The 72,089-nt window shown below is 36.4% G+C and overlaps 1 protein-coding gene, 1 long non-coding RNA gene and 2 pseudogenes across 2 annotated transcripts; 2 read left to right on the forward strand and 2 right to left on the reverse strand.

Moving 5' to 3' along the window:
- Positions 1-6,455: 6,455 nt before the first annotated feature.
- LOC120129447 lies at positions 6,456-8,196 on the forward strand. The gene is made up of 3 exons (XM_039146942.1): positions 6,456-7,343; positions 7,538-7,772; positions 7,940-8,196. Exons 1-3 carry the CDS (start codon positions 6,456-6,458, stop codon positions 8,194-8,196), a joined length of 1,380 nt encoding a protein of 459 aa, XP_039002873.1.
- Positions 8,197-18,708: 10,512 nt separating this feature from the next.
- Positions 18,709-37,188, reverse strand: LOC120129416. Its single transcript, XR_005516737.1, has 3 exons — positions 37,068-37,188; positions 20,123-20,129; positions 18,709-18,718 (listed from the first exon to the last, which is right to left on the reverse strand). It is a non-coding gene; the product is annotated as an uncharacterized LOC120129416 (long non-coding RNA).
- Positions 32,622-36,908, forward strand: LOC120129415 (annotated as a pseudogene).
- Positions 37,189-37,250: 62 nt separating the features above from the next.
- LOC120129449 lies at positions 37,251-40,609 on the reverse strand (annotated as a pseudogene).
- Positions 40,610-72,089: the final 31,480 nt, after the last annotated feature.

Below are 72,089 nucleotides of genomic sequence, written 5' to 3' on the forward strand. Positions count from 1 at the left end.
TAGTTTGATTTGCAAATCTTTGATTTACTTTCAAGATCGTTGTTGGTTTTGGATATGAGTTTGTTTTCATTTTCAATTTTGAAACATCATTTTTATATTTTAAAAACAATTTCTCATAATCCGAAGCCAACCCATTGTACTCCTCAAATAACTCATCATAAGATAAATCATCAAAATCGGATGAGTTAGAGGTTACCTTAGAATCTTCCCCGAATGCCATCAAGCACAAGTTTGCTACTTCTTGTTCCTCTTCATCGGAACCTTCTTCATCGCTCCATGTAGCCACATGAGCCTTGTGCTTATTCTTTGATTGACCCTTTCTTTTCAATTGTGGGCAATCATATTTGACATGCCCTGGTTTTTTGCATTCATAGCAAATGATCGGGTCTTTCTCTTTTGGTTCATTTTTGAGGCCTTCATTTCGTTTGAATTTTCTTCCTTGGTAAGGTCTCATCATTTTTCTGAACCGTTTGGCAAACAATGTCATTTCCTCGTCATCATCATCATTATTAGAATCACTCTCATCTTTTGTGGATTTGAGAGCAACTCCAATATTTTTCTTCTCCTCCTTTTCCTTTTGGTGTCTCTTCAACTTTATCAAGGTCCACCTCATCTTCGAGCATCATCTCATGAGTGAGGAGTGAACCGATAAGTTCTTCAAGAGTTAAGCACGATAGGTCCTTAGACTCGATGATTGCCGTCTTCTTTGATTGCCATGATTTTGGGAGGGAGTAGACTAACTTCCTCACAAGCTTTTCATTTGATATGATCTCTCCATATGATTTGAGACCATTGACAATCGTTGAAAATCTATCCGTCATAGCTTTGATGTCTTCATTTGGTTTCATCCTGAAATTTTCATAGCTATGCGTTAGAATACTAATTTTTGATTTCTTTACCTCATATGTACCTTCATGTGTGACTTGAAGCTTGTCTCATATTTCTTTGGCGGTTGTACACGATGAAACTCTTCCGTATTCATCTGGTCCAAGAGCACAAAAAATAATATGGATGGCTTTGGAGTTGAGCTGGAACATTCTTGTCTCTCCTTCACTCCACAACCTTGGATGAGTGATAGGCTTGATGTATCCTTCTTCTACGGCATTCCATGCTCCCATGTCACTTGCTTGAATGAAGTACATCATTCTATTCTTCCAATAGGCGTAATTAGCTCCATTGAAGAAAGGAGGCTTGTTAACGGGCATCGAATCAAGACCGGAGTCGTAATTTGAAGTGGAGGCCATTGATGACTTGGTAATCGATGTAACTCTTCCCGAATCGACTCAAGAAGCGATTAAACCTTCAAATGAGTGAGGCTCTGATACCAATTGTTGAGTTAATCGATCTACGGAATCGGCCAAGAGGGGGTGGTGAATTGATAATTAAAAATTTCGTGGAAGCTTTTGCAGAAAATTTAAAGTAATTGCACAGCGATTTACAGTGGTTCGACTTTCTCAAACAAAGTCTACGTCCACTACCTTAGCTATCCACACTAAGGATTTTCCAACAAATTCACTAATTTGTTCTTTCTTTTGAGGCCAAAGAGATAACCTTACAAAATCCCTCAAGAGTATACCCCAACTCTTGAGAACACTCTTTTTCCCAAAGAGAAGATTACAAATTTGCAAACTTACAAGAAAACCTCACAAGGTAAGATGTTTGCACAATTCTAGAACAAAGAAAAGAACACTCAGGATAAATACAATTGAGTACAAAAGTGTTCTTGAAAGCAAATGAATATTGGATGAAAAATAGGCTTGAAATACTCAAACTTGAGGTTTGATGCTTTCTCTTTGATTCTCTCTTGATTCTAGTTGATTGATGTTTCTTGTTCTTGATCAATGGCTCCAGAACTTGTTTAAATACCCCTTGAATCAATTCTGAACGTTGGTGATAATTAGTGGGGATAATAGAGCCGTTTAAGTGTGAAAACAATTAATTTTTCTAGGTGGAGCGTCTCATGCATCGATGCATGATCAAGTATGCATCGGTGCATACGTGTAAAATTCAAATATTTTGACCGTTGGAACACTTGATGCATCGGTGCACCAAGTGTGCAACGATGCATGAAATGCATTCGATGTTTGAAAATAGCCTGAGTGCATCGATGCATGGCTTGTGCATCGATGCATCAAATGCATTCGATGTTTTGAAAATATTCAGAGTGCATCGATGCATGGAGAATGCATCGGTGCATGGAATGCATTCGATGTTTCAATTAATTCACTAATGCATCGATGCATGGTTGATGCATCGGTGCATCACCTCAAATAATTGAATTTAGGCTTTGATTTTGGTTCAAAATACTTTGTGAAAATTGTTTTAAAAATAGTTTAAGTACAAATCACAATTTTACACATTTAGTAAGGTTTAAAATTGATCTTGAAAAACTTGGAGTAATAATTTGATATTCGGTTAATTGAATCGAATATAAAATTGTAAAATCATTTGTAAAATCTTAAAATTCATTTAACTTAATTTGTTATATCGAAATATCAAAAATGTTTTCAACAAGATATTATTTAAAATAATTGTAAATTGTTTTTTAATTAAAAAAATATTAAATTCTAAAATTCTAAAAAATTTCGGTTAATTCGAAAATTTACCGAATTAACCGAAATTTATTCGGTTCGGTTAATATTTTCGAAAAAAAGTTCAGTTCGGTTAACGGTTAAAGAAAAAAAAAGTTCGGTTAATTCGAAAATGGTAGTTGGGTCGGTTCAGCCACCGAATTAACCGAATGAACACCCTAGATAAGATTATGAAATATAACTTTTACACCACTTATATATAGTAATTTGAAAAAACCTATTGAAGGTTGAATTAGTTTTCAATAAAAACCAATAGCCAAAATAAAAAAATTTAAAGGTAAAACCTCCGAAGTTCTCGGAAGGTTTATGTTTGGCAAGGGTTTGGTTGAGTGTACGGCTGTTTCCACGTAACCGGTGGATGCTGCGGCCGCCGTTTCTGAGGCTATCTCCTTCGTCTCATTAGAAGGCCATGAGATGGATACGTCTACCCCGGTAGGCACGGAGGGTGGCCCTACCTCGATGTCGCTTCCGGTAGGGGTCACTGCTGATATGATTAAGGATTCTACCTTGCCATCATCTCCCCCTTTAGAAGGGGATGTTTCTGGCCGTGAGAGGAAATCTTATGCTGCAACTGTGCGGGGTTATCTGCAGATACGTGTATTGAGGCCACTGGTTTTAGGGTGGATGATGTGGAGATACTTGAGGGTGATGTTACGGTTGATTGGTCTGGTGATTACCCGAGAGTCCATTTCTCTAACGGGGTGCAACATGAGACAGTCGATATTTTAAGATTTGGTTCGTTTTGAGTGTGCATACTACTATTCTAAAATGTTAATGGAAGGCCGTGTAACCATGGATGATCTTTGGTAGCTATCTTACCGTGTAACCATGGATTGAGAATTTCCCCAAGTCTGAAAGCCATCATTCTAAGGTAATTGTTTGGGTCTGACTACCGGGGCTACCGTACCGGTACTAAACGAGATTCATATTTGGACGTATCGCTGTCGAACTTGGTGAAGTGATAAAAATAGACTACAATACGAATATGAGTGAACGTGGAAAGTTTGTGAGATTTGCGATAGCTATAGATTTGAGCAAACCCCTTCTTCCATGCATTGGCATCGATGATTTCATCCAACAAATTGAGTGCGAGGGGCTACAAAATATATGCTTCAAATGTGGGGTTTACGGCCACATGCATGATATTTGTGGGAAAACTAATGATAATGCAATGGAATTGGAGAGGCATGATGGTAGTTTTCATACTGGTGTTCTTCCGACAGAGTGGTCAGGTGATGAATTATAGGGGCCTTGGATGATCATATCCAATCGACTTCAGCGATCTCGAGAAAAGGACTCGAAAAATAAGGGAGATGGCAAGATAAAGAGGGTGGTGATTCGAGCATTGGTAACAATTCCCGGTTTGAGGTATTTGCATCCGAACACCAACTTGGTAATAATCAAGACAATGAATAAAATCCCATGCAGCTGAGGAAGATGGTGGATCGTCCTGTTCGAACTTTGGAAAAAGCTACTGGGAAACGGGTGATATCACAGTAAGTCGTTACTATTGGTAAAGGGTTCACGGGTTCTCCACGGTCTAGTCAGGACCCAAGTGGAAGTGCTGGTGGTGTTGTTATCAAAGGAAATTTGTCAGAGCAAGTGAAGGAATTAAATTTGGAGGTGGAAAGAGTTTGAGTTGATGGTCGGCATGTTGAATCTCTGGTTGTTAGTCAGGAACCACATGTATTGGTCAAGGAAGCAAGTGCAAGAAATGGGAAGCATATGGCAGTGACCATCCTAGAGCGTACCAAAGATAAACACAATCTGTCTAAAGGGGAATCTACTGGAAACAAAGGTTTGAAAGTAAGAAAGAAAAACATTCAGTATAAGCCGCCATCGCGCCCAGTTCTGTCTGATTAGGTTCAATCAGCGGCGGGTGGCCTTAATGCTGCGAATAGTAGTTCAAGTACGTTGTCTCATGATACGGTCATGTTTGGCAAAGAGAAAATGGAGTTGAATATCTTGGGGTATAGTTCGGGTACAAAGGGTGACGGAACACCAAATGAATCCCATAATCCATTATCATGTTAAACTGTTTACTTTGGAACTGTCAAGGGGCAGCTAACCCCACATATCAGTGTTATTTTAAGCAGACTGTTCAGGATCTCAAGCCATCCTTTGTAGCTTTGTTGGAGACTAGGGTGAGTGGTGCAAAAGCAGATTCGATTATAACGAAGCTCAGGTTCTGTAACTCCTTCCGTGTTGAAGCACAGGGTTTCAGATGTGGTATTTGGTTGCTCTGGCATGATCATTTGCATGTGGAAATTCATAAAATTGCTAATCAATTAATTCATTGTTAAATATGTGGTGCTGGTATAGGTGACGTTATTTATATTATTGTAGTCTATGCGAGTCTGAATATTCTTATCAGGAAACATTTTGAGCTCTTATTGAAAATCTCAATCCGGGGAATAACTGTCCTTGGCTTTTGGGTGGAGACTTTAACGCCATCTTAAGTCAAAACGAGCGGAGTGGAGGGGCTGTTGGTCGTGTGAGTACTAGTCGAAGTTTTGCTTCTTTCGTGAACAATTGTGCTCTTTTTGATCTTGGCTTCTAAAATCTTCCGTTTACTTGGTCCCGTGGCTCTCTTCATCAATGGTTAGACCGTTGTCTGCTGAATTCGTGTTGGCATGCTCGTTACCCGGATTTGGCAATCTTTCATTTGGACTGGTTGGGGTCGGATCATAGACCCCTCCTTTTGAAATTAGAGCTTGATCACTTAAATTGTGGAGCACTGCCTTTTTGGTTTGTTTTCGCTTGGCAACATCACCCGAATTTCAGGAATTTCCTCATGGTGAATTGGTCAAAAGATGGTGATATTGTTGCTAATCTTCATTCTCTACATTCTAAATTAGTGGAGTGGAATCAATCGACGTTTGGTTTGATTGGTGCTCGGAAAAAACGGTTATTGGCCCGTTTGCGAGGCATTGACCGTGCCTTACAACAAAAGCATTCGATGTTCCTGATTAATCTCGAGGATCAACTAAAGACGGATTTAGAACTCCTTCTCGAGCACGAAGAGACTTTATGGATGCAAAAGTTCCGATGCAATTGGATTATCCATGGAATCGATATACAAGATTTTTCCACGCATGTGCAAGGAGTCGTCGCCGCTAGAATACCATCTCTATGCTACGATGTGAAGACGGTTCTTGGTGCAATGACCAATCTACTCTTCATGGCATTACAGTTAGCTGCTTCATTAATCTGTTTACGAGCAATGGTAATCATGGGTATACTATCACATTCACGGTCGCTTTCTCTCTATTGATGATGCATCGTTTAGTGCTCTATCAGCTCCAGCTCCAGCTCAGATGGTGAAATTCGTCAGGTGGTGTTTAGTATGGACCCAGCTAAGGCCCCTGGTATTGACGGGTTTCATGTTTTTTTCTATCAACGCAATTGGGAGCTGGTCGATCCACAGGTTTATCACTTGATCTGGGATTATTTTATTCGGAAGACAGTCACCCCAGAGATGAATAAGACTCTTTTGGTACTTATTCCTAAAATTGTTGTGTCGGAATATATAACTCAGTTTTTCCCGATAAGTTTGTGTACAGTGGTGTTCAAAATTGTCACCAAAGTGGTAGTTAACATATTGAAACCTCTTCTTCCGAAGCTAATCTTCGAGACCCAAACAAGTTTTGTGTTGGACCAAAGCATAACTTATAATATTGTTATTGCTCAAGAAATCATTCACTCGATGAGAAAGAAGAATGGCCGCAATGGTTAGATGGCTATCAAACTTGATCTGGTAAAACCATACGATCGACTTTAGTGGTCGTTCATCGATGATACCTTGCATGATGTTGGGTTACCCCAAGAATTTCGCCAACTCATCATGAATTGTGCTTGTACAGTATGACAGTATCTACAAAGGTGTTATGGAATGGGGCCATCTCAGATTCTTTTATTCCATCCCGTGGCATCCGTCATGACGATCCTTTGTCACTGTATCTTTTCGTTCTTTCTATGGAATGGTTAGCACAAGCTATTCAGAAGGAAGTGGATGATGGAAATTGGAAGCCGATTAGATTGGTTCGTAACGGTCCATGTCTATCTCATCTGTTCTTCGCAGATGATTTAGTGTTATTCACTGAAGCGTCCTTGGACCAGTTAGATGTGATTCAACGGGTTCTGAAAAAGTTCTGCTATAGTTCAGGCCATAAGTTTAATCATGCAAAGACACATATCTTCTTCTCGCATAATGTGGATGACACTGTTTTCCAAGACATTAGCGAGGGATTCAATTATTCAAGAGTAGATGATCTCGGGCGTTACCTGGGAGTTCTCCTTCTGCACAAACGAGTAACTAAAAAGATTTATGATTATTTAATCCAGAAGGCCCGAGATAGACTTGCTGGATGGAAAGTGAAATCTCTCTCTTTTGCAGGCCGTATTATGTTGGCCAAATCGGTTTTAAACACGTTACCTACATATGCCATGCAAACAAGTTATTTACCAAAAGGTGTTTGTGAAGAAATAGAACGGTTGACGAGAAATTTCATTTGGGGCCATTCCGATGAGAAGAGAGGCATCAATCTCGTCTCTTGGGATCGAATTTGTATGCCGATCGAGCAAGGTGGACTTGGAGTTCAGAGAATAGTTACTCAAAACGAGGCTTTTCTGATGAGATTGGGTTACAAACTTTTGACGAACGAAAAACAACTATGGGCTAGAGTTCTCCGAACCAAGTATAAATGGGGTGGCGTCATTCCTGATCTCCTCGCTCGTCCTGGGTGCTCTCGTGTTTGGCGGGGCTTTTAATTTGGCCGGAGGTTCGTTTCGGGATTAGTTGGAGGCTCGGGAATAGAAACAACGTGGATTTCTAGAGAGAGGATTGGGTGTGCGATATTGGTCCCCTCATGAACCACTGTAAGATTCCACACTTTTCCTTTCATCCCTCTCCGGTTGCTCTTATGGTGGGTGTAAATGGTGATTAGAGGTGGGACATATTGCGAGCTTTGTTGCCGGATGAGATCTTGTTATCCCTTCCAGCTGTGATTCCACCTAGGCTAACCGGTGGAGATGATAGACCGAGATGGAAATTGGAAAAGAATCATCAATTCACCATAGCTAGTGCCTACAATCAGCATTTGGGGGTTTCTCTTGATGTGGATTCTGACCTGTGGAAAACCTTATCACGTTACAAGGGATTACCGAGAGTTAGTTATTCTGGTTGATTGGACATAATCGACTCTTGACTAAGAAGAAAAGACTCGGAGACACATTTCCGTAAGTTCGCTGTTGAATCCACCTCGCACATTCTCCGAAGATGCACTATTGCTATTGCGACTTGGACATGCCTGATCAAACCAAATCGGCTTCTTAATTTTTCACCATAGATGTGAAGCAATGGATTCTTACATATCTGAGTGACCCGGAATATTTCCCGATCAATGGCAAAGAGTGGGACCTGCTATTTGGTTTGATCCTTTGGTGCCTCTGGACACGGAGGAACAAAGTCATTTTTGATTCAGGATTCATTGAGACTGCAAGCATATTACAGCGTGGAAGACGTCTTTGTGAAGAAGCTTTTCGTGCTCATGTGGTCATGAATGGCTTTACAGGAAGTGATTCAAATGGTGTACTTCTCATTTGATCCCACACTTGATTGAGATAATCGACCGGCACTGGCGGCTGCAATTCTCTTATACGCTGCGAGACGCTAATCGAGCAGATGCAGTGGCGAAAGTGTGATGGACCATGGCTTTTGGTACCTACAGATTTTCAATTCCCCTGCATCAGTTTCTGGTTTGAACGATGACTTTATCAAAGCGGCGGTTCCAAGCAGCGAAGAGACCTGTATATATACCTCACAGCTCCACCTGAAGCGGGGAGCAGCAGCCCGTAGATTTGGTGTAGCCGAGAATCCACTCACCAGAACTATCTCGGATGATTCCTCCAGCGGTACTGTGTAGATTATCACTCGAGATGGCACCGTCAGTATTAACGGAGACCCAACCAAGGGGTGGTTTATCCCACTGAATGACTCGGGGGAGCTATGGGAAGAGCCAGACCTTCGGGTGAAGGAGGAACCAAAATACCTTGCCCAGGAAAGAGCAGCAATGAAATCAACCATTCCGGCGCTTCCACTAGAGCCAGACGAGAGCAACAAATAAAAAATTCCAAGGACATCTCTATAACTTATCAACTTTTTATAAAAATCAAAGTTGGATTGTCTCAGGAAATGCGGGTTAATATACGGCTAATATACGGCGTTACCGGATACATTAAAAGATATTTAACAAATTCGGTTTAGCGCTACCGGAAATGTTGACTAATAATAATGTAGTAGGTCTAAGTCATGAAGAAATATTAAAAAATTGTGCAATCGGCAAACTTAACTTGTCGGTTCGTGTCGATCCAAATTAAAAATGTGTCGATCCAAAACGATATAACATGTAAAACTATGACAAAACCTGTATTGAAATGATAAAACCGGTAAAGCGCTACCGGATACATTTAAAGTGTCGGTATTTTAATATAAGGATCGACACTTCGTGAATTTAAAAGAAAAACAGTTTTAAATCCTATAAAGTGTCGATACTTTTAAAAAATATATCGATCCAAAACGATATACCAGGTAAAAATATGATAAACCGGTATCAAAATGATAAAACTCGTAAAACGTTACCGGATATATTGAAAGTGTCGATACTTTATATAAGGATCGACACTTTGTGAATTTAAAAGAGAAGCAGTTTTAGCGCCTATAATGTGTCGATACTTTAAAAAATATATCGATCCACAACGATATAACAGGTAAAAATATGATAAAACCGGTATCAAAATGATAAAACCGGTAAAATGATACCAGATATATTGAAAGTGTCGATACTTTCGTAAGTACGTGTAATAAATTATCGACACTTTCAAAGAAATAGGTAATTATCCTTTCGAAAGTATCGACACCTGACATAAAAGTATCAACACTTTTGTATTTGTATCGATTAAATATAAATAACATATCCGATGAAAATATAAAGGTCATAGCTAAATATCCTCTGAAAATAGATAGAACGGACGAGTTTTTGAAATCGAAGCGTAATTGTTGCTGCATTTCAGAAGGCGTTTCTAAAGCGAAGTTTGTTTGTTTGTTGCTGCAGTCGAATCGAAAAGTATGTTGTCGAAACCCTAATTTTTTATTATTACAGTAATCGCGATAGGGTTTTTATGTGTTGTTTGGGGTTTTAGAGTAAAGATGCATTTGTGACTGATTGCAGGTAGAAAGTGATATTCAAGGAAAAATATAAATGTCGATACTTTTATTAAATATTATAGGTAGAAAATGATATTATAGGTTGTATAAATGTGCCGACACATTTTGGTGTGGCCATTCAAATTCTTTTGAAGAAAATCGTTTTACCACAAGAGTAGTTATCTATATTTGTATATTGAATAAAGTGTATGTAAAAAAATAATTTGATTTGCGTAAACTGATATATGAAGAAAAAATGGAGTCAATGGGTTGGAAAATTGTTGGTGGAGCAGATGACTTTGAAATTGAGGCCGAGACTCGAAAGCAACCAAAGGGTGGATATATGTACTTCTAGTAAGTATCAATGTCTTTTTGTTATTATTGTTGAAATGGTAATTGGATTAAAGTATCGATAAACTTTAAATTGATTACGAATTTTAAATGTTGACAGTATGGCCGAATGCAAAAGGATGAAGGAAGATGGCACACAGAGCGGTTCGGTATGTAAAATGAAATTGACATTGAGTAGTATTTAGTGTTAATGTATTGATTAAGAAACGTTTATGTTTAATATTAGGTGACAAAAGATGTGAGGTCCAAATGGAATTCAATGAGTGATGCTGAAAAGGAACCTTACATCACACAGTTAAGGAATGATAGTAAAGAATACAAAGAACGGAGGAAAGCACATGAAAATAAGGTATTCATTAAACTTGAAAATACGTTGATACAAAATATATAAGAACTATAACATTATATATTGTTAAAAAATGTAGGAAGTGTCGACAAGATGCATCATTAAAAGGGTGAATTCATTAATTAAACACCTTAAGGAGAAGGGTCAGTTGAATGTGCTGGGAGAAATAGGTTTTAGATCGTTGGTAGGAGTAAGGGATCGACCTATTCGGAGGGAATTGTGTCGATCATTGATGGTGCAATTTGATGTCAGACAATGTATTGCTAAGTATGGTGATTTTTCATTTCCTCTCGGGATCCCATGTGCTGTAGCCGTATTAGGGGTAGAAAATGAAGGCAAAAGTGTTGTAGAAGTCTGTAAGAGTAAGGACTGGAAAGCACTTGCCTCCAAATATGGTTTGAAGCAGAAGGTGACATATGCTGAAATTGAAGAGGAAATAAAAAGTGGATCTTACGTTGGGGATGAGCTGAAGGCCAGAGTTCTATTATACCTTATCGGTATCTTTCTTTGTCCAACGGGTAATACGTCAACGAACAATGAACATATGAAGCTCATTTGCGATGAAGGCTTGAAAGGTGAATTCAATTGGGCTGAATATATCCATTCGAGATTGATTGAATCAATAATCACCTTTAAAAAGGGCAGCCAGAGATACCTTAAAGGGTGCATAGCAATCTTAGAGGTAAATGAGTGAAGAACTTTTTGTGTTTTTATATAAAATATAAATTTTATTATAATGCAGGTTGCACTGTTCGATTTTTGGTCGGGCTGTGAGGCAGTGCCGACTTATGAAAGAACCGGAGTGGCACGCATCCGTGCATGGGGGAAGGAAGAGGTGGTTAGAGTGATGGTGAAGTTGAAGTTGGATAGAGCGAAGAAGCAAGAAAGGGTAATAAATGTAATTAAATAATATTAAGAATATAATCAATGTCTTAATATTGTAATTTAATTTTGAAGGTTATTGGCAAGGATGTAGAGGAGGCAGTGGAGGCAGAGGAGAAGAAATGAGCGATGGTTGTATTGGGGGATGACGGTGAGTGGGACGACAGTGAGGGAAAACATAGTAACTTCGACATTTTGATGTCTAAATTGGCTGATATAAAAAAATCCAATTTGATATCATGCAAAGACAATCAAGAGTTGAAGAGAAACTTGATAGAGTCGAAGAGAAACTTGAGAGAGTCGAAGATACACTTGAGAGGCATAAGGGGGTAGTGGAAGGAAAAATAGATGGAGTGGTGAAAGAAGTAGAGGTGTTGAGGGGTGAAGTGGTGAAAGAAGTTGGGGTGTTAAGGGGTGATATTAAGATGGTGACGGGTGAAAAATTTGAAGGAGTGGTGAAGGAGGTTGTGGAATTGAGGAGTGAACTTACGGGGGTGAAGGGGGTGGTTGATAAATACTTGGATGAAGGAGATCAATTGAAGGGTGAAATAAAAGAGATGAAGAGCTATGTAGAAAAAAAATACGATGAACTGAAAAAATATGAAGAAGAAAAGAGGGAGGAGGAAGAAGAAGAGATGGAAAAAATGAGGAGGAAGGAAGTCTATGTCATTTATACACCGGAGAGTGTTATAGCAGCAGATTTGGATTCGGAATGTCCTGCACCCCAGAAGAAGAAGCAGAAGGCAAGTTGAATAAAAGAAAACTTAATTTGATTTTTATTATGTTGTTGTGACAAAAATTTATATGCAAAATTGTAGGTTGAAAAAGCGGATATTCCAAGCGGAATTGATGACATCGAAGCTGCAATTTGTGATTATTTATGGAATAGTGAGTTAGAATCGGAGTAAGTGAAATATATTGCTTTGTGAGTTATATTTGAATATTTCATGACACCATATTAATCCTAATGATTCATACAGATATTCTGTAATCTCAATGGGAAATCAATTCGCTAGTGTATACGACGTTGCAACGTTGAAGCCTACGAAATGGGTTGGCGGTGTGGTAAGTAGAAAGTAGAAAATGTTAAAACTTATTGAATATGTTCTGATTGTGTAATTAATTTTGTTAGGTTATTGATTTGGTCGCCTGGACAGTATGCTACGATTCTCAGAAGTCACTCCGGAGGATTGGCTACCTTCCATACCACTTAGCGGTGAGTTAAATTAATAAATGGAGATAAGTAGTGTTATAGACGGTAAATTAATAATGTTTGTTGCGTAATTGCAGCAGCAGGCGTTGGATGCCAATAACAAAGAAAGTGTTGAGAGTATTGCTACCTTCTGGGGTCCCATACTGAATAACTATGTGAAATTCACCGACTGTGAGAAGGTAAGACACCATACCAATTGCAAATGATGTTTTCGGATATAGAATGTTGAATTTTGTCAAATTGGGTGTGAAATTTGTTGCAGATCATGATCACAATAAACTACCATAATTCACATTGGTATTTGTTGGTGTTGGATATGGTAGATCGTATTGCAACAATATATGATAGTATGTTTACAACTGAAGCAGCTAAACAGAGAGTGAAGGATGCTAAGAGATTGGTATGTATGTATGTATGAAAGGACATTATGTAAATTATTATGCATAATTTTTTGGGATCATAACTTCTTATATTTTAATGCAGATTAAAATATTAGATTCTTATAATAAGAAATGCATTTGGGTTGAATCCTGTGGATCTATAGGAAAGTATCCCTTGAAAAATTTCAAATTTGTGGAGCATAAGAAGAATAAACAATTGAATGGGTATGAGATGTTATCACAAATAGAAAGCTTAATTTATGCAGTATTCATCATAATTGACATGTGTGGTTTTCAAATTTTGTAACAGACATGATTGCGGTATGTATGTGATGATGGGATGGAATCGATCGGTTCTACAGGGGCAACTGGTGATTTTGTAAGTGGAAAGAAAAATTCGTTTGTGGTAAAATTGTTAAAAGTCGTAGATTGAATGCTGTAGTTTACAATACTTAACGTTCTGACAATTTGAATATAGGTTGTTGGAGAGTGGGATCGATCGCGAATATTAAACGATCTCGTAAGCCACAATAAAAATGAACGAAGACAGGAGATAACAAAAGCTGTCATGATACATAAGAATAACAAAAGGATGCAATGATGTAAATGTAGGGTTAATTTTGTATAAGATTTATAATTTTGTATACGATTTATAATTTTGTATGTGAATATAATTATGAATGAGATGAGAAAAGTTAGCAGTATGTTGTTGTACATGTTTCTTATACACATTAAGGGTCATGTTGATACTTTAAAGTAAAAGGCAAATTTACAATATGGCCAACAGGGTGCAACTATAAAGTGTCGATCCATATATAAAAAGTGTCGATCCCAAAAACATCGAAAACCAAAAGTATAATGTAATATGTAATTTTCAATCTAACCGGTACAAGTATACCGGTTTTATGAGAGAATATGTCTAAATAATGTGTCGACACTTTTTTAGTTTGTGTCGATATTTTTGGTCCAGAATGAATGGCCAACAGGGTGCAACCATAAAGTGTCGATCCATATATAAAACGTGTCGATCCCAAAAACATCGAAAACCAAAAGTATAATGTAATATGTAATTTTTCAATCTAACCGGTACAAGTATACCGGTTTTATGAGAGAATATGTCTAAATAATATGTCGACACTTTTTTAGTTTGTATCGATATTTTTGGTCCAGAATGAATGGCCAACAGGGTGCAACCATAAAGTGTCGATCCATATAAAAAAGTGTCGATCCCAAAAACATCGAAAACCAAAGTATAATGTAATATGTAATTTTTCAATCTAACCGGTACAAGTATATCGGTTTTATGAGAGAATATGTCTAAATAATGTGTCGACACTTTTTTAGTTTGTGTCGATATTTTTGGTCCAGAATGAATGGCCAACAGGGTGCAACCATATAGTGTCGATCCATATATAAAAAGTGTCGATCCCAAAAACATCGAAAACCAAAAGTATAATGTAATATGTAATTTTTCAATCTAACCGGTACAAGTATACCGGTTTTATGAGAGAATATGTCTAAATAATGTGTCGACACTTTTTTAGTTTGTGTCGATATTTTTGGTCCAGAATGAATGGCCAACAGGGTGCAACCATAAAGTGTCGATCCATATATAAAAAGTGTCGATCCCAAAAACATCGAAAACCAAAAGTATAATGTAATATATAATTTTTCAATCTAACCGGTACAAGTATACCGGTTTTATGAGAGAATATGTCTAAATAATGTGTCGATATTTTTTGTCCAGAATGAATGGCCAACAGGGTGCAACCATAAAGTGTCGATCCATATATAAAAAGCGTCGATCCCAAAAACATCGAAAACCAAAAGTATAATGTATTATGTAATTTTTCAATCTAACCGGTACAAGTATACCGGTTTTATGAGAGAATATGTCTAAATAATGTGTCGACACTTTTTTAGTTTGTGTCGATATTTTTGGTCCAGAATGAATGGCCAACAGGGTGCAACCATAAAATGTCGATCCATATATAAAAAGTGTCGATCCCAAAAACATCGAAAACCAAAAGTATAATGTAATATGTAATTTTTCAATCTAACCGGTACAAGTATACCGGTTTTATGAGAGAAAATGTCTAAATAATGTGTCGACACTTTTTTAGTTTGTGTTGATATTTTTGGTCCAGAATGAATGGCAAACAGGGTGCAACCATAAAGTGTCGATCCATATATAAAAAGTGTCGATCCCAAAAACATCGAAAACCAAAAGTATAATGTAATATGTAATTTTTCAATTTAACCGGTACAAGTATACCGGTTTTATGAGAGAATATATCTAAATAATGTGTCGACACTTTTTTAGTTTGTGTTGATATTTTTGGTCCAGAATTAATGGCAAACAGGGTGCAACCGTAAAGTGTCGATCCATATATAAAAAATGTCGATCCCAAAAACATCGAAAACCAAAAGTATAATGTAATATGTAATTTTTCAATCTAACCGGTACAATTATACTGGTTTTATGAGAGAATAGGTCTAAATAATGTGTCGACACTTTTTTAGTTTGTGTCGATACTAATTTAAATATCAAGTGTTTTTCCACCGTTCACTATATATAGTACTCTAAATCGAAAAACCCTAAACATAAAGGCAAGCAGGCAGAAGATAACTCTTCCTCTCCGAAGAATACTAGCGTTATCATAACAGCGACGATCAGATATTCAGGTAAATTTATCGATATTTTATGGGTTTGATTGATTTCTATATTGGAGTTTTTTTCCTGAATGTGTTTGTGTTCCATTGTAATAGCATCCAACCAAAATGGCTCCAAAACGTCAGCGTCAGAAGAGCGGTCTTTCTCAAAGCTCTTCTCAACCCAGTTCTTCTCAACCACAACCTCATTCTGTAACAAACGATTCTTCTGAGGAAATCAGGTCCTTCGAAACTCTGAACTTTAGATCTGATATGGAGAAACAAAGATGGCAGACGAGTTTTAAAGTAAGGAAGATTCGTCCCGAACGTGTCATTGACCTGGGTTTCTTGTTTGATGATAAATATGCATTTAGTTTTAAATCCATATTTACATCTTGGGGTTGACTTGAATTCCTTGGTGTAGAACCAAGATATTATCCCAACCTAGTTAGAGTCTTCTACAACAATGCTTCCTTACAGCACGAGCCTAATAAGACTAATATAATAGGAATTAATACATATGTCATGGGGAAGGATATATATATATCTCCGGAAACTATTGCGGAGGGTTTAGGTGTAGCGAATAAAGGGGATTCAGATGAAAATGGTGTAGATTGGTCTACAATTAAACGGGTTGCTAGAAATATCCCAATTCACCTCGATGTAGAGTCGAGAGTGTTTCACAAAATGCTCACATGGTATATCCGGCCTAGTGGGGGAAAACATTCAACGCTTCGAGACAGCGATTATTGGTGGATAGCAAAGTATAAATCCAAATCCAAAACGGCTCCAAACATTGCAAAACTCATATTTAATACAATTGTATATATGGTCACAAAGGGAGCAACAATTTCAACTACACTACCATATGGATGTGTCATCACCCATCTGTTGAAGAAGAAGGAAGTTGATTTTTCGCATGACGCCCCTGTTCGATTAACCTGCAAGATTGACATGGTATTTATTAAAAAAGCGGGATATGATTTTGTTGAAAAACTCGGTTGGAAGCGTGTCAAGGAGGTCGGATTAGATCAAGAGAGGGAGGAAATGGACCCCGTTGGCCATGAAGAAGAGCAACCAAGTGGAGACGCAATGATGGAAGAAGCTCCAGTTGCAGAGGATGTCACAATTAAGACCGTGATGGAATACATGGTCAATTTTCGGGAGCATATTGATTCTCTTGTGAGTGGAATGTGATCCGATATTTCATCATTGCAACATGAAGTCTCCATGTTGCGTGACGAATTACGTCAACGACATCAAACGAGTTAGGTAATTCATTATTTATGTTTCTAAACATTTACACATTCTGAACTGTATTTTATTTTCTTTTAACAGATGTGGACAACCAAGCGGTCAATAAAGATGAGGTTAGAACATGTTTGGAGCAATTGAATTACTGTAGTCAAAATCGTTAATATACATTTGAATGTTAACATTCAAACTTGATTACAATCTCAGGCATAACGTCGACCGTGTACTTGAGAAACTACCTTTATTTTCTGAGCATTTTCTATTCGTGTGGGTAAGATGAATGTCATTACAGTTTGCTGACTTTTCGTTGTCTATGATTCCTACATATTTATGTTCGACTGTTTGTGAACAGGATCAAGAAAAATGCAAAACATACGATTATGTTACCTACTGTAAAGATCTCAATGATGTTTGGAACGCGTGTCCAGATTTTAACGAGCTAAATACACTTTTGGTCGATGATTCAGCGGAAAAAATGATTTATAATCCGGTAAGTTGCATTTATGAAATATGTTTTTTCAGTTGAACAGGTGTTCAGACATATATTATTTTAACAACTTATGTGTTTATATAGAAATACAATTACATATGTCCACATACCTTTGACGCTGCTTCCTATTCGAACGACAATGCTCTAGGTATGACACAAATTTATTCATGCTTATGCGAATTTAGTTTATTGTTAGTAAAATTGCACCTCATTAGTTTGATAATTGAAATTATTTATGTATGTCCTCAGAAAAAGGCGGAAACATACGAGAGTATTTGAAAAATTTGTTGAAGGCCTCTAATGTTCCGGACTTGTTAGAAATAACCCTTTTTCATCGGATTAATTTCGTTTGTCGGTACATTATTTGAACATTCTTGTGTATTTATATTTTGGTGTGATTATATTGTGTGTATATTTTCATTAATTATTCCATATTTGCTTCTCTGTATACATATACATTTGAGGATTGTTGAAATATCAATACTAGTTATTAATGTATTTTACATCTGCTTGCAAATGTATCGAAACACATTACTATATCATTGTTTTCCATGATATCCACAACAAAGTTTTCACACTTTTTAATATTGTGTATGTACTTTATGTCCAGAATGGAAGAAAAATGTGTTGATACCTTGTCAAAAAGTGTCGACATTTACACGTCGGAACCCAGAATTATAATATAATAGATAATTTTGTAATATAACCGGTATAAATATACCGGTTTTATGAGCGAATAGGTCTACAACCTATATCGACACTTTTTAATATTGTGTATGTACTTTATGTCCAGAATGGAAGAAAAATGTGTCGATACCTTGTCAAAAAGTGTCGACATTTACACATCGGAACCCAGAATTATAATGTAATAGATAATTTTGTAATATAACCGGTATAAATATATCGGTTTTATGAGCGAATAGGTCTACAACCTATATCGACACTTTTTAATATTGTGTCGGTACTTTATGTCCAGAATGGAAGAAAAATGTGTCGATACCTTGTCAAAAAGTGTCGACATTTACACATCGGAACCCAAAATTATAATGTAATAGATAATTTTTTAATATAACTGGTATAAATATACCGGTTTTATGAGCGAATAGGTCTACAACCTATATCGATACTTTTTAATATTGTGTCGGTACTTTATGTCCAGATTGGAAGAAAAATATGTCGATACCTTGTCAAAAAGTGTCGACATTTACACATCGGAACCCAGAATTATAATGTAATAGATAATTTTGTAATATAATCGGTATAAATATACCGATTTTATGAGCGAATAGGTCTACAACCTATATCGACACTTTTTAATATTGTGTCGGTACTTTACAATAGGAGTCATGTTGATACTTACGATATATGGAGATCGTTGTCATTCCATTCCGTCTTCAAAAAAATCAGTTGATGTAGGCTGTGTGCTTGTACTCAAACTGAGCTTGACATGAGGACATGTTAGTTTGTTATGTCCCTCACCGTTGCAGTACCCACATCGCCTAATTTTCTTCTCGACCTTGTTCTTCGACACTTCTTTTCGCTTGCGTTGTTTTTGTTGAGGGTCACGAACATTGTTTACTACAATGCTCTGGTTGACTGAATCATTCAAACCAAACGAGTTTTCTAATTCTTCTATTAGTTTTTTCATCTCATCTATTGCGGTTTTGAAAGACTCGTCTGTCTTTGATGCAATGTAGCATAACCTACTTGACGTTGAACGTAGAGCAGCGAACCTTGCCATTTGCATCACTTCTGGAGACACATTCAAATCAACATAGCTGGGTGCAGAAGCCTTCGCATCATTAGTCCACCTACTTTAAATCAAAGTCCCGGGCAAATATGTGTAGTCCAAGTGCTTCAAAATGTGAAGTTGATGATGACACGGAAGTCCAACGGTCTCGAATTTTTTGCAGGAGCAAATTAGAGTTTTCGTACGAGAATCAAAACTAATTTCAAATTTCCTATTATTTTCTGCGTACTTTGACAAAATATAATGTTGACATTCATCTGATAAGGACTTAATCTCTGCCTCAATCCGGTATAATGTCTCCCGTATAAGTTCATCTTGGAACACACGAAAAGATTCACGGGTAAAAATCGCAACGGCATGGCTTTCAAGGTCGACCAGTTTTGTGATTTGGAAGGGCTTCATATGGGAACTTAAGTAATCCGCTTTCAACTCGTTCATACGCATTCTACTAATTCCATCTTGAATTACACGAACAACATCTAAATATATCTTCTTGTGTTTCAGTGCAATAGCTAGTGAAGCATTCATAGACTCGCACCTTTGTGTTGAGCGAATATTGGCAAAGAAATGACCGGTTAGATATGATTGTGCCCATAAGTGTCGTGTATTTCCATTCTAAATCACCCATGGATGCTTTTGGATGTTGAATTCTGAAACAACCGAACGCCATTGAATATCAAATTCCTTGGTTGTCCACCAGGAAGCCATGCATTTTGAGAATGCTGCTGTAAACTTTGAGTCACCAATGTTAGCTTGTGCATTGCGAGAAAGATGCCAAGAATATAATATGTGCTTAGCATAAGGGATAACATATTTGATAGCCCTCTGCATTGCCCTATTACCATCGGTGACAACTGAAATAGGTGATTTATTCATCATGGCTTCTAAAAAATTCTGTAGCACCCACTCGAAAGATTGAGGCGTCTCGTCAGCGATTATGGCAGTGGCAAACACAATTGTGTTATGGTGATGATTGACACCAACAATAGGCATAATTGGTCGACCATACAAATTAGCTTTGTACGTTGTGTCGAACGCAATTACATCACCGAAGCATGTGTAATCCAATCTCGATGTAGAATCCGACCATATAAGATTATACAATGCCCCCGATTCATCTACCGAGTATGTCATAAAAACTCGGGATCATCATGTTTCTTATAATCAAAGTAGGCAATAAGCGCATTCACATCCCCATCGAAGATTTCCTTTGCTTTACCTCTTTGAAGTGCATTGTAGAGGTCTTTATGTGTAAATCCAACATTATGATAGCCCCCTGCCTGCTGCGTTAAATAATTCATTACTTGTGACGTGCCAACACCGACCTCTTTCAATGTTGTTGCCTCATCAATATCAGCCTTACTTACAGCTCTATTAGAACGCATAAATGGTGTCATAGCAGGTGTGCACAATGCATGATTATGTTTCTGATCAGACTTACTTATAACCCACTGATCGTTTGTATTTGTTGCTGTAACTACGACTCTAGCCTTACATCCTGTTCTTGTGACTGGCGTATGAGCACGTTGACGATCAACAGTATTGACTTTGATACTCAAAACCCTTCTTTGGAACAACAAAATTCTTGTGTCTTCACATTCCCTTCCACGTCAAGCCGTGTTGTTCCCTTACGTGCACTAAACCCATGTTCCCGTGCGAATCCCTTGTAAAAGTACCAAGCTTGATCACGTGAACAGAAGAGCTGACCAACCAATCTGTCAGATTCATCAACATTATGTACTTCATGGAATTCCTCGGTTGGCTTAACATTGTCTACATCAGTATTATCCATGGCAAAAATTTTGTTGTGCAAGTTCAGTGGTCCAGGAGTTGATGGAGATGTAAGCAAAGGTTCATTTTGAACATGTTTCAGTCGTGCTGCTTTCAATAGGATGTAGTATTGGTAGTGGTAGTTAAAGGGTGGGTACAACATTAAATTCGCAGTACATATTTAGGTATGTACAATAACTACAAGTATATATTATCATTAAATTTAGGTATGTACAATAACTACATATTTAGGTATGTACATCTTTTGAGTGAGTTTTAAGATATTAATTTAGTAATTATATGCGTCTAATGATTTATTTTTTACGTTACGATATATATTATTATTAAATTAAAAACAATAAACATATATATTACATATTTATTATTTTTTGGTTAATATTGTTAAATTTAAATTCTAAATATTATTTTATAAAATATCAAAACAATCAAATAATTTTTTGTGCAAATGAAATTATTAAATTAATATTGTAGGTGGAAAACATGAAACACTATTAAAAAAATTGAAACATAAATTACATAACTTTAAAAAAAGTATCGATCCTTTTTATAAAAAGTATGAACACTTTCAATATAATAGGTAAAATATGATGTAATAGGTAGCGCTTATATAATGTAATAGGTAGTGCTTATATTGTAAAGTATTTATCCTTTTTATAAAAGTGTCCATACTTTTTTCATGTGGAAAACATTAATTTATGGTTATCTTTTGAGTGAGTTTTAAGATATTAATTTAATAAATTAAAAACAATAAACATATATATTACATATTTATTATTATCTTTGGTTAATATTGTTAAATTTAAATTCTAAATATTATTTTATAAAATATCAAAACAATCAAATAATTTTTTGTGCAAATAAAATTATTAAATTAATATTGTAGGTGGAAAACATGAAACACTATTAAAAAAATTGAAACATAAATTACATAACTTTAAAAAAAGTATCGATCCTTTTTATAAAAAGTATGAACACTTTCAATATAATAGGTAAAAATATGATGTAATAGGTAGCGCTTATATAATGTAATAGGTAGTGCTTATATTGTAAAGTATTTATCCTTTTTATAAAAGTGTCCATACTTTTTTCACTGTGGAAAACATTAATTTATGGTTATCTTTTGAGTGAGTTTTAAGATATTAATTTAATAAATTAAAAACAATAAACATATATATTACATATTTATTATTATCTTTGGTTAATATTGTTAAATTTAAATTCTAAATATTATTTTATAAAATATCAAAACAATCAAATAATTTTTTGTGCAAATAAAATTATTAAATTAATATTGTAGGTGGAAAACATGAAACACTATTAAAAAAATTGAAACATAAATTACATAACTTTAAAAAAAGTATCGATCATTTTTATAAAAAGTATGGACACTTTCAATATAATAGGTAAAAATATGATGTAATAGGTAGCGCTTATATAATGTAATAGGTAGTGCTTATATTGTAAAGTATTTATCCTTTTTATAAAAGTGTCCATACTTTTTTCATTGTGGAAAACATTAATTTAAGGTTATCTTTTGAGTGAGTTTTAAGATATTAATTTAGTAAATTAAAAACAATAAACATATATATTACATATTTATTATTATCTTTGGTTAACATTGTTAAATTTAAATTCTAAATATTATTTTATAAAATATCAAAACAATCAAATAATTTTTTGTGCAAATGAAATTATTAAATTAATATTGTAGGTGGAAAATATGAAACACTATTAAAAAAAATTGAAACATAAATTACATAACTTTAAAAAAGTATCGATCCTTTTTATAAAAAGTATGGACACTTTCAATATAATAGGTAAAAATATGATGTAATAGGTAGCACTTATATAATGTAATAGGTAGCGTTTATATAATGTAATAGGTAGTGCTTATATTATAAAGTATCTATCATTTTTATAAAAGTGTCCATACTTATTTCACTGTGGAAAACATTAATTTAAGGTTATCTTTTGAGTGAGTTTTAAAATATTAATTTAGTAATTATATGTATCTAATGATTTATTTTTTATGTTACGGTATATATTATCATTAAATTAAAAACAATAAACATATATATTACATATTTATTATTATCTTTGGTTAATATTGTTAAATTTAAATTCTAAATATTATTTTATAAAATATCAAAACAATCAAATAATTTTTTGTGCAAATAAAATTATTAAATTAATAATGTAGGTGAAAAACATGAAACACTATTAAAAAATTGAAACATAAATTACATAACTTTAAAAAAAGTATCGATCTTTTTTATAAAAAAGTATAGACACTTTCAACATATTATAATGTAATAGGTAAATTTGCAATGATATCGTTATAAATATACCGGTTTACTTATAAAATAGGTCAATATAAGCGCTACCTATTACATTATATAAGCGCTACCTAGTATGTTATTGTACTTTATAATATTTCCGGTTAAATAATATAACATAACCGGTCTAAATTTTAACCGGACACTTGTTTAACCGGTCACGCCGTATATTAGCCATTTTTTAGGCGCCGCACCGCAGAACTATCCAATCAAAGTGGCATAAATCATTATCATGATTTTATATGATTATTTAAATTATTTTTTTAGTAAAAATAAAAAATGATATGAATAATTAAAATATTAAAAATATGCCGAAGAAAAATATATTGATCACATCTCTATAACTTATCTTTTTTTTATTTTCTCAATCAAAATTTACACATTAATTATATGAATAAAGAAGAATTATCTATTTTTAATGAATTGATGTAAAATAAATAAGATAACATTACATTAATATAAAATTGATTATAAAAGTCACCACAAATAATAAAAAATATTATAGATTAAATTAGTATTTTAAAAAATATGAAAATACAACATATTTAACAAATACAGTAAAATACAATTTAATTAATAATTATGTGTATATATTTATATTTAAAAGTTTGATTGTGTTATATTAATATGATTAACATCAAATATTATAAAGTGTGAACAATAAAAAAAATATAACATCTCTAAACAATTAAAATCATTTTTTATTTTTACTAAAAAAACAATTTAAATGATCAGATAAAATCATGAATAACAAGAAGAACACTTTACTTTAGCCGACATCGATATGATTGGGAAAATTCCCTCGTTCCCGTAAGAAAACCTTATCGAAAAACAAAACATATATGGAACCTTTGGAGGAAGACCGCCGGAGGAGAAGACGGAGACCAATTTACAACCATCTTTAGAAAGAACCGAATATCGGGCGAATCTGAAAGAACAAAGAAATCCAAAGAAAATCAAGAACACAAAGGATGGAAATATCAACGATAGTGTTACAGAAAAAGAAGAGATGGATGCCGATAATCTATTAGAGAGAGACATGGCCGAAGCATCCGGCATGAATGAAGTAGAAGAAATTGAAAGCGCAATACAAAAAGAAACAGGAGATAAACCAGAAATAGAGATAAGAGGGAAGGCAACTTACGCAAGCATGGTAGCCAACACATCTAGGGCAAGGAAAACGCTAAATACAGGCTGTGGTATTAATGATGATGAAATTGTGGTATTGGATGAGGACTACGTTATCGACAAATCGGGTGCCTTCCCAACAATCAAATTCTCGGAAAAAGTTCATGATCAAATTGATAAAAACATGAGGAATGTCATCATCGTTCGGCTGTTAGGACGGATGATAGGATACAAAGCCCTGCTAAATCGGATCCAAGCCCTATGGAAACCAATTGGAGAAATACAACTAATCGACCTAGAAAACAACTATTTCTTAGTCAAATTTGCAGATGAAGATGACTATACAAAGGTATTAACAGAAGGGCCATGAACAATATATGGAAGCTATTTGACAGTCCAACCGTGGATTAGATCATTCTCAACTTCTGAAAAACATCCATCACAAGTGATAGTATGGATCAGGTTGCCAGGACTACCTTATAGATACTACACAAAAGCACTTTTTCGACTAATTGCTTCAGTAGTCGGACGAGTAATTAAAGTTGATTATAACACTCAGGCGGGGGAAAGAGTTAAGTTTGCAAGAATCGCGGTTTTAGTAGATCTAAACCAACCACTAATTCCTTGTATTGGAATAGATGGATTCACACAAAAACTAGAGTACGAGGGATTACAATAGATTTGCTTCCATTATGGGGTTTATGGGCATACAAGAGAGCAATGTGCAGCATATCAAGTACATATAGAATCTAAATGTGAGGAAGAACTTAACGAAAGGAACAAAAACAACCATAACCTTGCAACAACATCAGAAGAAACAATGTTTGGACCATGGATGGTGGTGGAAAATCGTCGAAGAAAAACAATGACGACACAAAAGACTGAGAAAGACAAGGCAAAACAAAAGTCTGAAATAAGGGGCTCTCGTTTCACTATTTTGAGCGAAGAAGAGAATAGTCACATGGCTGAAATAGAAATAAGGACAGATGATAAAAAAGATAATGAGAACAGAACCAAACTAGTAAATGGAGAAACAACAAAAAGGAACCTACCAGATCATCAAACAAGGAGAACAAATCGCAACATGAACAACATGGTACCAAAACTAACAAAGAAAATGCACGAATCGGACAGTATAAAAAATGCAATAGAAGTAATTCCAATGATAAAAGGACAGAACATGGAAGCAGTGGAACATATAACCACAGCAGGGAACGGAAACCACACAGCCATAACCATAAAAGAACCAAGCATGGGAAAAAAACGCATGGGACTAAATTCCCAAAAGGGGGAGAAGAAGCTGGAATGATGAGAAAAGAAAACAATGTGAAAGGATTAAAAGTAAAAAAACAAACAACTTTTCGCCCTGCAAATCATAACATGATCAAAGAATGGGTACATACGGTATCTAATAAGCTATCCACAGCCTCGAATGATGAACATATCAATATTGAACCATAAACACTAGTTAATGTGCCAATACGCAAAAACATGGTGATAAAGGATCAATAGATAAAGAACAGTGAAGTGAAGGGAGACACAGAGAAGTCCCGGTTAATTGCCGGACAACAAGGATACGAAACCTCACAAATTCAACTAAATGACTAGTTTCATGTTTTGGAACTGCCAAGGAGCTGCAAGCCCGACCTTCAAAAGAATATTTAATCTCTTTGTTAGAGAACACAGACCAAATATGGTTGCATTATTCGAAACAAGAACGAGTGGAACAAAAGCAGACAGAATAATCAATAAACTAGGATTCACACAGTCACTTCGAGTAGAAGCACATGGATTTGGAGGTGGAATTTGGCTACTTTGGGAAGAAACAATGGAAATTGAGATTACCCATATATCAAATCAATTCATTAATGGTATATTTCGGCCTAAGGAAGTGAATACATGGGCACAATTCACAGCAATTTATGCAAACCCAAACGAGTCTAAAAGAAAACATCTATGGAGCCAACTAGAAGCACTAGCACCAAATGATAATACACCTTGGATCCTGGGGGAGATCTCAACGTGATATTAGACGTAGATGAAAGAAGAGGAGGTGCGTCGACACACACAAATGGAAGCCGATTATTCGCCAATTTCATGCATTCTACTGGATTATTAGATTTAGGATTCCATGGTCCACCATTTACATGGAATTGTAGGAACCTACAACAAAGACTAGATCGTTGCCTCGGAAACACAAAGTGGATTTCATCATTTCCAAACTCACAGGTATTGCATCTAGATCAAATTGGTTCAGATCATCGACCCCTTCTCCTAAGGATGACAACAGACAAACAAGATCATAAAAATCGACCATTCCGCTTCATAGCAACATGGCAGGAACACCATGAATTTAAAGACTTTATCAAATCCATATGGAAAGAAAACGGGGAACTAAACGAAAATATTAGCACATTCAAAACTGAAGTGGAAAAATGGAACTCAGACGTCTTTGCTCATATAGGAAAAAGGAAAAAAATCTTATTGGCACGACTGAGAGGAATAGACAAAGCTCTACAACGAACACACTCAGAATTTCTGGTAGAGTTGGATAAACAATTACGGACAGAACTCGACACTGTACTAGACCAGGAGGAGAGTTTGTGGAGACAAAAAGCACGGACAAAATGGATACTGGAAGGGGATCGAAACACTGCATTCTATCATGCCTCAACAATAACAAGAAGAAGAGCAAACAAAATCGAAACCTTAAAACGCGAAGATGGCAGTTGGAGTACTGATCAAGAAGAACTTAGAGAAATGGCAAACCAATTTTATACCAATCTATTCTCAAGAAATGAGAATCCTAAATACAATTATGAAATAAGAGGCAAGTTCAAAAAAATAGAAGAGCATGAAAAAGAAAGCCTTACACGAGAAGTAACCAATTAGGAAATCAAGGAAGCTATTTTTGGAATGGGACCACTTAAGGCACCTGGAAATAGATGGAATCCATGCGTTATTTTATCAGAAAAATTGGAGCTTAGTTGGGAATTCAGTTTGTATGATGATCCGAAAAATATTCACATAAGGAATAATGCCAGAACAACTCAATCAGACAATACTGATAATTTTACCAAAAGTAGCTAAACCAGAAAAACTGCACCAGTTCCGACCGATCAGCCTTTGTTCAGTGCTATATAAAACAGTCACAAAAATCATAGTTAATCGTCTGAAGCCCCTGTTACCAGAATGGATATCAGATAACCAAACCAGTTTTGTTCCGGGTAGAAGCATCATTGATAATATCATAATAACCCAAGAGGTAATACATTCTATGAGAAGGAAATCTGGAAAAAATGCTGGATGGCAATAAAAATCGACTTGGAAAAAGCATATGATAGACTGGAATGGAGTTTCATAGATGATACATTACGAGACCTAGGTATCCCAGATGCTCTATGTAATCTTATTTACCACTGTGTTTCGACAGCTTCGACACAAATATCGTGGAATGGATCATTGACAGACGCTTTTAAACCATCAAGGGGGATAGGACAAGGCGACCCATTATCTCCTTATATTTTCGTTCTATGTATGGAGAGACTATCACAAGCAATTAAAATAGAAATCGAAAAAGGACGATGGAAACCATTCCAAACATCAAGAAGCAGCCCAAAGATATCCCATCTATTTTTTGCAGATGACATGATTCTATTCGCAGAAGCCTCCTTAGACCAACTCAATATCATCAGAACAGTACTAGAAAGATTCTGTGAAGTCTCGGGACACAAGGTAAGCATTGCAAAGACAACAATTTTCTTCTCTAATAATGTACAAACAACACTGTGAAATCAGATAAGCACATCATTTGGATTTACTATGGTTGATGATCTAGGGAAATATTTAGGAGTACCAATATTACACTCCCGAGCCACCTCGAAATACTATTATTACTTGGTACAAATGGTTCAAACTAAATTAAGCGGATGGAAGGCAAAAACATTGTCACTAGCTGGTCGAATTACACTTGCAAAAGCTGTTTTGGCAGCCATCCCAACTTACACCATGCAGACAACAGTATTACCCAAAAAATATTTGTAGAGAGCTGGAAAAAATCATCAGACAATTTGTATGGGGTAAAATAGATGGAAAAGGGAGGGTTGCCATTAGTAAAATGGGAGGAAGTATGCCAAAAAATATCGGATGGAGGTCTTGGATTTAGAAAGATAAAAGGGCAAAATGAAGCATTTATAATGAAAGTGGCGTTTAATCTAATAGCAAAAAAAATGCATTGTGGGTTCGGGTTCTCAAGGCGAAATACAAATGCAAAGATGAGATACCGACTAATATTAGAAGCCAAAACTGCTCCAAACTATGGAAAGGGATAAGCATGGTATGGGAGGATGTCCGAAGCAACATAACCAGAATAATAGGAAATGGGGTACATACCGATTTTTGGAGAGACCACTGGATTGCAGAAATAGGGCCATTAATAAATTTGGTCAATCAACGAGACCATAATCAGGTGGGAAAAGCAACCATAAAAAGCATGACTGATGAAAATGGTAATTGGAACTGGAGGCAGATTGAACACCTTCTACCACTGCATATACTTCTGAGACTGGCAGCGATTAAAGGACCTCACACAACTGCAAAAAACGATAGAATTGGATGGTTAAAGAGAGATGCTCGTCAATTCTCTGTCAAAACAACATATGAAGTTAGAATAAAACAAAGGGAAGATACTCAAGAACCTATATGGAAGGTAATTCACGCATACAAAGGGACACAAAAGCTGAAAACATTCCTATGGCTAGTCTGCAAAGGTAAAATTCTGACAAATGCAGAAAGACTTCGACGACATCTTACAATTGATGGTAATTGCCCAATCAGTGTGACACAAATAGAGGATATTAACCATATTTTTTGACACTGCATTACCGTGACCCCTATTTGGACAACACTGGTGAAAAACGAGAGATTACATAACTTCCTAACAATGGACATAAAGAATTGGGTTGAAGTGAATTTAACAAGACCAAGCATGTTTGCTAAAGAAAGTAAAGATTGGGAAATCCTATTCGGATCGGTATTATGGAACATATGGATCATGAGGAATTCGATTGTCTTCAACAATCCTATGGAAGATAACACAGGAATATTAGAACGAAGCTGCAGGATGACAAACTCAATAAACAATGCAAATAGAGAAAGAGACCAGGCAAACAAATCACAGCCAATTGAATTGGTTGGTCCAACAGTTTGGCTACCTCCATCAGAGGGATGGGAAAAACTTAATACAGATGCAGCCCGTAGAAATACAGATGGAAAAGCAGCATGTGGAGGAGTAATCAGAGATTTGAATGGAAAGTGGAGGAGTAATCAGAGATTTGAATGGAAAATGGAGGATCGACTTCAAAAATTTCATAGGAATATGTTCTACAATGGAAGCATAATTATGGGGAGTATATACAGGGCTAAGATGTGCATGGGAACAAGGAATCCAACAACTCGTAGTTGAAGTAAATAGCCTCGAAGCAATACAGACACTGAAGAATAGCACAAACAAAGAAATAAATATTACCATAATACTGTACATAAGGGAACTGATAAACCGGGATTGGAACGTCAGATTGCAACATGTCCGAAGAGAAGGGAATAAAATTGCTGATAAACTAGCAAGAAGCGTCAATTTCGAAGATAGCCAAACCAGAATCTTACATGAGCCTCCTGCTGATATAAGCCAACTCGTGATTGAAGAATGCAATTAGGTTTAAGTAATTAGGTAGTTTTCATTTTCTTACCAAAAAAAAAATCATGAATAACGATTTATGCTACTTTGTTTAGAAAATAAAATTAAAAAAATCAAAATAAATTGATAAACATCAATAAAATTATTGTGGCAAGATCACAAAAAGATTGCATCAATAAATATCTTTGATTATAATGTTTTGTATAATATTATAGATTTTATTAATAATTATTACTGATAAAAAAATGGTTCAATAGCTAAGAAAAAAGGTAGATTTTACTTTACCGATAATTACTGTATCAAATTTGCATTTATTATTATTATTATTATTTGAATTATAAGATTTAAACTTTTAACGTTTAATTCTTATGTTAAAGACTATATCATTAAACTTTAATAAAAAAAAGGCTATTGGTTTTTATTGGAAACTAATTCAACCTTCAATAGGGTTTTCCAAATTATTGCAATAAACCTTAATTTTTGAGAGAGGAAAAATTATCTATTTGAATGTCATGAGTATTATTTATTATTTAGGGTTTAAAATTTTGAATGTAGGATATCAATGTTTAGGGTTTTTTTGTTACACTCCCGGTTCTAAGGCTTTGTCCTGACTACTTCGGATCGACCCGCGTCACACACCTAGTTTTGGTGGGTAAGTCTCCTAACAAGGATTTTCTCTTAGTGTTTAGGATCTTAATGTTTAAGATGTTTAATTTTTAGGGTTTTAGATTAAAACAAGTAAAGGTCATGGAGTATAAATCATATACATAATGTGTATCAAATAAATTCTCTTAATTTCCATTGAGATTTTTTAAAACATATTTCATATCTATTTTATTAATTTATATTCGAGATTTATGATTTTCTTTTCAAAAATATCTTCTTAAATTATAATTATTTTAAAAATGAGGCGTCTAATTTAATATTTAATAAATTAATATTTTCATGTATATTTTGCATATTAGGATGCAAGTTACTAATCAATAATTATTTTTGAACCAAAAAATTGTAAGAATAATTACTACTATTAAAATCTTAAAAGTGGTTCAGAAAAATCACAAGGCATTATTTGGAAGGAAAAAAATACTAGACGTTAAGGATGAAATTATAATTTATTCATTTTAGGGGGAACAAAAAAATAAAATGAAAAGTCTTTGCGTCTCTGTGATTCACACATAAGGAAAGAAGAATCAAGGTGACGTGGGCCCCACGTAAACAAAGAGAAGATTTTTGTTAACGATTTCTGTTTTTTTCACCAGAAGAGCATACACGTAGTGAACTGTTGTTGGCTAGTGGAGACAATGGTACAGTGTGACATCCTGGGGTTATTTTAGATATTGTATATTTTATTGCTAGCAATTATCTAGATACATCCAGGCACGCTACCATTCTTGTCTTGGATGAGTAGCTTCATCCGATTAACTCGACTTATTCTAATTTAAATAAAAATTTTAATCTTTGAATTAATTAGTATTACTTGTTTAAATTTGGTTTAATGATCATAGATATTTTCATATATTTTAAATAAATCAAATCAATTGTATTTTTACATTTAATTAAGCTGTTAGTAGCTTTCCAGAAAAAAAATAAAAAAGAAACTGAGAAAATAAAGAGAACGAAAATTGCATAGAAGAGAATAATTATGTTCACACCCCTACAAGTTTACCTTTTTTCATTAAAGCCTCCGTATCTTTGCTCTCTCTTTTTCATGAATATATATATATATATATATATATATATATATATATATATATATATATATATAAGGAAAAGTGGAAAGAGTTTAGTTCTTTTTGGTATCTATTTTTTTTCATATATTAATTGCAATCATTTATTAATCATAAACTTTAAATTTATATATTTAACATATTCCTTTCCCCATCCTCAAAATTCTAAAATAACCCCTGCACGGGTAGTTATATTATCTTGCAGACTAAGGCGTTTATCAAACCACTTCATCGTAAGACACTGTGACGTATAGGAGAGTTGCTTTTCCCGGTAGTTCACTTCCATTTAGATCACCCCTGAAAAAACCTCTTGAAGAACCCTGATCGCTTTCATGTTGGGGTAAAATTACATATCGATAATGCCCAGATTTGAAAAAGCTACTTCTTGCCCTTTTTTTTAACTTAAAATAGATACACTTAAAACTTACACTTACTGAATCCTTGAGTCAAACTGAAAAGCGTACGTGTGATATTTCTCGCTTGAAGCTTTCCTTCCTTAACTTCTTTCGTCAGATGCTTTCCATTAGCTCTCAACTAACGAACAAACAAAGCAGACCGATCAATCAACGGGTTTTCTCGTGGGCGAAGGGGGCTAAATATATAAATTTAAAATTTATGATTAATAAATGATTGTAATTAATATATGAAAAAAATACCAAAAAGAACTAAACTCTCTCCACTTTATATATATATGTATATTCATGAAAAAGAAACTAAAAGATACGGAGGCTTTAATGAAAAAGGTAAACTTTTAGGGGTGTGAACATAATTATTCCAAAAATCATATATCAAATACATAAAAACACAAATATTAAAAAAAAAGAGGGAGAAAAACGACTTCTCTTCTCAATATTATACATATCTTCCTTTGTCATTCTCTGTGGGCATCAACAGGTCATTCTCTTCTGTGCAATTTTCTTCCTATTTTATTTTCTCAGTTTCATTTTTTTGTTTAAATTTTTTTATTTTCTGGATTATTTATCTATTTACTATTTGTTGTTACAGGTGAGTGAAAACAGAGAAGGATCTGATGTACTTCCCGGTTGATCTTAATTATACACAAGATCATGATGGCCCTTGAAAATAAAGGTTTGATTTTTTCTTCTTAAGTTGTTCCTAGGAATTTTTGGATTTAAAGTTTTGAACTTTGATCTGTTTTGAGTTATGGGTTTTAGTATATTTGATTGAATTTTTTCTTTGATTCCTGGGGGGTTTTATGCGAATTTTTTTGGCTTTATCTTGATGGTTTTTGATTTGTTCTTAAAAAGCCAGTTCCTTTTACTGTTTTATTTGTTTATTGTTGAGATCCCTTGGCTTTATCTTCATCTAGGTTGCTTTAGTTTTGAGTATTTTTTTATTTGAATTATTTAAATCAAATTTAGGAGTTCCCCCAGGGTTCCTGTAGGACTGGTGTGAGATATGGTGTCTTGAAGGTTTTTTAAAACTCTGGCCTACCATTGAACATTACTAATGCCAACTGAAAGTTTATGTTATACTCTTTTTTTATTCTGGTGACTTGGAAAGTTGGACCACTGATTGGATAAACAAAGAATTATATATCGGCTTAATCGCAAAAATGTTGTATTAACTTGGTTTATGTTACCCTAAATTGGAGGTGTCAATTGATTCTGTTGTTTATTTATTGGAATGAGTGGAAGATAAGTATGTAATTATTGTTTTACGTATTTTGTTCTAAGCTGTCTGTTATTTGACCGAATCTACCTTCTTTAGCCTTAAGCAAGCCGTACTGTGTGGAGAAGATTTACACGGTGTATGGTACTATTTCTAGATAATTTGTAACCTTTTTTTTGCTTGTTAGGATCTTTTGTGGTACCCTTTCTATTGAATAGCCTCATTGCCATACACATCCCTCATGGTGAAGTTACTCTCTCTTTGTCACAACGTGGTCTGTTTAGGTTTCGGATCCCTAAAGTACCACGAGACTGTTAGTTCATGGTGTGTGGTGACGGGTTTAGGTTTTACTGTTACCGTCTCAGCTCAGTTTCATTAGCAATTAGGTGTAAATTTGGGCTTAAATCAACCAGTGGGTAACATTCATGTCTAGAAAGTTCCTGCATGTTAGCTACAAGGTTTATGTTAAATAAAGATATTAATAAAATGGGTCTTATGTTGACTTTATTTCAGGCGAAGTTTGACACTCATTCTTCTAAACAAGTAGAAGGGTGTTTATTCCTTCATTTGGCTAATCTGCATGTCGTTAGGTCCTCAACCACCATGGCCAAATGAGATTGGCTAGGCTTTGTGAATGAAGTGGTAGTCTATTTTTTCCTCTCTTTTATTTCTTGGCGAGAGAGATGATAGTATTGTTGATGGTCTAACATTTGAGTATTTTTAATGTGCTTAGATTAACTCATGGTATCAGTTTTACTCATTCTCTGAATTGCATAGTGGTCCGATTTAAAGATGAGCTAACTCTCACCAAGAGGTCAAATGTAGGTTTTAAAAATGAGCTAAATGGGAATCTAGAGAAATACAATCCTCGCACCATACCCATTGTACGAGGCTTCATACCTAGTAAAATTCATTGCCCATAATATGCTTCCATCTGATTTTGTGATGATTTTCAGAAATAGTGGCACCTTCTAAGCTGTTCCTTTCACCGTCAAATTAAAAGTTTAATGGAGGAATATATTCCTGGTAACCTCTCTAGTTATTCATTTGTTGAACCTTATTTAGCTCACCATTTTTTTGTAAAAGGTGATGGGCCATTGCCAGAGGTGGTAATGCATGATATGCATTTCATCTGATCTAATATATGTTATTCTTGAGTGAAGTCCGTTGGTGAGATAAAGGCTTTTAACATGCATTACAAGTCCTTTCATCCTTTTTTTGTTTTTTTTTTGGTGCGTACGAGCCTTGTTGCTACTGGTTTATCTCTCACTGGATTCCCCTTCTGCTGATGTTGGTTATTGCTTGTCGTTACCATTTTCGAAAGCAACCTCATCGTAGAATTTCCTTTCTTGTTCTTTATGTGCTGTCAAATTTGTGAGTAAGTTATATTTTATTGGAAGCCATTTTACTCGGACTTGGGTGTGTCAAATACAATTATATTGTCGGTTTGGGTGTTTTCAAAATTTTCCTTTTTTCCATTCATTTCGAGGGTCCTTGGATGCTCATGTCTGAAAATGATGTCTGAAATCATAATACTGGAGTTGTTCATCACAATCAACATATCTTGAACTTCTGAAATCATAATTACAATGGGTCATATTGGTGACGATAAATTAAATTTAATAATATGCTGATGTTTATGCTTATTTATTTTATGCAGAAACAATGCAAAACTGTGAGGCAACCTTAAAATGCCTCCAGACGAAGGGGATCCCGTACAACCTGCAATGTACTGGGAATTCCATTGAAGGTATTCCCGAGCTTAAAGATGAAATCTGTAGTCACCCGGGTGGGGATGTTGTAGAACCGGTTTGCTCTTTGAATGGACAGTTTATGGAGCTTCCAAATGAATTTTACCACAAACCTACCCTTCAACATGAACCTGACTCTTGGCCGACCTTCTATCCCGACACTCATAAGCTGCAGTCATACCCACCAAATGCTTTTGGGAGGCAGTTTTACCAATTTCCCATGGATAGCCGATTTCACTGTCCGCCATATAATATGGTAACTCAAGGATACCCGTATGAATTCCAGTTCCAAGATTTTCAGTACTTCGTGGTCATAGACTTTGAGGCTACCTGCGACAAGGAGAGAAACCCCCATCCACAGGAGATAATCGAGTTTCCTTCCGTCATTGTGAGCAGTGCTACTGGCCATCTGGAAGCATGTTTTCAGACATACGTCCGACCAACTTGCAACCAACTCCTGAGTGATTTCTGCAAGGATCTGACTGGCATCCAGCAAATTCAGGTCAGTTCCAAATTCCTTATGACTTTACCAAGACCGGGAAACTAGTTAGCCTATATTCTAAATCTGCATTTACGTGTTCTAGGTAGATAGAGGCGTTACTCTCAGCGAGGCTCTCCTTAGGCATGATAAATGGCTTGAGAAGAAGGGCATAAAGAACACCAACTTCGCCGTGGTGACATGGTCAAACTGGGATTGTCGGATAATGTTGGAATCTGAGTGCCAGTTTAAGAAGATCCGGAAGCCTCCTTACTTTAACCGGTGAATGGATTTGATATGCGCTTATTTTGGGTCACAAGAAAATTGTGATGATGTTGTAGCCGTCAACATTTATATTTATTTATTTATTTATTTATTTATCTTGGTCTTCTTTTGGCAGTTGGATTAACTTAAAAGTTCCATTCCGTGAGGTTTTTGGTGGTGCACATTGCAATCTGAAGGAGGCGGTCGAGATGGCAGGTCTGGTGTGGCAGGGGCGTGCACATTGTGGTCTTGACGATGCTAAAAACACAGCTCGCTTACTCGCCCTCTTGATGCGCCAGGGTTTTAAGTTTGCTATCACGAACTCTCTGGTGTGGCAGGCTAGCGATGGTCCGGTGACATGGAACCCGATCCCTGAGAACACGGGTTTCTCTCCTCATCACCCCCACAAGCCTAAGGATCAACAAATTCCCTATTCCAGTACCGCCCTTACTGTTTCTGCGGGGTGAAGAGCAGCAAAGGAATGGTTCGGAAGCCCGGACCAAAGCAAGGAAGCGTCTTCTTCGGCTGCGGGAACTGGACTGTCACCAGAGGTGCTCGCTGCCACTACTTTGAGTGGGCTTCTCCTAACTCGAAAATCTGCTCAAGGGTTTGTCCATCTTTCTTGATGGCATCTCAAGCCCTACTTAGATTGTCCTGTAAAAAATGAAAAAAAAGGTATAAAAGCAATGGTAATGGGTTGTCTCCTCGTTGAAGCACATATACCTTAGGTTGCTTAACTGCTGGCTGAGGGTTCTTCTTCTAGGAAAACACCGTATTAGTCCCCGGCATGGGTGCTCTGGGCCATGCACGGAACTAAAATTGGAGCTTCGAACATGTTTAAAGCTGACTTGTTTGACAAGAGAACAAATCGGTAATGTGAGGATTTGGCTTAGTTAGGATTAATGCATTTACATGCTTAAAAGAACATGGTTAAATTACCATATAATAATCTTATGAGATAGGGACAGCTTGATTTCCTATGCTTTTCTAATGAGACTCGGCAGTTTGTGCTTGCAATTTGTTTCTCAACTTTCCAACAATCTTACATAAACAGGACTGGTTTTGGCTTGGTCTTCTTGCTTTGCACCAGGTTGTGAAACCCCGAGCTAAGTGTGCAGCTTATCGATCTAAATTTTTTGATGGTACACATACTAGAATTATTGTTTTAGTTGTTTTGCAGCCATTGAAGGATCATAGGAGGGCTTATCCGGGTAGAACCTCAGTTTCCCTGCCATTGAAGTTGGTTTTGCCATGAGATGAGCTTGGTTTTGGTTATGTTTTGATTATAATCAGTAATTCAGGTCCAAATTTATGTTTAGTTCATATAAAGATTAAATTACAAATTGCAATGCTTAACATAGTTTAAACCAAATTGTCATCAATACCAAACATAGGTAAAGAGAGGGAAATATAACAACAATGATGGGAAGTATTTTAAGAACTTGGCAGAAGAAACCTTTGTGCCATGGGATGCTTGGCTTCAGATAGTTCATTAGGCTTCAGTACTTCAACAATTTCACCATTCACAAGAAGGCAAACCATATCTGCAACCCTTTGGATTTGCTTGATGCTGTGAGAAACCATTACAACTGTCATCCCCCTTTTCTTCTTGAGCTTCGCTATCACATCCTCTATGTTCTGTGTCGAGATCGGATCCAAGGCACTTGTTGGTTCATCCAGCAGCAAAACCGTAATTCGGACCAATCAATATCACAGCAAAGAAACTATGTTATTTTGAGGTAATTGGTCAGAAAAATCATGGAATCTGAACAAAAAACATGGCAAATGCGGCAAAGCTTGAATACAACACATCAGCTGGGGCTTGGGGTAATGGCTTCCTCAGCAAAACCCGAGTTTGAGATGTCAATATACAACAAAAGAAATCAAGCTTTTTGAGGTAATAGGTCAGAAAAATCATGGAAACTGAATAAAAAACATGGCAAATGCAGCAAAGTTTGAATGCAACACATCAGCTGGGGCCTGGGGTAATGACTACCTCAGCAAAACCTTAAAACCCAAGTTTAAGAGTTCAATATCCAACAAAAGAAACCATGTTATTTTGAAGTAATGAAACATGGAAAGTGCAGAAAACATGGTTACCTCAGGTTCATTAGCCAGTGTCCGAGCAAATGCAACTCTTTAAGCTTGACCAACAGATAATTCACCACCAGTTTTACGGAGAAAGGAGGGATAGATCTGCAAGTGTTAGCAACTTGGAAACTTCAACATCACTTAACTTCTTCCCTCTCAAGTTTGGTCCATATCGAGTGTTATCTGCAACAGTACCTAGAAAAGATCCACACATCTTTACTTTGCATTACATTGACAAAAAAAAAAGCACTATATTTTTGTTAAAATTTTATCAAACTTCCCATCCAAACAAATTCAAAGAAAAAATAAAATGATTAATTTAAAGGTTTGTGATCCAAATAAAATTTGAATTTAAAGTTTAGTGATCTAAAATGTAAATTACTCCAAGCTTAAGCGATTCACAATAGAAAATACCACAATTACTCATGAACTATGATATTATGTGTAATGTGATACATAAACTTTGATTTTGGGTAATTGCATACATAAAGTTCTGTTCTGTTCAATTTTTATAAATTACTAAAACATTTATCGATTTAGCATCATTTATTTACATATTGCATACATAAATAATTATATTTATCCAATAAATAAAATAATTTATCTATTTTAAAATATGTACAACTGAATCAGAACAAAATTTTGATCTGTTCACATGAACCAAAATCAAAGTTTTTTTGACAAATTCTATGAACTTTATCAGGTTAGCCATTTTATCTCTTAAACATTAATTACATTCTTCTTCACTATCGACCTTTAAATCTTCTATCAAATTGACCCAAAACTGACAAAGTAGTTGCACTATTTTGTCCTTATTTGAATGCTAACATCAGTTATTTGTCCTTTTATGCCATGGTATCATTTTTTAAAAAAATATTAAAAATTATAAAAAAAGAAACGTTGATATTATCATCCCAACAAGGACATATTAGTTAATCTTTCAATTTTTAAATTTTTTTTGATGGTGTGATATAAAAAAATAGTTGACAGCCAATTTAAAGACGATAGTATTTCATCATATTTAAGTTAATTTAATAAATAAAATAAAAATTTGAAGGCTAAAAAGAATATAATAAAAATTTAAGTGTTAAAATGAATAACTGATAAAATCAAATACCTAAAAGCGGATTATTTTATGATATTTATCCTAATTACAAATTCTTAGCTAAACCTTAATTAAGAGTTTTTGTAATAAAAATAATTTCTTAATTGACATCTTTACTCTCTACTTTCCCCTTACTTTTTGTTCAAAGACAGTTTTTCCCCCTTCAATGTGATTTCATTAGGGTAAATTACATGCTTGAACTCCACTCTCCCTACTATTTCACTCCCCGTACTTTTTTTTTTTTTTCAATTTACTTACTGAACTTTAGACATTATACTTTTTTGGTCAATCGACCGTTTACTCCGTAACCGGGTGCTTATGTGGCCTATTTTAATAGTAAAACATGCCATGTAGGACATATAATTAAAAAGATAAATTACATGTTTACTCACTGTACTTTTAATTTTTTTCAATTAATACATCAACGTCATAACACCGTTAGAAATTTAACGATAGAGTAACCAAAAAAGTTCAATGTCTAAAGTTTAGTGAGCAAATTGAAAAAAATTGAAAGTATGATGAGTGAGATAGGAGAGAAAGTAAAGTTCAGTGAGTAAGCGTTTAATTTACCCTTTCATTTACTCTTGCAATTGATTCTTCAGCTCTTGCAATTCTTTCGGAGCCATACGATAAGGTGCCATTGCAATCAGAGCTGTTCCCGACATCACCTCAATTTGAAATTCTACCTCTCTATCTGGAGGTAATCTTGGCAGCTCTGCCGAGAAAATATCAGAAAATTCTCGGATTATTGGAATCTTATCTAAACCTTTTTCTTTAGCTCTTGCATCTACCATATTTGCAAGAAAACCTTGACATCCCTGAAGCAAGAAAACCCTGACATCCCTGAAGCAACAATTTCTTTGCCGACATCACCGATATTATATTTACTAAAGGACTAACTCTCACCGCTCACATTCACTTATGTTCCTTCTAGACTTCTCAGAGTTACCTTTTTCAATCTACAATCAATATTCCCATAGTAACGAAACAACCAATCCATTCCCAGAATTACTTCAAACTCATCAAAGGGTAGTTCTATCAGATTAGCAGGGAATTCAATTCCCTGAATCCTTATGGGACACCCCTTACAAACCTTATTTACCCAAGCACTATGCCCTAAAGGATTTGTTACTACCACATCATTATTCGTAGCTTTTAATAGAATTCTTAATTCTCTTACTAATTTACTACTAAAATAAGAATAATTGGAACCCGAATAAATCAATACCAATATCAATTTATCAAATAGCTGGAAGGTACCTGCTACAATCTCGGGATTATCACGGTCTTCACTTGTCTTTAGATTATATACCCGAGTGGTTGAGCAGATTTCTGGTTGTGCAGATGATTCAGACTGGTTCCTCTCTCTACCTCTTCCTCCTCCTCTTTGCGAGGAAGAACCATCTCTCTCCGATGGTGCAGACTCACCAACCATCAATAGACAATCCCGAATAAAATGTCCGGTATCTCCGCATCGGAAACAAGCTCCGGAAGCCATCCGACATGTCCCAAAATGATTCTTTCCATAATGTTGGCACTATCTTGCTTGACCTTGATTGGATCTCCTAGCACCGGATCCCATTAATTGCGTCTGTCTAGCTCTCGCCTAACTTGCTCCTCTAGCAGAGGATGCAACTGATTTTGATCTAGCTTGAGGTCGAAATCTTGAATCTCTTCCTCTTTTTGGTAATTCAGAGCTTGAAGAAGCACTCGTTCTCTTCAAAGTCTGAACTCTTTGATCCCTAAATCTTTCATTATGAGCTCTCTCAAGAGTTTTAGCACAATTAACCACCTCCTAGAATGAGAATAAGTTCAGTACTATCAATATCTTTTTCAATCTAGGGCGCAAGCCTTCCACAAACCATTCACAAGATTCTTTCTACAAGCTCAACTGCAATCCAACTCAGCTTATTAAACTCACACTCGTATTCATATACATAGCGATTTATCTGCTTCAAGTTCATAAACTCCTGCTTCATTTGCCGGATAAATTGATCTCCAATATACTTGTGCTTAAATTCTTCCAAGAACAGAGACCAAGTTAACTGGTCACTTGACATCCTCATGGTGACGTTCTTCCACCATATCCTCTCTTGTCCCCTTAGTAAAGATACAACCCCATCCAACTTCTCTACTTCAGATCAGTGGAGACTATCTAGCATGATTTTTAGATCATTTAGCCAAAGATCCACCGCAACCGGACCTTCCTCGGCTTCTCCCTTAAATTCTGGAGATCCTAATCCTCTAAACTCTTTTGTTATATTCACTCTTTGAGTTGATGGAGCAGGAGGTTGGAGTCAGAATAGTGTCAAACGTCCTAAAAACGTATCCTGGTCTTGTACAGGCACTCCCTAAGATGCTTGTCCTTCACCTTGCCTGGCTAGGGCAGGTAAATTACTACTTTCCGCTGGCCTATCCTCTCCCGCTTTATTTCTGGAGCTACTATGTTTGGACATTTAATAAAATAAACATATCATTCTATTAGTAAGACATAATACTCATTTTTAAATCAGATAAGAAGTTATCACTTAAAGTTAGCATGTATTCATTTAAGGACACTTTGGACTCCGGTTTATGCCTAGAATAGGCTAAACCATAGTTCTGATACCATTAAATATAACACCCCCAACCTGTACCCGACCCAAATACGAGTCCGAGTTATCATATTACCTTTTAAGACCATAGACTTGTACAAAACAATAGAAAATTTAAACTTATATTATGAAATCCCATAATTTACATTAGTTTAATAAAAAAAACTTATAAACATAATCAGAGAATACACAACTTAACATTTGATTACATGCCAACATTGAATTACACAACAAAATAACATACTATTTACGTTACTTATGATCTGATAGTTACAGGAAAATGTCATCCCAGCTGTCTAATCTTGCTTGACTACCTTCTTAGCTCGACGTGTGAAACACTCACACGCTAAGTCATCGACTTAGTGATGTAGAACAATAATAAAAATAAAATATAATGATAATGCCATAATGAAATGAAGTATAATGAAACACACATTTTATCAATGCAATTTATACCATAATGTTTCTTACACATAAGCCTATTAGATTATCAATCATGAATTCATATTAATAAGTTCATTAGCTCATGATACCATACTAAGAACCTAAGGTATATGAGTTTATTGAGGTTGTGCACTATGCTGTCACCACAACTCGTATAAATGCACCGAAGTGCCACGTAGAATTGCACCAAAGTGCCGCGTAGAAATGTACCGAAGTGCCATATAAGATGTCCATAAGGACCACATAGAAATTCCTTGAGAATCATATACATATGCCAAGGATCAAGTATGTGTCTCAAAAGACCTCATATATGTTCAAAGAATACATATATGTCCCGAAGGACCGCGTAGACCCTCTACTCTTGGCATGCCAACTATACCTATAGTTCTCATCTACATAACATTGGCTTTTCACAATTCACATAGTATATTTTATAGACATATAATTTCTTACCCTTATCACATAACTCATGTAACTTTTCATGCATATTCATTTAAAACATGTCACATAATGCATATAGTATAAATTCATATCATGTATCATAATATTAAATGAATTATATGTTAAGGTATTGAATATAGACTTATCACAAGTGTAAAGATGAATATACTACTATAATCATGCTATGCATATGCACTCACCTAGATCTCTTTGTCTTTCCCTCGATCGATCTTTCTTGCTAATTGTTCAGGAACTTGTTAAGGCTCAGTATCTACATAAATATAATTCCCAAGACCATTATCAGAAACCTAAATATTATAACTCGATCCTTAACTATTTAATGAACAACTTTTCCATTTTTCCCCTAAGAGGTATCGGTACCCCTATGTATGGTACCGATAATTCCCTTTAGAAGGTTATCGATACACTACTAGGGTATCTGTACACAAATTAAATTCAAAATTCTAAGCTATTGATACCTGCCTGTTGGTATTGGTACCCAAGTATCGGTACACTTCCTTTAGGTATCTCTACCTCATGAATTTGTTCTTCAAAATTGTTCTTAGGGTATCGGTACCCATTCATAGGGTATCGGTACCCCTTGCCCAGAACAGGCTTTTTCACCCAAAAATTCATCAACTTTTCACTAAAATTCATCCTATAAATCTCCTGTCATACCACTAAAATCAACTACAACCATTTTAATTAACTTCTATCATTCCAACACCTTATTATCTCCCATATTTCAACCAAATTCTTAAAACTAAGAATCTTACTAAATTTTCCATGTAGTCCAAACTTTTTTCTAACACTTATAACTTCTTATTCACACCAATAACAAGTCAAATTCAGCTCCTAAATTCATTTAAATCTTCTTATTCAAATTTTCACTTATACACCTCTTACCTTGAATCCTCTATATTTTACAATTCTTTGAGTTTCTAAGTCCCTTTTTATCTGCATCATCTTTCCTAAGGATTTATTAATCAAAACCATACTTGAATATTAAGGTTTAACCAAAAGAAATCCAACTTACCTTGGCTTATGTAGCTTCACATTTGGAGAAGAAGAAAGTTGAAGAAGAGAAGTATGGAAACCTTTGTTTCCCACAATTGTGTTCCACGTGGGTTATAAGATAACCTCAAATAATATTTAATTAATTTTCTTACTCAATGACCCATTTGCCCCTTAATTCTTTATTCTCTTGCTAAATCATCCTACACAAATATTTCAATTAAGTCCTTGAACTTTTCAACTTATCTATTTAGTCACTAAACTTTAAAATCTCATAATTTGGTCACTAACCCGGTATTGAGGATGTTACAGTTGGCTTGGTAACTGTTATTGTAAGCAAATTCAGCCAAAGGTAAAAAGTTATCCCAGCTACCCCGAAAATCAATCACACAGCCCCACAACATATCATCCAGAACTTGAATCACTCTCTCAGATTGACCATCAGTTTATGGCTAGAATGTAGTACTAAAATCCAATCTCGTACCCAAAGCCATATGCATCGCCTTCCAAAATCTCGAAGTAAATCTCGGAGCTCGATCAGAAATGATAGAGAACGGGACACCATGCAATCTGACAATCTCCAAAATATACAACCTAGCCAGCTTGTCCAACGTATAATTTACCCACACAGGAATGAGGTGAGCCGACTTTATAAGCCTATCAACTATTACCCAGACCGAATTCTTTTTCAAAGGGGTCAAAGGCAACCCAGTAACGAAGTCTATAGTAATATGATCCCATTTCCACTTAGGAATCTTGATATGCTGTAACAACCTTGAAAGATGTTAATGTTCTATCTTAACTTGCTGACAAGTCAATCATCTAGCGATAAAATCAGAGATTTCTTTCTTCATGCCAATCCAATGATATCTCTCTCTCAGATTCATGTACATCTTATCTCTACCGGGGTATATAGTATACGAACTACTGTGAGCCTCATTAAGGATAACCTGCCTCAACTCAGCATTATTAGGCACACAATATCAACCCTTAAAGCATAAAACTCCATCTTGATCAAGGGCATAGTCTGAGCCTGCTCTGCTTGCATAAAGATGGGAAGTAAGGAGCTATCAAGAGGTTGCTTAGATTTGATCTTTTCGGCCAAGGTCGGCATTACCTGTAATTCAAGTAATAGAGTGCCATCATCATAAAGTTTTATTCTGGCAAACAAAGAACTCAGATTGGCTATAGTCTTCTGACTCAGAGTATCCACAATGATATTAGCTTTACATTGGTGATAGTTAACCACACAATCATAGTCCTTTAGAAGTTCAAGCCAATGATATTGTCTCAAATTAAGTTCCTTCAGAGTCATAGGATACTTCAAACTCTTTTGATCCATAAAAATATAACACTTCTCCCTATAGAGATAGTGTCTCCAAATCTTTAAAGCAAATATCACTGTTACTAACTCCAAATCATGGGTCGAATAATTACACTCATGCGGTCATAGTTGACGGGACGCATAAGCCACTACCTTACCCTCCTGTATTAGAACATAACCGAGTTCTGAGTGTGAAGCATTACTATACAATGTAAAATCTTTCACGGACTCAGGTTTAGTTAACACAGGTGCTTGAGTTAAAACCGCCTTTAATTTCTCAAAACTCTCTTGTTGTGCTTCACCCCATTCAAATGGGACATTCTTCCTCAACAGCTTCGTCAATGAGCAGCGATGATGGAGAATTGTCTATAATAACCTGCTAAAACCAATAAACTACAAATCTCAGAGACATTATTGGGTCACTTCCAACTCACAATAGCCTCAATCTTGCTCGGATCCACCTGAATACCCCTTTCCTAAACAATATGCCCAAGGAATGACACCTCCCGAAGCCAAAACTCACATTTGCTCAACTTAGCATATAATCGATGCTCTTTCAGAGTATGTAGAACAATCTTCAAATGTTCATCATGCTCTGCCTAGGTTCGGGAATATACCAGAATATCATCAATGAATACTACTACAAATTGATCCAAATATGACTGGAATACACGATTCATCAAATCCATGAAAGCTGCGGGAGCGTTTGTCAGACCAAAAGGCATCACCAAAAACTTATAATTCCCGTATCTAGTGTGAATGGTAGTCTTCGTAATATCGGAACCTTTATCTTTTAAATGATAATACCTCGAACGAAGATCAATCTTATAGAATACAGTAGCACCTCACAATTTATCAAATAAGTCATCAATCCTGGGTAGTGGGTACTTATTCTTAATCGTCATCTTGTTCAACTTCTGATAATTAATACATAGCCTTAGCGATCCATCATTCTTTTTCACAAACAGAACTGGAGCTCCCTATGGTGAGGTACTCGATCGAATAATTCTTGTAACTGAACCTTCAACTCCTTAAGTTCCTTTGGAGCCATGCGATAGGGTGTCATGAAAAAAGGTGCAGATCCTGGATAAGTTTCAATCTCAAACTCTACCTCTATATCTGGAGGTAATCCTGATAACTCCTCCAGAAAGACATCCGAAAACTCACTAATTGTACGAATCGCCTCAATCATGGACAAGGAGCCTTTAGTGTTCAAAATACACACAATGAAAGTGTCATATCCCTTCCGGACCATACGATCAATTTTCATAGCTTAAACTATATTGGAGAGATAGCCACGACGTTCACCAATTAACACAACAATCAGACCATCAGAAGTCTTCAGAGTAGCTCTCTTGTATTCACAATCCAAATTGAACTTATGTTTATTCAACCAATCCATCCCCAGAATTAAATCGAACACTTCTAAAGAAAGTTCCATAAGGTCGGCAAGAAAAATTTCACCCTGAACCTCCAGAGGACAACGCCAAAATACCTTATTCACCAATACTAACTGTCATACTGGACTCGTAACCGTAACAATATTATCAGTTTATTCAACTGGAATCTGAAGGTTTTAAGATATTGAACTCGATACGTAGGAACGAGTGGAGCCATTATCTAGTAATGTAAAGTATAAAACAAAATATATGGTAAATGTACCTGCAATAACCTCTGGCTCCTCTCTGTCATCCCGATGTATGGTAGCATACACTAGAGTTGGTTGTCTGGCATTCGAAACTGCAGGCTCTCAAATTTGCTGGGGTCAGGCTCTACTATCTGCCCGGGATGCTGATCTAGAATGCTTTCCCAGATTACGACCTCTAGTTGGGGTTTGAACTGATGCATGTGAATGCGTAGGAGTCTGATTAGCTATCCTTTCAGATAAAGCTAGTTGTGGACAGTCCACCGAAAATGACCACTGGATCCACAATGAAAATAGGCGCCGGTTTTCTTATGACACTCTCCTATGTGTCAATTACCACAAAAGTCATAATGAGGCACTTGAAGCGAACCCAAAAAACCACCTCCACTAACAGCTGAAAGAGAAGATGCTGTAGGCTTGAAATGTGTAATGCTCTTCTGAGGGCCCGAAGTACGAGTCCTCTTCCCGGACTATGCAGATGATTCAGTAAGGCCAAAAGATTTCTTAGATCGCTCCTGATCGACACACTTTCTACCAGGAGCTAAAGCCTCCACCTCCTCGACATCTTTTGCTCTGCCTACCAGCACATCAAAAATCTCATCCTGATGGGTCACAACCTACCTACGCAGCTCATATATGAGTTCGAGGGAAAATTTACGGCATCTATCTCTTTCGGTTAGTACCAGACTGAATCCATACTTTAGCAATTTCAAGAACTCAATCTCATACTAAAAAACAGTCATATCTTCCCGAACCAGGTCCTGGAACTGCTGTCGTCTCTAAGCTAAATAACGCTCTCCCATAAAATAACTCCTAAAGCGATCTCTAAAGAAATCCCAGGTCAAACAATCAGTTGGAACATTACTGACCACTGACTCCTACAAGGTGTGAGCATTCCTATCCAACATAGAAATTGCTCCTAAATAATGTCGATGTGGATCTAAACATAGCTGGTCCATACGTCGCTCAGTATCACTAAGCCAATCCTTGGCCTCAGTCGGGTCTTCACCAGTAAGTCCACTAAATGTCATAAATCCGTTTACAATTAGAGTTTGAGAAATAGGAACCTCGAATACAATGCCAGCAGCTCAGACTGCTCCTTGAATCAACTAAAGAAATCTGTCTACCAAAATTCTCATCTAATATAACTCTGGTAGACTTGAGCTCAGTACCAGTCGCTCATCTTATCGGAGTAGTCATGCCAATACCAGATGAAGGAGGCAGATTCGTCGGGGTTGTAGGAGCAGGATCATCTATCGGAGATGGGGGATCTACACGTATCTCATCTACTGGGTCTGCAAATCTAGTCACTCAACCACGCCCACGGCTAGATTGACGTCCAATTCTAGCACTCATCTTGGTGGATCTCGAGTTTACTATAGAAGATAAATCCTAGGGTTAGATTGGCACTTGGAGTCTCGAACATAATTAAAATCATAAAAACTTTGTGATATGGCCTTAGTGACTTGTTTTGTAAAACATTTCAAAATCGTATTTTTAGTTTGGACTCATTCACAGTCCGAGGTTTAAAAACTAAAAGCACTGATATCAATTAAATGTAACCTCCTAGACCCATCCTATGCATTTCAATAATAAAGTCAAATTGCAAGATAAAAACATTACAATTAGATGGACTATTTGAAATGTGTCGATCCTCCAAGTGTTTAATCATAGATATCTAACCAAAAGTATCTGAAAGGGAAAAAACATTTTGAAAAGTGAGCTAGGCTCAGTGTGTCCCAACTGTACGATAGAATCATGATAGGTACACTGAACAAGTAATAGTTCAGTAAAATCTCATAAATCATAATGTAGTTTAGCTTTTTAAACTCGTAGTTTAAACCCATTATATAAATAGCCAACCTAAGGGAGCATCTTAGGGACTGAGAGCCTACCCAAGAAAGTTCTCGGGGCCACGGGGCCTACCTAAGAAAAATCTCAAGTCACAAGGCCTACCCAAGAATGATCTCAGGGCCACAGAGCCTACCCAAGAGTCACATTAGATCCGCAAGAATTTACCAGCTTGATCGGAGCCGTACTTTGTAAATCAATATCTCAAAAATACAATTTATACAATGACATAATTTCCATAAATCCTTAATCATTGTAATCATATACCAGTGAAAACCGATAATCAGCTAGCAGTCATAATCCATAAGCCATCACCATTAAGTCGGTGCATTAATAAAATAGTAACCATAGATTTCAGTGTACCACATGTTAAAACAAATAAAACAATTAAGTAATATATAGGGAATACACCTCGTAAAATAGGCACACAATAAAATTATTGAACACCAGCTTTGTCACGCTCTGCTACAGTGCTCAAACCTAATTCATAACAATCATAATTAATATCGGAGTAATATTTTTAATCGGGTACTCAAAAAGTTCACGATTCATATGAGTGACTATCGGCTCCCGTAGCTTATTAGATCGAGAAGAGCTGGGTTGAGTTGGCGAACGATCAGATAAGTACATATGTATATTCGGGTTTGCTTGATAATTCGGAGGCTTTCGGGTTCGAATTTGGAAAAACGGACTTCGGAATCAGACTCAGGACGTCGAAAGACATAAATATGACTTTTCAAAAATTTTGAATTTTTGGTCAAAGTAAACGTTCAACGGTCAACCGTCAGTCGACGATCAACAATCAACGGTTCGGGTAGTCGGGTTGGGTTAACGGTTCAAAACTGTCTACCACGCGTAAGGGCGACGCGTGGGGGCGCGTGCGGTGGCCTGGGAGTCTCGACAAATTCTATAAAATTTTTAAAATTATTTTAAGGGATTTTGTGACACTTACCAAGCTCGGTTTAAAATTTTGAATGGCGGAAAGCTCAATTTTAAAGCGTCAGACACTTTAACTTCCTCACATCCCTCATGCAATGACGGAGACAAGGATACCGGTGGACTCAAAACAACACATAGAACACGATGATGTGGGAGGTGTCAAACGGAGCAACGATCGACGATGAATCGATGATTTTCACTGCGGTGGTGTTAAAAAATTTTGAATTTTGAATCAAAATTCACGGAAGTTAGATAATATTTTGTAATGAGAGGTTTACAGGGTTTTGTTCACCGATCAACAACAAACCAAACGGAAGTGGTGGTGCAAACTGGAATGGTATGACGGCGACAGAATCGGCCTTGGAAGGAAGGTATGCGGGGAGGAAGTTTTAAGAATTGGTTTCAGGTTTACACCCAGAAACATATTCAACGCATTTATTAGAAATCCATGCCAAAACAAAATGGTTAAATTCAGGGTTTGGTCCCTGAATTTCCTTCAACTTCTAAAATTACCTACTAGTTATGGAAACTTTTAATTTGACCCTCAAATTTTACTAAATTGCTTATATTTATTATTTTATTTTTTCCAGGTTGTGACAATTCTCCCCTTCTACAAGAAATTTCGTCCTCGAAATTTACCTTATGGAAATAGATGAGGAAACTAAGCCTCCATTGACTCCAATGTCTCCCAAGTAGCTTCTGAGGGGCCACGGTTACTCCACTAAACTTTGACCATTGAAATACGCCTAAGAACTTCTCATCCGTTTCTAAAATCTGAATGGGCTCCTCCTCATATGAAAAATCAGGTCTCAATTCTACCTCCTCAACCTGAATAATATGACCTGGATCTGGACGGTATCGCCTTAACATAGATACATGAAAGACATCATGAATACGACTGAGTTGGAGAGGTAACTCAAGCTGATATGCAACAGGTCATACTCTCTTCAAGATACGAAATGGTCCAATAAATCTTAGACTCAATTTACCCTTATGCCTGAATCTCAATACTTTCTTTTACGGGATGCTTTTAAAAAGACTTGATCTCTAACCTCAAACTGAATATCTTTCCTCTTTTGATCTGCATAAGACTTCTGTCTATCAAATGCCTCTTTCAGACGATCACAGATCAATCTGATTGTGTCCTCTGTCTTGCGCGCTAACTTAGGTCCCAAAGTCTTTCGATCATACAACTCAGTTCAACATATCGGGGTGCGACATCTACGCCCATAGAGTGCTTCGTAGGGTGCCATACGACTGGCCTGGTAACTGTTATTGTAAGCAAATTCAGCCAAAGGCAAAAATTTCTCCAGCTACCCTGAAAATCAATCACGCAGCCCCACAGCATATCCTCCAGAATCTGAATCACTCTCTTAGAATGACTATCAGTTTGTGGGTGGAATATTGTACTAAAATCCAATATCGTACCCAAATCCATATGTAGCGCCTTCCAAAATCTCAAAGTAAATCTCGGACCTCGATCAAAAATTATAGATAACAGGACACCATGCAATATGACAATCTCTGAAATATACAACCTAGCCAGCTTGTCCAACGTATAATTTACTTGCACAGGAATGAAGTGAGCTGACTTTGTTAGCCTATCAACTATTACCCAGACCGAATCCTTTTTTGAAAGTGTCAAAGGTAACCCAGTAACGAAGTCCATAGTAATACGATCCCATTTCCACTCAGGAATCTTGATATGTTGTAACAACCCTGAAGGATATTGATGTTCTGTCTTAACTTACTGACAAGTCAAACATCTAGCCACAAAATCAGAGATGTTTTTCTTAATGCCAATCCAATGATATCTCTCTCTCAGATTCATGTACATCTTATCTCGACTGGGGTGCATAGCATATGGACTACTGTGATCCTCATTAAGGATAGCCTGCCTTAACTCAGCATCATCAGGCACACAATATCGACCCTTAAAGCATAAAACTCCATTATGATCAAAGGCATAGTTTGAGTTCATCCCCTGTTCTACTTGCATAAAGATGGGAAGTAAGGAGCTATCAAGAGGTTGCTTACATTTAACCTCCTCGGCCAAGGTCGGCTTTACCTGTAATTCAACTAATAGAGTTCCATCATCATAAAGTTTCATTCTGGTAAACAAAAAACTTAGATTGGCTATAGTCTTCTGACTCAGAGCATCCGCAATATTATTAGCTTTACCCGGGTGATAGTCAATCACACAATCATAGTCGTTTAAAATTTCAAGCCAACGACGTTATCTCAAATTAAGTTCCTTCAGAGTCAAAAGATACTTCAAACTCTTATGATCCGTAAAAATGTAACACTTCTCCCCATAGAGATAGTGTCTCCAAATCTTTAAAGCAAATGTCACTGTTGCTAAATCCAAATCATGGGTCAGATAATTACAATCATACGGTCATAGCTGACAGGACGCATAAGCCACTACCTTACCCTCATGCATTAGAACACAACCGAGTCATGAGTGTGAAGAATTACTATACACTGTAAAATCTTTCCTGGACTCTGGTTGAGTCAATACTTGTGCTTGAGTCAAAACCGCCTTTAATTTCTCAAAACTCTCCTGTTGTGCTTCGCCCCCATTCAAATGGGACATTCTTCCTCTACAACTTTGTCAATAGAGCAGCGATGATGGAGAAACCCTCGATAAATCGTCTATAATAACCTGCTAAGCCCAATAAACTATGAATCTCAAAGACATTATTTGGTCGCTTCCAACTAACAATAGCCTCAATCTTGCTCGAATCCACCTAAATACCTCTTTCCCAAACAATATGCCCAAGGAATGACACCTCCCGAAGGCAAAACTCATATTTGCTCAACTTAGCATACAACTGATGATCTCTCAGAGTATGTAGAACAATCTTCAAATGGTCATTATGCTTTACCTCTATTCGGGAATAGACTTGAATATCATCAATGAATACTACTATAAATTGATCTAAATATGGTCAGAACACACGATTTATCAAATCAATGAAAGCTACGGGAGCGTTCGTAAGACCAAAAGGTATCACCAATAAATCATAATACCCCGAACAAAGATCAATCTTAGAGAATACAGTAGCACCTCGTAATTGATCAAATAAGTCATCAATCCTGGGTAGTGGGTACTTATTCTTAACCATCATCTTGTTCAACTTCCGATAGTCAATACATAGCCTTAATGATCCATCATTCTTTTTCACAAATAGAACTGGAGCTCCCTAGGGTGAGGTACAATGCATGATAAATCCTTGATTGAATAATTCTTGTAACTGAACCTTCAACTCCTTAAGTTCCTTTGGAGACATGCGATAGGGTTCCATGGAAAGTGGTACAGATCCTGGATAAGTTTCAATCTCAAACTCTACCTCTCTATCTAGAGGTAACCCTGGTAACTCCTCCAGAAAGACATCCAGAAACTCACTAACTGTACGAATCGCCTCAATCATGGATAAGGAACCTTTAATGTTCAAAATACAAGCAATGAAAGTGTCATATCCCTTCCAGACCATACGATCAATTTCCATAGCTGAAACTATATTAGAGAGATAGCCACGACGTTCCCCAATTAACACAACAATCCGACCATCAGAAGTATTCATAGTAGTTCTCTTGTATTCACAATCCAAATTAACCTTATGTTTATTCAACCAATCCATCCCCAGAATTAAATCGAACACTTCTAAAGGAAGTTCCATAAGGTCGACAAGAAAAATTTCACCATGAACCTCCAGAGGACAACGCCGAAATACCTTATTCACCAATACTAACTGTCCTACTGGACTCGTAACCGTAACAATATTATCAGTGTCCTCAATTGAAATCTGAAGGTTATGAGATACTTAACTCGATACGTAGGAATGAGTGGAGCCATTATCTAGTAATGCAAAGTATGGAACATAATGTATGGTAAATGTACCTGCAAAAACCTCTAGCTCATCTCTGTCATCCCGACGTATGGTAGCATACACTAGAGCTGATTGTCTGGCATTTGAAACTGTAGGCTCTCGGCTCTGCTGGGGCCGGGATCTACTATCTGCCCTGGATGCTGATGTAGAATGCTTTTCTAGATTACGACCTCTAGTTTGGGTCTGAACTGATGTATATGAACGCGTAGGAGTCTGATTAGTTATCCTTTCAGATGAAGCTAGTTGTGGACAGTCCCTCCGAAAATGATCTCTGGATCCACAATGAAAACATGCGCCGGTTTTATTACAACACTCTCCTACGTGTCGATTACCACAAAAGTCACAAGGAGGCACTTGAAGCGAACCCAAAAAACCACCTCTACTAACAGCTGAAGGTGAAGATGCTATAGGCCTGAAATGTGTAATGCTCTTCTGAGGGCCCGAAGTACGAGTCCTCTTCCCGGACTATATAGATGATTCAGTTGGGCCAAAAGATTTCTTAGATCGCTCCTGATCAACACGCTCTCTACCAGGTACTAAAGCCTCCATCTCTTCAACATCTTTCGTTCTGCCCACCAGCATATCAAAAATCTCATCCTGGTGGGTCAAACCTGCCTACGCAGCTCATATCTTTATCTGAGGGCAAATTTATGACATCCATCTCTCTCGGTTGGTACCAGACTGAATCCATACTCCAACATATTCTAGAACTCGATATCATACTCAGAAACAATCATATCTCCCTGAACCAGGTCTTGAAACTGCTGTCATCTTTGAGCTAAATAATACTCTCTCATTAAATGATTGTCGTAGGAGCAGGATCATCTATCGGAGGTGGGGGTTCTACATATATCTCATCTATCGGGACTGCAAATCTAGTTACTAGACCTCGCCCATGGTAGATCGACGTCCACGTCTAGTACTCATCTTGGTGGATCTCGAGTTTACTACAGAATATAAAACCTAGGGTTAGATTGGCCTTGGAGTCTCGAACACAATTAAAATTGTAAAAACTTTGTGACATGGCCTTAGTGACTTGTTTTGTAAAACATTTCAAAACCGTATTTTCAGTTTGGACTCATTCATAGTGTGAGGTTTAAAAACCAAAAACTCTTATACTAATTAAATGTAACCCCCTAGACCCAACTTATACGTTTCAATAATAAAGTTAACTTGCAAGATAAAAACATTACAATCAGATGGATTATACGAAATGTGTTGATCCTCCAAGTTCTTGATCCTGGGTATCTAACAAAAAATATCTGAAAGGGGAAACATTTTGAAAAGTGAGCTAGGCTCAGTGTGTCCCAACAGTATGATAAAAGCATGATAGGTACACTAAACAAGTAATAGTTCAGTAAAATCTCTTAAATCATAATGTAGTTTAGCTTTTTAAACTTGTAGTTTAAACCCATTATATAAAGAGCCAACCTAAGGGAATATCTTAGGGCCTGAGAGCCTACCCAAGAAAGTTCTCGGGGCCACGGGGGCTACCTAAGAAAAATCTCCGTAGGGCCTACCCAAGAATGATCTCAGGGCCACAGAGCCTACCCAAGAGTCATATTAGGTCCATAAGAATTTACCAGCTTGATCAGAGTTGTACTTTATAAATTAGTATCTCAAAAATACAATTTATACAATGACATAATTTCCATAAATCCTTAATCATTGTAATCATATACCAGTGAAAACCAATAATCAGCTAGAAATCATAATCCATAAGCCATCACCATTAAGTCGGTACATCAATAAAACCGTAACCATAGATTTCAGTGTACCACATGTTAAAAAAATAAAATAATTAAGTAATATATAGGGAACACACCTCGTAAAATAGGCACATAGTAAAATTATTGAGCACCGGCTTTGTCACGCTCTGCTATAGTGCTCAAACATAATTCATAACAATCATAGTTAATATCAGAGTAATATTTTAAATCAGATATTCACAAAGTTCACGATTCATACGAGTGACTATCGGCTCTCGTAGCTTAATAGATCAAGAAGAGCTAGGTCGAGATGGTGAACGGTCAGATAAGTCTATAGTACATTCAAACAATAATAATTTATCAGTTACAAGTCTTACCTTAATTATTCGAAGTTAAAAACCCTTAAGTACATATGCATGTTCGGGTTTGACTGACAATTTGGAGGCTTTTAGGTTCGAATTTGGCAAAACGGACTTCGAAATCGGACTCAGGACGTCGAAAAACCTAAAATATGTCTTTTCACAAATTTTGACTTTTTGGTCAAAGTCAATGCTCAACGTTCAGTCAACGATCAACGAGTCAGACAGTCGGGTCGGGTCAGACAGTCGGGTCGGGTCAGGTTGGGTCGGGTCGACTCGATCAAACCAGGTTGGGTCAACGGTTCAAAACTGTCCACCACACGGTGGACATTCCCCACGCGCAGGGGCGGCGCGTGGGGGCGCGTTCCGTGGCCTGAGAGTCCTGAAAAATTTTACAAAATTTCCTAAAATTATTTTAAGGGATTTTGAGACACTTACCAAGCTCGGTTCAAAATTTTGATTGGCAGAGAGCTAGAATTTAAAACGTCAGAAACTTTAACTTCCTCACATCCCTGAATCGCCAACGACGACAGATACATGAAGGACACTGGTGGACTCGAAATGACACAAGGAACACGATGATGTGGGAGGTATTGAAAATAGAGAAATGATGGACGATGAATCGACGATTTTCATGGTGGTGGTGTTAAAAAACTTCAAAAATTGAATTTAAATTCACGGTGTTAGACAATGTTTCACGATGAGAGGTTTAGGGGTTTTGTTCACTAATCAACAGACGAACCAAACGGGAGTGGTGATGCAAACTAGAACGACAGGATGACGACGGAATCGACCTTGGAAGGAGGGTATGCAGGGAGGAAGTTTTAAGAATTGGTTTCTGGTTTATACCCAGAAACCAATTCAACACATTTATTAGAAATCCATGCCAACATAAAATGGTTAAATTCAGGGCTTGGTCCCTAAATTTCCTTTAGCTTTTAAAATGACCAAGTAGTTCTAGAAACTTTTAATTTGACCCTCAAATTTCACCAAATCTTATATTTATTATTTTTTTCTAGGTTGTGACATTTTCCCTTCTTTGGACCATCAGATTGATTTGGATACGCGTTTTGCGTTCGTGAATAGTTTTCTCACTTCACTTGACAATGATTTGCGATTTATCGGTGGTCTTCAGTAGCTTCATCATCTTTTATGGTTCATTTATTGATACATTCATATTTGTTCATATCTTTATTTTGTTCTAGCATTTGTTAGATTTCTTAATCTTTTCTTTTTTTTGGTCCTTGTGTTATCTAGGTGGTTAGTTTTTGTGTCAAAGGAAAATGTCCTAATTATAATTTAGTTTATGTTTACGGTTATACTTGTAAATCTTTATTTGTAATTTTGAATATTTTTTATTTTTAATAAAACTTGCAGCTTTCTATAAAAAAATCTTTACTCAGTAGCGTTTTGGTTAGTATTTTAATATTTTATATATCAAACTTGAGATTAATCAAGTAAATACATAACAACAAAATTGGTATCACTACACTTTCAATCTCCGCTAATATGATATCATCGAAAACATATCGAGAGCGATTTTTAATTATGTTGTAGAGAATCTATCAAATAGTCTCAACAATAAAGGGAAATATTATTATGGTTTTGGTCACATTTTCAGTTATGTTGCTTTTATCGTGATTGTGACAAAAGAAAATGTTATTACGATCATTGCAAGTATTATAGTTGTAATTAATAGTTTCGAATGACACTTTTACGCTATATAACGACAACTATTTCAATAACAAATAACTATTTAGATCTCTACTTGAACTTCTTCCAAGAAGTAAGTGTTGTAAAACCCCGAATCCCAGGTCAGTAGTTCAGTTAACCCGAGACACATAAGTTGAACCTATTAGATTTCCTAGACCAGTTTAGACTAGTTTATAAGGGCATTGGGCTTAAGTTTGGCCCAAGAGTTCAAGTTAAGTGGTAGTTTTAATTTGGGTTTAAAAGGAGAGGGACCAAATTAGTAATTTATGCATAGTTGGTTTTAATGGATAAAAACCCTTAACCTTAAGTGTTTTCACGTGAAAACCAAAACCCCCAAACTATCTTCCTTTTCTCTCTTATTTTTTTCCCAAGAGAAAACTTAAAGGTGGAAGCTTTTCAAATTTCAAGCCTAGTTAGAAGTAATTAAGGTAAGAACCTTAATCTCTACCCTTCAAGATTAATTTTAGGCCTCTAATCTCAAGTTTTGGTATTGGTTTTAGAAAATGGATTTTTGAGAGGTTTAGGGGAATCAAGAGATTAAACCTGTTTTGAGTATTATTAAGTTGTATAGAGTGTTTTAAACTTAGTTTCAAGCCATTAACAAGTTGGTAATCCTTTTCTTACCTTTGTTTAGCTAAGGAAGTAGAAGAAAGTTCTAGAGCAATGGGGGAAAAAAAGGTGACCCTAATTGATTTAGTAGTCAAGGAAGCCATGTAACACACTTACAACTTCCTCATATCAATTGTAGGTCATTATAAATGAGTTTCCAGCTTGAGAGTAAGCTATGAAGCTTAGTGATGAATTTTCATGGTAGATTTAATAATTGATGTTGTTAGCATGTTATAAAGCCTTATTTATGACCATAAGATCAAATAAGACATAATAACACATTGGAAGAAACCTTAAAGTAGGAAAATTAAGGAGTTTGGGTGGCAAATTCATGCCCAAATAGGGCATTTTGGTCTGTCAGTATCGGTACTAGAGGAACAATACTTGTTGAACTATGTTTTGGTATAACAATTTATGGCAAAATGGTTTTGGGCTTGAATTGAATTTATTCAAAGTTTTCAAAGATTACAAAACATTTTCGGTTGTCGATTCGAGCTTCCATAAAATCCCAACAATACTGATACTGTTCTTCGTGAAAGGCTAAAACCCAGCATAATTTAAGAGCAATATCAATACTCCTTCAAGGAGTATCTATACTCAGGGTCTAATATCGATACTCAGATGGTTCGTATCGATACTGAGGCATTTTTAAAAACATCGAACCTAAATTTGGTATCGATACTAAGAAAAATATCGATACCCCAGTACTAGAGTATCGATACTACCTAAACCAAGTAGCCTATAACAGCTGAGGGGTATCGATACCAAAAGATTAATATCGATACTGAAGGGTCAGTATAATTACCTATGGGTAGTTTTGGATAAATAATCTAAGGGATGTTATGAGGAGTTGAGGTTTATCAAACAAATTTAATTACTCTCAAATAAGACTACAAGTGACAACAATAGAAATGTTTAATCAAACTACAAACAAGATTTAATATGATAAAATAAGACTAGCTTTGTTTGAATGCCTGAGAAATGATCAGAACACCCGAGTTCTTTTAGAAAAGCTAGAGGTGTCGATGTATAAATGTAATCCATATACCTTTAGGTAGTGCAAAAAACTTTAAACTAACTAGGGTGCGAGGTTCGACACCTGTGAGGGGTGGGTTAGCCGAGGTGATGTGTCTGATACAAAGATTTCAGGCCTCATCCTCGGTATACTAAAAGGGTGTGTGAGTTTCGAGATGCAGAACCCTCATCCACACCATGATGTCTACCATAAAGTAGAGAGTGTATACTCACTAAAGCAAACCAGAAGACTTGATAGTTTGAGCCTCTTAGTGATACACTTTTAGTATGATTTAGTTGTTAGTATGACATTGAGCTAGTTAGCTCAACGTTTGGAATTTGTTTCCCTACGTAGATTAGGTGGAGCAGTTAAGGAGCTGTAGAGATAGAGGTCCAGATCAGAGCAAAGCAGAGTGCGTCTCAAGTTTTTGAAGGGCATGTATATTTATAAACCCTGTCGTAAAATTGAGTTGTAAATGTATTTTAAAAGTTGGCCTGTAATATTTTGAATGTAAATATTTATTTTGGGAGCTCCCCAGTGTACAGTTTTAATTACATTTTTACAGTTGAAATTATAAAGAAAATAATCATTTTAAAGTATGGGAAATGATAAAATTTTTGTTGGTCACTTCGGTGGTTCCGTGTAGCATCTGAATCGATCGACTGCGTGTCGTACTGATTTAGAGTGTTACAAGTGTAGCCCTAGATAATATTCATACACTTGAATATCTGTACCATCATTATGAAACATCGATCATTCATTGTGACTTAAAGCCAAACAATATTCTATTCAACAAGAAAATGATTGGCCATGAAGGTGACTTTGGCTTGGTAAAAATTCTCGTTTGTTTTCAATGTCTATTTTGCACCCTAAATTCAATTTTAACCTCGATTTGGTCTTTTAATTTTACCATCTATTTTAGTTTTCTTTTAAATTAGTCTTTTTTTATTTAATTCACGTTTTAATTACCTTTTTCTTTTTTTTCTTTTATTTATTTAATCCAACATTTTTATCATATATATATATATATATATTTTTTGTTTTTGTGTCTATTTTTATCTTATTTTTTATTTATTTCTATTATTTTATTTTTGTTTTATGTTTTTATGTTTTTTTATATTTTTTATTATATTTTCCCTTTTATGACATTAGCCTTTTATTATTTTTTATTTTGCTATTTTTAGGGTTTTTATATTTTTATTTTACTTCATTTTTTTTATTTTAGTAATTGTTTATATTTAATCTTGCAATTAGTATTTTTATATTTTTTTACTTTAATTTAATAGACTCTTTTCCTTACATTATTTTTATTTGTTGTGTGTTTTAATATATGCACTCTGTTTTTATGTCTGTTAATTCCTCAACATGTATATATATATATATATATATATTTACTTAAAATACCATAATTTAACCTTTATTTTTTTCTTTTAGATTCAACATTTTACTTTACCAATCTAACATTTTTTTTTACTTTTTAAGGGTATTCTTTTAAATCATTCGGAGATAAGTAATTTGGATCAAATTTTACTTTTTAATTGAACTTGTAATTTTCTCAATTAAGAGGAATGAAAATTAGATTAGTACCGAAAGTGCAGTTCAATGGTGCAAATCCTTCCTTGACTGTAACCGACTCCTGAATCTGACATATATTTGGTAAGATGCAGATTAGGTAAGAAGTCGAGGTATCTGATCAACCCATTTTTGTTCTTAAAATAAATGATCGGTGGCGACTTTAACCCACTTATTTAAGTCGAAGCCCAATTCCGAGCCCACCCGAAAGACAGTTGCGACAACTTGGCGACTCTGCTTGGGATATTTAAGTGAAAAGTGTAAGTTTAAATTTTAAGTTAATTTTTCGATCCTTATTACTTACCTTTGATTATATTTTTTCAAATAAATAGTTTTCATCTCTGGCTCTATACACGAGTCCTAAACCCTTTTTAAGTAGGGGTAAAAGTGACACATTCGTGAGAATTTATTCTCCGTGCGGGCCTAACAAGTAACCTTCAGGATTTATATACCTTATGTCTTCGTGTGAATTTATTCTTTGTGTGGACATAAGCGAATGTATTCTCTCGAGTTTAACTTAGTGTCCGCTCGGTATGAGTACTATAAACGGGTGTGGATATATGTGCAAGTATACACAATCGAACAAGTAATACAGTGATAAGTTGAGTATCGTCTCCACAGGGAACTGGGGAAATCAAATAAGTTTGTCAAGGCACTTTACTTTGTCACCTAAGTAAAGTTAGTGATGGTATGTACAAATGAGAATGTTGTGGCAAAATGGAATGACTGATGTGAAAATGGAATGGTGGTAGTGTGGTCGCAATTGAATATCTCGTGGCAAGTTAGATGAAATGTCGTGGCAAATTCAATTGTGATAAGTGCAAACAAATGGAAATGTCAAGGCAAAATTAAATGTAAATACTGGATTTAAAATGTAGGACTTTAGCTTTCTCACACGACAAGCTGCTATGGGAATGAGTGATAGGAGTCACTGGGAAAATCTAAGTATATTTCTCCGAATGATATTTCTTCTATGCCTAGCCTGCCCGACAGAGGCTACTAAGGTGCCCTATGCTATCTCTAGTAAAGGACTCGACAGATTAAAGATGCCCTGGCAAAACCGATTGGCGTAAACCCCTGCAGTGATCCTATTGGTTCAGATAACAGGATATGTCTCGACAATACCTTTTTGCGGCAGCATTAACATCTAACCTATTGTTCTTGCTCAACTCCTTTAGTCGAATGAAATCCTAACCTTATCTCTAAGGTGGATTAGGCCTAGTTACTACCTAGAACCCCTTGTTTATGTAGTTCTTCCCTAGTTTCTCTGAATACTAAGGATAATTTGCCAAGGCATTCTCTTAAACCCTAAAAACCTCATAAAAAAAGGCTACTCTCGTAGCTCCTACAACCTTAAGGAATTAAGTTTCATAAACAAAACAGGTTGAAGCATAGAAAAGTAACCATTCATTGAAATAAAAACTTAAACACCCAAGCGAACTCCCACCAAATAGGATTAGTTCATGGTGGGGTTAGAAATGAACAAGCACAAAGCAAGTTTCATCCATTCCTTACAACCCAATAACAAAATATGAAAGCAAAGAACTAAGGGGAGGAGAGAAAGCCTTCGACGTGCATTGCCTAATGCTTCCCTCGGCCACCAAGAACTACTCCAACGAACTGGCTCCTCTCGGACGCTCAGGATGCCACTCCCTCAGGCTTGTCAAGGAGAAATGCCACGGCAAGTAGGATTGACTAAGAAAAGTGAGACATTCTCTTTCTAAATTTTTAAGCACAAATCAGGGTGAACCAAAAGTTTTCAATAATGTGGCTTCATCCTCTATTTATAGGGAAAAACTAATCCTTAGACTTGGTGTTGACTTTCCTAGGAAACCCCAAAACCATGGTTAAATTTCTTGGAAGTCGGGAAGGATAGGTTATGATACAGCCTGGGTAGCTGGCTGAGTGACCAGCATAATCCCGTTGCAGGTGCCCAAGGACAAACAAGATCTGCAGGGACAGGCGGCGCCATCAGCAGGACTGGCGGTTGCAGTGTTGATCCCTCCAGGAAGATCTTCGAGGTGGATTTCTCTGGCAGAGATCTTGGAGAGCCGGAGACAGCTGGCTTCAAAAATATCGTCTCGCACTTTGTTCGCTTTCGAAATGCCAGTCAGAGTTGGCATTTTCATTCTTCTTAGCAATCTCTTGATGTCACGGCATTTTCTTTTCTCTTTTCCCTTGCTTTCAATTCTTGCACATCATCAGACAAGCACATTTCCCATAAGGCAGCACCGCTTTAAAAATAAAATACCGCGATAAATTGAATTCCACCACATGTAACTAAATGCTTCTAAATGCATCTACATGGTCCTAAATAAGCTATTAGACACTCAATAACTTAAGTGAAAAGGTCCCAAAATGTGACCTTTTACGGAGTTATCACTTAGTCCACATAAGCTTGTAATGGGCTTAGGATTAAAGGTTTGGCAAGCCCAAGGGGGCACCGACAAGGAGAACTCAAGTACTTTTTTTAGAACGTAAACCGAGAGACTACAGGGAATTAGAGTCCACCCTAAACTCAATTTCAAAACCTAGGATGTTTTTACCTTAATCATGCAGTTTTTTAATTTATTTTTACTTTCATCATTATTATTTTACTAACTATTTTTTCTTTCATGTTTGTCTTTTTGTCATTTGCATCATGAAAAGAGGTCATTGATCCATAAAAAAGTGCTCGTTACACACAAATAATCTGCATTAATGGACAGAGAGGTTGTAATGAAAGAGGTGAAAAACGTCGAGGTACAACTATGGTCCAAAAAGACTCAGAAAGAAAAAGGGAGACAGTCTGTAAGGAAGCTATGTGTCAGAACTGGTTAGCTATGCCTGTGTCAACCTAAAGCAGAATGATGTTCAAGAGCTATGGAGCATTTGGCATAGCTAGAAGAGTGACCAGAAGCGAAAATTCAGCCAGTAGTATGGTGATATCGCACTCCTACTCTATGTCAAGAAGGATGAGCCCCTAATCAGAGCCTTAGTACAATTCTGGAACCCAGGTACAGCTGTTTCACCTTTAACCAAGAGGATATGGTACCCATAATCGAAGAGTATACTATATTGTTGCATTGCGAGGGAATTAGAATAGATTGGGTGTACATCAAGCACATCAAAAGTCACCTTTCAAGAACGGACTGGAAAAGGTTGCGGGGGTAGATGAAAAATGGGTAACTAACCAGATTCGACACAAAGGTAGCGAGGAATGAATTGAGTGGATCCATATCAAGCAATTGATGATGAACCACCTCGATGAATGGAAAGCAATAGATCTTTTCACGCTGGGCCTTTATGGTTTGGTTATCTTTCTGAATACTTTGGGGTGCATTGAGGCAGCTGTGGTGGAATTGTTCGAACAACTCCATAGATGAGTAAATCCAACACCGACAATCTTAGCTGAAACCTTTCGCTCTCTTAACCATTACAGAAGACTGGCGGAGGAAGATTCATAGGGTGTGCCCAGCTTCTCCAAGTTTGGATCCATAATCATTTCTGGAAGACTAACGGGATTTCGTACCGCAGGTTCAACACTACTTTTTCACCTGTGGGGAATTTCTTACCAAAAGGCACATCCAAAGAAAAGTGGATGAAAGTATTCACACATCTTCAGGATAGAGACATTGCCTGGAGAGCTTCTTGGCTAACCCATAGTAAAATTCTCTTCCAATGTGGAGATTCAGATACTATGACTTTACTTGGATTATAGGCAGGAGTTGGATATTCTCCACTTTTGATATTTCGACAGTATGGGGCACGCTAGTTTGTCCCAACAATATACAGAATATCTGGATCAGAATTTACATACCATGGGGACAACTACAAGAAAATGGTCAAGGAAGTAGCTGAGTCTTGAAGAAAGTGTTCCGAATGGATGTCGTGACTGCCAATGACATGCTTACTCTAGATTATTTGGATTGGCGGAGGTTAAGGAAAAATGACAACATCCCCATGCCAGATCATGAGGACACCCGGACCATGGAAGAACATCTTAAGCATGTTCCTTCCGAGCTAGAAATAGCAAGGAAAGAATTTGAAGAAATAACGAGCTGAAACAGAGGGTAAGGGAACTTGAGGCTGAAACTTCCAATGGAAATTAGATTCTGATACTCAGAAGGATCGGGTAGACAAGTTAGAGAAGGAATAGAAGAAAATCTGCTTTGAGCTCTAAGACTTGAGAAAGGGATATTAAGAACAAGTTCAAAGTAATTGCAATCTGAAAAGGTCTTCAATACTGGAAAGGCGAAGCTAACAACGTGAAAAGGAAGTTTGAAGGGCATGATAGAGATTGAAAGAACAACTAAAGACTTCTCAGAGGCGTTAGATAGACAATCAACACCAGAACAAGCGTTTGAGGATCCAAGTAGCTAATTTAGAGAAATATCTTAAAAAACACCAAGAACGGGATGACAAAACCATAGCTGAGTTAGAGGCCGTTGTGGACAGATTCAAGAAACAGGCAAGCAAGCTTCAGATAATGCCCTTTGATGGAGGGTTGCAGTGGCGTTTTCATTAGGAACATGCTTAGCAAAGGGTGAAAGCTAGAGATGCAGCCATCCATGATTTCTTGGAGCAAGTACAAGAGGCATGCCGTTATTTGCATGGTTTAGAAAGAGAAACTGGATTGGTTCGACAAGGCATTCAACTAATGAGAGATGAAGGAATAATACTTTTTAACCTGTTAAAGTATTCGGGGTCTAGAGGATTTAGTCCGGATATACATTTAAAATATTTTTTGTCTCTTAAAAGATGAAACACTTTTGTTTCAATAAGGATTATTTATAATAACAGACACATTTCTGGAACAATGCCTCTAATTCCCATACATCATGCATTTCATACTTTGCATTGTTATTTTCCATGTTTATTTTCTATTTTCTATGTTTTTACATTCACATTAACTAATAGAAAATGTCTCATCAGAAGAAAGAACAAACACTGAGTTTACCTCCACAAGCTCTGGACACGCATCATCCTCACAACACCCGTACAAAGAAAAGACAAATGGAAGCCAAAATCGCTTAACTCGAAGAAAACATGTTAAGGCTGCAAAGAGAACTGGAAGAAAAGATAAACCAGAATAATCAAAGTACTCTGGATACAATCACGAAGAGTTAAGAGTCATTGGTCGATCATATTGTAGTGAAGTTATATGGCTTACATCAAGCAAGTGCACTTGGGGCAGGTTCGTCTGATGGGGTAGCTATGCCACCTATCCTGCAGTGGTTATCACACCTGGAATCTTACCAGGACTACAAAGGGACTCATCCGTTGCAAAAATGAAAGCCTCATATACTGTAAAGGTACAAACCTCTATATCTGAAAATAATTCGAATGATTACCACATACGAATTTTGATGAGGAAGACAAGGCAAAAAAGATGAAAGAGAAAATCAAGCTGCTGGAAGACCAAATGAAGGTGGTCAAAGGGGACCATGATTACTATAGAGTTGATGCATTAGAACTAAGCATGGTCCCGGATTTGGTGCTTCCACCAAAACTCAAAGTCCCTAAGTTCGAGAAATTTGATGGAAACATTTGCCCCTAAGCTCACATCACCATGTTATGTCGAAAGATGACGGGATATGTGGGAAATGATCAACTCATGATTCATTGATTCCAAGAGAACCTGTCCGGTTCAGCCATCCGGTGGTACAATCAGCTGAACCGATCTCATATAAAGACTTGGAAAGATCTAGCCAAGTCTTTCTTGGAATAGTACAAGCATATAAACTATATAAGAATAGATCAAGTTATTCTACAAAGTATGGAGAAGAAGCATAATGAAAGTTCCAGACAATATGCATAGAGATGGAGGGATTTAGCTGTGCAAGTTCATCTCCTTGGATGAAAATAAAACCAAGAAGCTCTTTGTGCAAACTCTGAAGGCTCTTTACTTCGGGCACCTGGTTACGATCGCATCAGGAAATTTGTCAAATTTAGTTATGGTCTGAGAGATGATTGAAATGGCTATAAAACAAGGCAAAATCGAGGGAGAGAATCAACTAAGAAACCTCCCATTAAGAATAAAGATAGAGAGATTAACAACGTCAACACCTACAATGCCAATAAGGGTGTTACAATCTCAAACACAAAAGTAACTGCAGCTGTACCATTAGATACTTTTAGACAAAGTCCGAGGGAACCTAGGAAAGAAAGAGAGAAGGAGAAATTCGATCCTATTCCCATATCATACAAGGAATTATATCAACAGCTTTTTGACACTCATGTAGTGTCACCATACCCTATGGAATTGATGAAGCCCCCATACCCAGATGGTATGATGAGAACGCTCACTGTGAATACAATGGTGGTGTGCTAGGGTACACTATTGAAAATTTCCTTACATTTAAGAGGATCGTACAAAGTATGCGCAACAAGAATTGGATCCACTTTAACTCTTGAGCACCAAATGTTGCATAAAATCCTTTTCCTAATCACTAAGAGTCTGGGATTAATACGGTTACTACAGGGAGAGACATGAAAGTTAAAATTGGTGTTTCTAAAATAAAGTCTCCTTTGGCTTGGGTACAACATTCAGATACAACAAGGAGTAGAGATGATAACTACTGTTGTTACCGCAATGAAGAGGGGTATAAGGTGTATGATTGCCCAGAATTTAACGCTTTGATCCAGGTCATGATGGATAGGAGGGATTTGAAATTCTATGAAGAAGCCCGAGACTCTCTAGAAGCGGATGTTTACGTTACCGGAGAATCATCTGAAAGATGATACTGCTGGGGTAATCCTTTGATAATTACCCCTAAGGTAAAGATAGCAGAAAAAACACAAGCAAAGGTGGTGATTATAGCACCCTGGCCTTTTTCCTACAAGGATAGCCGACAAGTGCCATGGAAATACGAATGTCAAGTGAGCACACTGAAGAAAGATGACAATGAAGTGGGGTAGGCTGTGGGGAAAACACTACTTCCAAGAGGCTAAGTCAACCTAGAGACCACCCCTTCAAAGAGGATGTGATGGCAATCAATGAGCCCATAAAGAATGAAGAAGCTAGAGAGTTTATGAAATTTTTAAAGCACAACGAATACATTATCGTGGAACAGTTACATAGTCTGCCGACACATTTTCAATGTTAGCATTGCTGCTAAGCTCAGAGGTACACAGAGGGCACTCTTGAAAGTCTTGAATCAAACATATGTACCATAAACATAGTAGTCAGCAAGATGGATCGACTGGTAAATAACATTCAGGCTGATAATATTATCTCATTTCTAGATCATGAGATTCCGTCTGAAGGAAGAGATCGGCTAAGGCATTACATATCATCACTCACTGCAAAGGGAATGCCTTACCGAGTGTGTTAATCGAAAATGGTTCATCCCTTAATGTGATTCCTTTAGTCACGTTGAAAAGGCTTCCAATGGATACCTCTCACATGAGAACCTACTAGAGCGTGGTCCGAGCATTTGATGGGACCAAGAGGGAGGTAGTCGTCAAGATTGAGGTGTCTTTAACCATTGGATCGGCCACTTACAACATTGAATTTTTAGTAATGGACATCATGGCTTCCTACAACTGTCTTTTTGGAAGGCCTTGGATTCATCAAGCTGGTGCAGTACCATCCACGCTGCACCAAAAAGTCAAGTTTATCATTGATCTGGCAATTATTAATGCCGAAGAATATGTTGTGGTGAGTGTGATCATAGATGCTCCATACATAGAAATAGACGAGGAGGCGTTAGAATCTTCATTCCGCTCCTTAGAATTTGTGAATTCCATATTTGTGGCTAAAGGAAGAAATATTTCCAAACTCTGGCTTTTCATGTGCACCAAGAATGAGATCAAGCAGACCTTAGGAAGAGGTGCTAGGACAGGAAGAGGACTTGGGAATTTGGGCTTGGTTTTCAGTCTAGTTAGCAACAAAAGAGGAAAGAAATTCAGGAGAATCGAGAAAGAATATTGGCCAGGTTGAGTGGAAATGAGTTTTAATGGGAACCCATGGTGTTCCCACATCTTTACGATACATTTAAATCAGGTGGTTATGTGTTTGAAACCACCTCACCAAATTTGGAAATGGCTCTGAAAGACTTGATATCAATGCCATAATCACGGAGAATGCAAAAGATGCGGATAGATCTAGAAGCCGTCCACTGCCACCCTGGTTTGTGTTTAGCAACTGGTCGACGAAAGATTTGTCTGTGCTTTTCAAATTTCTTTCAGAGTAATATTTGAACTATCCCTATTTGCCTATACCCGGGGCAATAGATGATCTTTTGTAAGGGTGAATAAACATTTTGTTTTAAATTCAATAAAAGATGCAATTTCTTTCATAACAAACGCTTTTCTTATTTCATTTCTTTTGAATTCAATTTTCTTTTATTCAATACTTTGTTTCATTCTCTTTTCAATTAATTTTTGATCATTCCATGTGGGATATTTTCCTCTCACATATACACATTTCCTTTTTTTCTTTAGGTCCCAAGATAACGATAATGAAGGTATGAATGATCCTGACCCGGAGGTGGATTTTGAATCATCTATTTGTCTCAGGAAAATTGATGATTGTGATAATGAAGATGAGTGCAACTTACCCATCGAATTGTTGAGAATAGTATAAAGAGAAGACAAACAAATACTGCCACATGAAGAGAAAATCGAAGTCTTAAATCTGGGCACCAAAGAAGAGAGAAATAAGGTCAAAATTGGCATAACTCTTTCGGCTGAGGCAAGACAAAACTTGATAATCTTACTTTAAGAATACATAGATGTGTTTTCATGGTCTTATCAAGACATGTCGGGGCTAGACACAGATATGGTAGTCTACAAACTGCCTATCAAGCCTGAATGCAAACCCGTACAACAAAAGCTAAGGAGAATGCAACCTGAAATGCTCTTTAAGATCAAAGAAGAGGTCAAGAAGCAATTCGATACTTGTTTCCTTCAAGTGGCCAAGTATCCGGAATGGGTGGCCAACATAGTGTCAGTTCCAAAGAAAGATGAGAAAGTACACACGTGAGTTGATTATCAGGATCTTAACAAAACAAGTCCCAAAGACAACTTTCCTCTGCCGCACATAGACACTTTGGTGGATAATACAGATGGGAACGCTTTTTTTTCATTCATAGATAGATTTTCAGGATATAATCAGATTAAGATGCATCCTGAAGACATGGAAAATACCACATTTATCACAATGTGGGAAACTTTTTGCTACAAGGTGATGCCCTTCGGATTGAAGAATGACGGGGCAACATATTAAAGAGCTATGGTGACCCTATTTCATGACATGATACAAAAATAGATCAAAGTTTATGTTGACGACATGATTATAAAGGCAAAAATTGAGAATGAACATGTCGAGAATATGATAAAGCTCTTTCAGAGATTAAGAAAGTTCTAGCCAAGACTAAACCCTAGCAATTGCACCTTCGGAATAACCTCTGGGAAATTGTTAGGCTTTATGGTCAGTAGGAAAAGCATTGAAGTCGATCCCAATAAAGTTAAGGCCATCCAGAATTTACCTCCCCCGTTAACACAAAAAGAGGTTCGAGGTTTTTTGGGTAGATTAAATTACATAGCACGATTCATATATCAGCTAACCGATAAGTGCGACCCAATCTTTCTCCTTCTTTGAAAGAAAACTGGAACATGGGATGAGAACTGCCAAATTGCATTCGAGAAAATAAAAGAGTACTTATCTCACACTCCTATCCTGATGTCCCCCATCCCGGGAAAATCTCTATTATTGTATTTATCCATATTCAAGAATTCAATAGGGTCTGTCCTAGGTCAATATGATGATCCAGGAGGAAGGAAAGAGCCATCTAATACCTAATCAAGAAGTTCACCAATTACGAGGTCAAATATCCTCCCATCGAAAAGGTTTGTTGTGCTTTAGTCTGAGCTACACGAAGACTCAGACAATGCATGTTGTATCACACCACTTGGTTGATTTCCAAGTTAGATCCATTAAAGTATATGATGGATGTGCCTGCTCTCTCTAAAAGATTAGCTTGATGGAAGATGCTGTTATCCGAATTTAATATCGAGTATGCGAGCCAAAAAATGTAAAGGTAAGTTCCATATTAGATTTCTTAGTGAGTAGAACTATTGAAAATTACGAGCCATTGGACTTTAACTTCCCAGACGAAGATTTGATGGCCATTTCCTTAGAAGAAGCGATTACTTCCGCATGGAATTCATGGACAATGCATTTTGATGGTACATCAAATGCATTAGGACATGGCATCGAGTCAATACTAGTCTCCCATGAAGGAAATCATTACCCATTCACTAGCAGACTGAATTTCGATTACACCAACAACATGGTAGAATATGAGGCTTGTGTTTTGGGAATTCGAGCCACTGTGGGACAAAATATAAAGACCTTACGGGTGTATGGAGATTCAACCTTAGTGATCTATCAACTTCGTGGAGAAGGGGAAACCAAAGATGTAAAGCTGGTGGAGTACCATAAGCTAATACTAGATCTACTCGAAGAATTAGATGAAGTCACCTTCCATTATATGCCTAGAGAATAAAATCAAATGGCTGATGTTTTAGCTACATTGGCAGCTGCATTTAAGGCTGGCGGGGAATCCGATATGATGTCAATTGACATGTAGTAGTGTGAGTACCCGACTCATTATTACCAAATCGAGGAAGTAAAAGACACTAAGCCCTTGTACCACGACATTCTGTAATACATTAAGAATCGAAGTTATCCAGAGGAAGCCACCGAAACAGATAAAAGAACATTAGAAGAATGACAGCTGGATATGTCCTTGATGGGGAGGTCTTATACTAGAAAAGTCATGATTAAGTTCTGTTGAGATGTGTAGATGCAGAAGAGGCAAAGATGATAGTAGAAGAAGTACATGATGGAGTTTGTGGAACACATATGAATGGACATATGATGTCGAGGAAAATAATGAGATGCAAATATTTTTTGTCCATATTAGAAAGTGACTACATAAACTATGCTAGAAGATGTCATAAATGTCAAATCTACGGGGATAAAATAAATGTTCCACCTCAACCTCTTCATGTGATGACATCACCATGACCTTTCTCTATGTGGGGCATGGATGTTATCAGGTAAATCCATCCAAAGGCTTCAAATGGTCACCGGTTCATTCTTGTGGCAATTAAATATTTCAAAAAATGGATAGAGGTTGCATCATATGCCAGTGTCACTCAGTCCCCTATTTGTAAGTTCTTGAAGAAAGAGATCATATGTCAGTATGGTTTACCTGAAAGGATCATTACCGCTAATATTACAAACTTGAACAATAAGATGATAGATGCTGCTTGAGAACAATTCAACATAAAGCATCACAACTCTACTTCTTATAGACCGAAGATAGTGGAGAAAACAACCGAGATATACAAGGATTGACACGAGAAATTTCCTTTTGTTTTGTTTCCTTACCGAACCTCGGTGTGAACTTCGACTGGGGCAACCCCATTTTCATTAGCATAAGGGATGGAAGCAGTGCTGCCCATTGAGGTGAAAATTCTATCACTCCTAGTTTTGTCAGAAGTCAAACTCGATGATGCAGAATGGGTCAAAGCTTGATATGATCAGTTGAACTTAATAGAGGAAAAGAGATTGAAAGCCATTCATCATGGCCAACTCTACCAGAAGTGAATGATTTGTGCACATAATAAGAATGTGCGTCCAAGAGTATTCCGTAAAGAAGATCTTGTGCTAAAGAGGATTTGGCCAATTCAAAGAGATTCCAGATGAAAATGGATTCCAAATTGGGAGGGACCTTATCTTGTAAAGAAGACTTTCTCCGGAAGAGCGCTAATTTTGACTGAAATGGACGGGCTGGAACTGGCAAATCCTGTTAATTCGGATGCAGTCAAAAAATATTTTGCCTAGGATGAAAACCCGAGAGT

The sequence above is a fragment of the Hibiscus syriacus genome, unplaced genomic scaffold, assembly GCF_006381635.1.
Source record: "Hibiscus syriacus cultivar Baekdansim isolate YM2019G1 unplaced genomic scaffold, ASM638163v2 tig00110500_pilon, whole genome shotgun sequence".
NCBI lineage: Eukaryota > Viridiplantae > Streptophyta > Magnoliopsida > Malvales > Malvaceae > Hibiscus > Hibiscus syriacus.

What these genes read in the sequence shown, in the direction of transcription:
- LOC120129447 (XM_039146942.1), top strand. Translation starts at nt 6,456, where the DNA reads ATGACAGTATCTACAAAGGTGTTATGGAATGGGGCCATCTCAGATTCT. An exon ending in CTCGTCCTGGGTGCTCTCGT is followed by an intron (nt 7,344 to 7,537) that starts GTTTGGCGGGGC and finishes AATGGTGATTAG; the next exon opens with AGGTGGGACATATTGCGAGC. An exon ending in ACCGAGAGTTAGTTATTCTG is followed by an intron (nt 7,773 to 7,939) that starts GTTGATTGGACA and finishes TTTTCACCATAG; the next exon opens with ATGTGAAGCAATGGATTCTT.